This window comes from Gorilla gorilla, chromosome 7 (genome assembly GCF_029281585.2).
Source record: "Gorilla gorilla gorilla isolate KB3781 chromosome 7, NHGRI_mGorGor1-v2.1_pri, whole genome shotgun sequence".
Classification (NCBI taxonomy): Eukaryota; Metazoa; Chordata; class Mammalia; order Primates; family Hominidae; genus Gorilla; species Gorilla gorilla.
Genome location: NC_073231.2, coordinates 156,373,632 through 156,445,720, shown reverse-complemented (window position 1 = coordinate 156,445,720; position 72,089 = coordinate 156,373,632).

Here is a 72,089-nt window from a genome sequence, read left to right as displayed (position 1 = left end):
AAATATCTACACCGCCATCTGTATGAACACGGAAATATCTGCACGGCCATCTGTAAGAACATATAAATATCTACACCGCCATCTGTATTAAGATGGAGATATCTACACTGCTATCTGTATAAACATGGAAATATCTACACCGCCATCTGTATGAACATATAAATATCTACACTGCCATCTGTATTAAGAAGGAAATATCTAAACCGCTATCTGTATAAACATGGAAATATCTACACCGCTGCCTGTATAAACAAGGAAATATCAGCACCGCTATCTGTATGAACATGGAAATATCTACACCGCTATCAGTATGAACATGGAAATATCTACACCGCTATCTGTATAAACATGGAAATATCTACACCGCTATCTGTATAAACATGGAAATATCAGCACCGCTATCTGTATGAACATGGAAATATCAGCCCCTCTATCTGTATGAACATGGAAGTATATACACCGCTATCTGTATGAACATGGAAATATCTACACCGCTATCTGTATGAACACGGAAATATCTACACCGCTATCTGTTTGAACATGGAAATATCTACACCGCTATCTGTATGAACACGGAAATATCTACACCGCTATCTCTTTGAACATGGAAATATCTACACCGCTATCTGCATGAAAATGGAAATGTATACACAGCTATCTGCATATACATGGAAATATCTACACAGCTATCTCTTTACACATGGAAATAACTACACCGCTATCTGTATGAACATGGAAATATCTTCACCGCCATCTTTATGAACATGGATATATCTACACACCCATCTGGATGAACATGGAAATATCTACACCGCTATCTGTATGAACATGGAAATATCTACACCGCTATCTGAACATGGAAATATCTACACCGCTATCTGCATGAAAATGGAAATATCTACACAGCGATCTGCATACACATGGAAATACCTACAAAGCTATCTCTTTACACATGGAAATAAGTACAGCGCTATTTCTATAAACATGGAAATAGCTACACCGCCATCTGTATGAACATGGAAATATCTACACCGCTATCTGTATGAACATGGGAATATCTACACCGCTATCTGTATGAACATGGATATATCTACACAGCCCTCTGGATGAACACGGACATATCCACACCGCTGTCTGTGTAAACATGCATACATCTTCACCGCTATCTGTAGAAACATGGAAATATCTACACCGCTATCTGTATGAACATGGAAATATCTACACCGCTATCTGTTTGAAGATGGAAATATATACACCGCTATCTGCATGAAAATGGAAATATCTACACAGCTATCTGCATGTAGATGGAAATATCTACACAGCTATCTCTTTACACATGGAAATAACTACACCACTATCTGTATGAACATGGAAATATCTACACCGCCATCTGTATGAACATGGAAATATCTGCACCGCCATCTGTATGAACATATAAATATCTACACCGCCATCTGTATTAAGATGGAGATATCTACACCGCTATCTGAATAAACATGGAAATATCTACACCGCTATCTGTATAAACATGGAAATATCTACACCGCTATTTGTATAACCATGGAAATATCTACACCGCTACCTGTATAAACATGGAAATATCAGCACCGCTATTTGTATGAACATGGAAATATCTACACCGCTATCTGTATGAACATGGAAATATCTACAGCGCTATCTGTATGAACATGGAAATATCTACAAAGCTATCTGAATGAACATGGAAAAATCTACACTGCTATCTGTTTGAACATGTAAATATCTACACCGCTATCTGCATGAAAATGGAAATATCTACAAAGCTATCTGCACATACATGGAAATATCTACACATCTATCTCTTTACACATGGAAATAACTACACCGCTATCTCTATAAACATGGAAATATCTACAACGCCATCTGTATGAACATGGAAATATCTGCACCGCCATCTGTATGAACATATAAATATCTACACCGCCATCTGTATTAAGAAGGAAATATCTAAACCGCTATCTGTATAAACCTGGAAATATCTACACCGCTGCCTGTATAAACATGGATATATCAGCACCGCTATCTGTATGAACATGGAAATATCTACACCGCTATCTGTATGAACATGGAAATATCTACACTGCTATCTGTATGAACATGGAAATAGCTACACCGTTATCTGTATGAACATGGAAATAGCTACACCACTATCTGTATGAACATGGAAATATCTACACCGCTATCTGTTTGAACATGGAAATATCTACACTGCTATCTGCATATACATTTAAATATCTACACAGCTATCTCTTTACACATGGAAATAACTACACTGCTATCTGCATGAACAAGGAAATATCTACACCGCCATCTGTATGAACATGGAAATATCTGCACTGCCATCTGTATGAACATATAAATATCTACACCGCAATCTGTATTAAGATAGAGATATCTCCACTGCTATCTGTATAAACATGGAAATATCTACACCGCTATCTGTATAAACATGGAAATATCTACACCACTACCTGTATAAACATGGAAATATCAGCACCGCTATCTGTATGAACATGGAAATATCCACACCGCCATCTGTATGAACATGGAAATATCTACACAGCTATCTCTATGAACATGGAAATATCTAAACCGCTATCTGTATGAACATGGAAATATCTACACTGCTATCTGTTTGAACATGCAAATATCCACACCGCTATCTGAATAAACATGGAAATATCTACACCGCTATCTGTATGAACATGGAAATATCTACACCGCTATCTGTGTAAACATGCATACATCTTCACCGCTATCTGTATAAACATGGAAATGTCTACAAGGCTATCTGTATGAACATGTAAATATCTACACCGCTATCTGTACGAACATGGAAATATCTAAACCGCTATCTGCATGAAAATAGAAATATCTACACAGCTATCTGCATATACTTGGAAATATCTACACAGCTATCTCTTTACACATGGAAATAACTACACCGCTATCTGTATGAACATGGAAATATCTGCACCGCCATCTGTAAGAACACATAAATATCTACACCGCCATCTGTATTAAGATGGAGATACCTACACCGCTATCTGTATAAACATGGAAATATCTACACCGCTATCTGTATAAACATGGAAATATCTACACCGCTATCTGTATAAACATGGAAATATCAGCACCGATATCTGTATGAACATGGAAATATCTACACCGCTATCTGTATGGACATGGAAATAACTACAATGCTATCTGTATGAACATGGAAATAGCTACACCGTTATCTGTATGAACATGGAAATAGCTACACCACTATCTGTATGAACATGGAAATATCTACACCGCTATCTGTATGAACATGGATATATCTACACAGCCATCTGGATGAACATGGAAATATCTACACCACAATCTGTATGAACATGGAAATATCTACACCACTATCTGTATGAACGTGGATATATCTACACAGCCATCTGGATGAACATGGAAATATCTACACCGCTATCTGTGTAAAAATGCATAGATCTTCACCGCTACCTCTATAAACATGGAAATATCTACACCGCTATCTGTATGAACATGGAAATATCCACACCGCTATCTGTATGAACACGGAAATATCTAGACCGCTATCTGTTTGAACATGGAAATATCTACACCGCTATCTGTATGAACACGGAAATATCTAAACCGCTATCTGTTTGAACATGGAAATATCTACACCGCTATCTGCATGAAAATGGAAATGTATACACAGCTATCTGCATATACATCGAAATATCTACACAGCTATCTCTTTACACATGGAAATAACTACACCGCTATCTGTATGAACATGGAAATATCTTCACCGCCATCTTTATGAACATGGATATATCTACACACCCATCTGGATGAACATGGAAATATCTACACCGCTATCTGTATGAACATGGAAATATCTACACCGCTATGTGTATAACCATGGAAATATCTACACCGCTACCTGTATAAACATGGAAATATCAGCACCGCTATCTGTATGAACATGGAAATATCTACACCGCTATCTGTATGAACATGGAAATATCTACAGCGCTATCTGTATGAACATGGAAATATCTACAAAGCTATCCGAATGAACATGGAAAAATCTACACTGCTATCTGTTTGAACATGTAAATATCTACACCGCTATCTGCATGAAAATGGAAATATCTACAAAGCTATCTGCAAATACATGGAAATATCTACACAGCTATCTCTTTACACATGGAAATAACTACACCGCTATCTCTATAAACATGGAAATATCTACAACGCCATCTGTATGAACATGGAAATATCTGCACCGCCATCTGTATGAACATATAAATATCTACACCGCCATCTGTATTAAGAAGGAAATATCTAAACCGCTATCTGTATAAACCTGGAAATATCTACACCGCTGCCTGTATAAACATGGATATATCAGCACCGCTATCTGTATGAACATGGAAATATCTACACCGCTATCTGTATGAACATTTAAATATCTACACTGCTATCTGTATGAACATGGAAATAGCTACACCGTTATCTGTATGAACATGGAAATAGCTACACCACTATCTGTATGAACATGGAAATATCTACACCGCTATCTGTATGAACATGGATATATCTACACAGCCATCTGGATGAACATGGAAATATCTACACCGCTATCTGTATGAACATGGAAATATGTACACCGCTATCTGTATGAACATGGATATATCTACACAGCCACCTGGATGAACATGGAAATATCTACACCGCTATCTGTGTAAACATGCATAGATCTTCACCGCTATCTCTATAAACATGGAAATATCTACACCGCTATCTGTATGAACATGGAAAGATCCACACCGCTATCTGTTTGAACATGGAAATATCTACACCGCTATCTGTATGAAAATGGAAATATCTGCACTGCTATCTGCATATACATTTAAATATCTACACAGCTATCTCTTTACACATGGCAATAACTACACCACTATCTCTATGAACATGGAAATATCTACACCGCCATCTGTATGAACACGGAAATATCTGCACGGCCATCTGTAAGAACATATAAATATCTACACCGCCATCTGTATTAAAATGGAGATATCTACACTGCTATCTGTATAAACATGGAAATATCTACACCGCCATCTGTATGAACATATAAATATCTACACTGCCATCTGTATTAAGAAGGAAATATCTAAACCGCTATCTGTATAAACATGGAAATATCTACACCGCTGCCTGTATAAACAAGGATATATCAGCACCGCTATCTGTATGAACATGGAAATATCTACACCGCTATCTGTATGAACATGGAAATATCTACACCGCTATCTGTATAAACATGGAAATATCTACACCGCTATCTGTATAAACATGGAAATATCAGCACCGCTATCTGTATGAACATGGAAATATCAGCCCCTCTATCTGTATGAACATGGAAGTATCTACACCGCTATCTGTATGAACATGGAAATATCTACACCGCTATCTGTATGAAAAAGGAAATATCTACACCGCTATCTGTTTGAACATGGAAATATCTACACCGCTATCTGTATGAACACGGAAATATCTACACCGCTATCTGTTTGAACATGGAAATATCTACACCGCTATCTGCATGAAAATGGAAATGTATACACAGCTATCTGCATATACATGGAAATATCTACACAGCTATCTCTTTACACATGGAAATAACTACACCGCTATCTGTATGAACATGGAAATGTCTTCACCGCCATCTTTATGAACATGGATATATCTACACACCCATCTGGATGAACATGGAAATATCTACACCGCTATCTGTATGAACATGGAAATATCTACACCGCTATCTGTTTGAACATGGAAATATCTACACCGCTATCTGCATGAAAATGGAAATATCTACACAGCGATCTGCATACACATGGAAATATCTACAAAGCTATCTCTTTACACATGGAAATAAGTACAGCGCTATTTCTATAAACATGGAAATAGCTACACCGCCATCTGTATGAACATGGAAATATCTACACCGGTATCTGTATGAACATGGGAATATCTACACCGCTATCTGTATGAACATGGATATATCTACACAGCCCTCTGGATGAACACGGACATATCCACACCGCTGTCTGTGTAAACATGCATACATCTTCACCGCTATCTGTAGAAACATGGAAATATCTACACCGCTATCTGTATGAACATGGAAATATCTACACCGCTATCTGTTTGAAGATGGAAATATATACACCGCTTTCTGCATGAAAATGGAAATATCTACACAGCTATCTGCATGTAGATGGAAATATCTACACAGCTATCTCTTTACACATGGAAATAACTACACCACTATCTGTATGAACATGGAAATATCTACACCGCCATCTGTATGAACATGGAAATATCTGCACCGCCATCTGTATGAACATATAAATATCTACACCGCCATCTGTATTAAGATGGAGATATCTACACCGCTATCTGAATAAACATGGAAATATCTACACCGCTATCTGTATAAACATGGAAATATCTACACCGCTATGTGTATAACCATGGAAATATCTACACCGCTACCTGTATAAACATGGAAATATCAGCACCGCTATCTGTATGAACATGGAAATATCCACACCGCCATCTGTATGAACATGGAAATATCTACACCGCTATCTCTATGAACATGGAAATATCTAAACCGCTATCTGTATGAACATCGAAATATCTACACTGCTATCTGTTTGAACATGCAAATATCCACACCGCTATCTGAATAAACATGGAAATATCTACACCGCTATCTGTATGAACATGGAAATATCTACACCGCTATCTGTGTAAACATGCATACATCTTCACCGCTATCTGTATAAACATAGAAATGTCTACAAGGCTATCTGTATGAACATGGAAATATCTACACCGCTATCTGTACGAACATGGAAATATCTAAACCGCTATCTGCATGAAAATAGAAATATCTACACAGCTATCTGCATATACTTGGAAATATCTACACAGCTATCTCTTTACACATGGAAATAACTACACCGCTATCTGTATGAACATGGAAATATCTGCACCGCCATCTGTAAGAACACATAAATATCTACACCGCCATCTGTATTAAGATGGAGATACCTACACCGCTATCTGTATAAACATGGAAATATCTACACCGCTATCTGTATAAACATGGAAATATCTACACCGCTATCTGTATAAACATGGAAATATCAGCACCGATATCTGTATGAACATGGAAATATCTACACCGCTATCTGTATGGACATGGAAATAACTACAATGCTATCTGTATGAACATGGAAATAGCTACACCGTTATCTGTATGAACATGGAAATAGCTACACCACTATCTGTATGAACATGGAAATATCTACACCGCTATCTGTATGAACATGGATATATCTACACAGCCATCTGGATGAACATGGAAATATCTACACCACAATCTGTATGAACATGGAAATATCTACACCTCTATCTGTATGAACGTGGATATATCTACACAGCCATCTGGATGAACATGGAAATATCTACACCGCTATCTGTGTAAAAATGCATAGATCTTCACCGCTACCTCTATAAACATGGAAATATCTACACCGCTATCTGTATGAACATGGAAATATCCACACCGCTATCTGTATGAACACGGAAATATCTAGACCGCTATCTGTTTGAACATGGAAATATCTACACCGCTATCTGTATGAACACGGAAATATCTAAACCGCTATCTGTTTGAACATGGAAATATCTACACCGCTATCTTCATGAAAATGGAAATGTATACACAGCTATCTGCATATACATCGAAATATCTACACAGCTATCTCTTTACACATGGAAATAACTACACCGCTATCTGTATGAACATGGAAATATCTTCACCGCCATCTTTATGAACATGGATATATCTACACACCCATCTGGATGAACATGGAAATATCTACACCGCTATCTGTATGAACATGGAAATATCTACACCGCTATGTGTATAACCATGGAAATATCTACACCGCTACCTGTATAAACATGGAAATATCAGCACCGCTATCTGTATGAACATGGAAATATCTACACCGCTATCTGTATGAACATGGAAATATCTACAGCGCTATCTGTATGAACATGGAAATATCTACAAAGCTATCCGAATGAACATGGAAAAATCTACACTGCTATCTGTTTGAACATGTAAATATCTACACCGCTATCTGCATGAAAATGGAAATATCTACAAAGCTATCTGCAAATACATGGAAATATCTACACAGCTATCTCTTTACACATGGAAATAACTACACCGCTATCTCTATAAACATGGAAATATCTACAACGCCATCTGTATGAACATGGAAATATCTGCACCGCCATCTGTATGAACATATAAATATCTACACCGCCATCTGTATTAAGAAGGAAATATCTAAACCGCTATCTGTATAAACCTGGAAATATCTACACCGCTGCCTGTATAAACATGGATATATCAGCACCGCTATCTGTATGAACATGGAAATATCTACACCGCTATCTGTATGAACATTTAAATATCTACACTGCTATCTGTATGAACATGGAAATAGCTACACCGTTATCTGTATGAACATGGAAATAGCTACACCACTATCTGTATGAACATGGAAATATCTACACCGCTATCTGTATGAACATGGATATATCTACACAGCCATCTGGATGAACATGGAAATATCTACACCGCTATCTGTATGAACATGGAAATATGTACACCGCTATCTGTATGAACATGGATATATCTACACAGCCACCTGGATGAACATGGAAATATCTACACCGCTATCTGTGTAAACATGCATAGATCTTCACCGCTATCTCTATAAACATGGAAATATCTACACCGCTATCTGTATGAACATGGAAAGATCCACACCGCTATCTGTTTGAACATGGAAATATCTACACCGCTATCTGTATGAAAATGGAAATATCTGCACTGCTATCTGCATATACATTTAAATATCTACACAGCTATCTCTTTACACATGGCAATAACTACACCACTATCTCTATGAACATGGAAATATCTACACCGCCATCTGTATGAACACGGAAATATCTGCACGGCCATCTGTAAGAACATATAAATATCTACACCGCCATCTGTATTAAAATGGAGATATCTACACTGCTATCTGTATAAACATGGAAATATCTACACCGCCATCTGTATGAACATATAAATATCTACACTGCCATCTGTATTAAGAAGGAAATATCTAAACCGCTATCTGTATAAACCTGGAAATATCTACACCGCTGCCTGTATAAACAAGGATATATCAGCACCGCTATCTGTATGAACATGGAAATATCTACACCGCTATCTGTATGAACATGGAAATATCTACACCGCTATCTGTATAAACATGGAAATATCTACACCGCTATCTGTATAAACATGGAAATATCAGCACCGCTATCTGTATGAACATGGAAATATCAGCCCCTCTATCTGTATGAACATGGAAGTATCTACACCGCTATCTGTATGAACATGGAAATATCTACACCGCTATCTGTATGAAAAAGGAAATATCTTCACCGCTATCTGTTTGAACATGGAAATATCTACACCGCTATCTGTATGAACACGGAAATATCTACACCGCTATCTGTTTGAACATGGAAATATCTACACCGCTATCTGCATGAAAATGGAAATGTATACACAGCTATCTGCATATACATGGAAATATCTACACAGCTATCTCTTTACACATGGAAATAACTACACCGCTATCTGTATGAACATGGAAATATCTTCACCGCCATCTTTATGAACATGGATATATCTACACACCCATCTGGATGAACATGGAAATATTTACACCGCTATCTGTATGAACATGGAAATATCTACACCGCTATCTGTTTGAACATGGAAATATCTACACCGCTATCTGCATGAAAATGGAAATATCTACACAGCGATCTGCATACACATGGAAATATCTACAAAGCTATCTCTTTACACATGGAAATAAGTACAGCGCTATTTCTATAAACATGGAAATAGCTACACCGCCATCTGTATGAACATGGAAATATCTACACCGGTATCTGTATGAACATGGGAATATCTACACCGCTATCTGTATGAACATGGATATATCTACACAGCCCTCTGGATGAACACGGACATATCCACACCGCTGTCTGTGTAAACATGCATACATCTTCACCGCTATCTGTAGAAACATGGAAATATCTACACCGCTATCTGTATGAACATGGAAATATCTACACCGCTATCTGTTTGAAGATGGAAATATATACACCGCTTTCTGCATGAAAATGGAAATATCTACACAGCTATCTGCATGTAGATGGAAATATCTACACAGCTATCTCTTTACACATGGAAATAACTACACCACTATCTGTATGAACATGGAAATATCTACACCGCCATCTGTATGAACATGGAAATATCTGCACCGCCATCTGTATGAACATATAAATATCTACACCGCCATCTGTATTAAGATGGAGATATCTACACCGCTATCTGAATAAACATGGAAATATCTACACCGCTATCTGTATAAACATGGAAATATCTACACCGCTATTTGTATAACCATGGAAATATCTACACCGCTACCTGTATAAACATGGAAATATCAGCACCGCTATCTGTATGAACATGGAAATATCTACACCGCTATCTGTATGAACATGGAAATATCTACAGCGCTATCTGTATGAACATGGAAATATCTACAAAGCTATCTGAATGAACATGGAAAAATCTACACTGCTATCTGTTTGAACATGTAAATATCTACACCGCTATCTGCATGAAAATGGAAATATCTACAAAGCTATCTGCACATACATGGAAATATCTACACAGCTATCTCTTTACACATGGAAATAACTACACCGCTATCTCTATAAACATGGAAATATCTACAACGCCATCTGTATGAACATGGAAATATCTGCACCGCCATCTGTATGAACATATAAATATCTACACCGCCATCTGTATTAAGAAGGAAATGTCTAAACCGCTATCTGTATAAACCTGGAAATATCTACACCGCTGCCTGTATAAACATGGATATATCAGCACCGCTATCTGTATGAACATGGAAATATCTACACCGCTATCTGTATGAACATTTAAATATCTACACTGCTATCTGTATGAACATGGAAATAGCTACACCGTTATCTGTATGAACATGGAAATAGCTACACCACTATCTGTATGAACATGGAAATATCTACACCGCTATCTGTATGAACATGGATATATCTACACAGCCATCTGGATGAACATGGAAATATCTACACCGCTATCTGTATGAACATGGAAATATGTACACCGCTATCTGTATGAACATGGATATATCTACACAGCCACCTGGATGAACATGGAAATATCTACACCGCTATCTGTGTAAACATGCATAGATCTTCACCGCTATCTCTATAAACATGGAAATATCTACACCGCTATCTGTATGAACATGGAAAGATCCACAGCGCTATCTGTTTGAACATGGAAATATCTACACCGCTATCTGTATGAAAATGGAAATATCTGCACTGCTATCTGCATATACATTTAAATATCTACACAGCTATCTCTTTACACATGGAAATAACTACACCACTATCTCTATGAACATGGAAATATCTACACCGCCATCTGTATGAACACGGAAATATCTGCACGGCCATCTGTAAGAACATATAAATATCTACACCGCCATCTGTATTAAGATGGAGATATCTACACTGCTATCTGTATAAACATGGAAATATCTACACCGCCATCTGTATGAACATATAAATATCTACACTGCCATCTGTATTAAGAAGTAAATATCTAAACCGCTATCTGTATAAACATGGAAATATCTACACCGCTGCCTGTATAAACAAGGAAATATCAGCACCGCTATCTGTATGAACATGGAAATATCTACACCGCTATCTGTATGAACATGGAAATATCTACACCGCTATCTGTATGAACATGGAAATAGCTACACCGCTATCTCTATGAACATGGATATATCTACACAGCCATCTGGATGAACATGGAAATATCTACACCGCTATGTGTGTAAACATGCATAGATCTTCACCGCTATCTGTATAAACATGGAAATATCTACACCGCTATCTGTATGAACATGGAAATATCTACACCGCTATCTGTATGAACATGGAAATATCTACACCGCTATCTGTTTGAACATGGAAATATCTACACCGCTATCTGCATGAAAATGGAAATATCTACACTGCTATCTGTATATACATTTAAATATCTACACAGCTATCTCTTTACACATGGAAATAATTACACCGCTATCTGTATGAACATGGAAATATCTACACCGCTATCTGTATGAACATGGGAATATCTGCACCGCCATCTGTTTGAACATATAAATATCTACACCGCCATCTGTATTAAGATGGAGATATCTACACTGCTATCTGTTTAAACATGGAAATATCTACACCGCTATCTGTAAAAACATGGAAATATCTACACCGCTATCTGTATAAACATGGAAATATCTACACCACTACCTGTATAAACATGGAAATATCAGCACCGCTATCTGTATGAACATGGAAATATCTACACCGCTATCTGTATGAACATGGAAATATCTACACCGCTATCTGTATGAACATGGAAATATCTACACCGCTATCAGTATGAACAAGGAAATATCTACACCGCTATCTGTATGAACATGGATATATCTACACAGCCCTCTGGATGAACATGGAAATATCCACACCGCTATCTGTGTAAACATGCATACATCTTCACCGCTATCTGTATAAACATGGAAATATCTACACCGCTATCTGTATGAACATGGAAATATCTACACCGCTATCTGTTTGAAGATGGAAATATATACACCGCTATCTGCATGAAAACGGAAATATCTACACAGCTATCTGCATATACATGGAAATATCTACACAGCTATCTCTTTACACATGGAAATAACTACACCGCTATCTGTATGAACATGGAAATATCTACACCGCCATCTGTATGAACATGGAAATATCTGCACCGCCATCTGTATGAACATATAAATATCTACACCGCCATCTGTATTAAGACGGAGTTATCTACACTGCTATCTGAATAAACACGGAAATATCTACACCGCTATCTGTATAAACATGGAAATATCTACACCGCTATCTGTATAACCATGGAAATATCTACAACGCTACCTGTATAAACATGGAAATATCAGCACCGCTACATGTATGAACATGGAAATATCTACACCGCTGCCTGTATAAACATGGAAATATCAGCACGGCTATCTGTATGGACATGGAAATATCTACACCGCTATCTGTATGGACATGGAAATAACTACACTGCTATCTGTATGAACATGGAAATAGCTACACCGTTATCTGTATGAACATGGAAATAGCTACACCACTATCTGTATGAACATGGAAATATCAACACCGCTATCTGTATGAACATGGATATATCTACACAGCCATCTGGATGAACATGGAAATATCTACACCACTATCTGTATGAACATGGATATATCTACACAGCCATCTGGATGAACATGGAAATATCTACACCGCTATCTGTGTAAACATGCATAGATCTTCACCGCTACCTCTATAAACATGGAAATATCTACACCGCTATCTGTATGAACATGGAAATATCCGCACCGGTATCTGTATGAACATGGAAATATCTACACCGCTATCTGTTTGAAGATGGAAATATGTACACCGCTATCTGCATGAAAATGGAAATATCTACACTGCTATCTGCATATACATTTAAATATCTACACAGCTATCTCTTTACACATGGAAATAAATACACCGCTATCTGTATGAACATGGAAATATCTACACCGCCATCTGTATGAACACGGAAATATCTGCACCGCCATCTGTATGAACATATAAATATCTACACCGCCATCTGTATTAAGATGGAGATATCTACACTGCTATCTGTATAAACATGGAAATATCTACACCGCCATCTGTATGAACATATAAATATCTACACAGCCATCCGTATTAAGAAGGAAATATCTAAACCGCTATCTGTATAAACATGGAAATATCTACACCGCTGCCTGTGTAAACAAGGAAATATCAGCACCGCTATCTGTATGAACATGGAAATATCTACACCGCTATCTGCATGAACATGGAAATATCTACTCCGCTATCTGTATGAACATGGAAATAGCTACACCGCTATCTGTATGAACATGGATATATCTACACAGCCATCTGGATGAACATGGAAATATCTACACCGCTATGTGTGTAAACATGCATAGATCTTCACCGCTATCTGTATAAACATGGAAATATCTACACCGCTATCTGTATGAACATGGAAATATCTACACTGCTATCTGTATGAACATGGAAATATCTACACCGCTATCTGTTTGAACATGGAAATATCTACACCGCTATCTGCATGAAAATGGAAATATCTACACTGCTATCTGTATATACATTTAAATATCTACACAGCTATCTCTTTACACATGGAAATAACTACACCGCTATCTGTATGAACATGGAAATATCTACACCGCTATCTGTATGAACATGGGAATATCTGCACCGCCATCTGTTTGAACATATAAATATCTACACCGCCATCTGTATTAAGATGGAGATATCTACACTGCTATCTGTTTAAACATGGAAATATCGACACCGCTATCTGTAAAAACATGGAAATATCTACACCGCTATCTGTATAAACATGGAAATATCTACACCACTACCTGTATAAACATGGAAATATCAGCACCGCTATCTGTATGAACATGGAAATATCTACACCGCTATCTGTATGAACATGGAAATATCTACACCGCTATCTGTATGAACATGGAAATATCTACACCGCTATCAGTATGAACAAGGAAATATCTACACCGCTATCTGTATGAACATGGATATATCTACACAGCCCTCTGGATGAACATGGAAATATCCACACCGCTATCTGTGTAAACATGCATACATCTTCACCGCTATCTGTATAAACATGGAAATATCTACACCGCTATCTGTATGAACATGGAAATATCTACACCGCTATCTGTTTGAAGATGGAAATATATACACCGCTATCTGCATGAAAACGGAAATATCTACACAGCTATCTGCATATACATGGAAATATCTACACAGCTATCTCTTTACACATGGAAATAACTACACCGCTATCTGTATGAACATGGAAATATCTACACCGCCATCTGTATGAACATGGAAATATCTGCACCGCCATCTGTATGAACATATAAATATCTACACCGCCATCTGTATTAAGACGGAGTTATCTACACTGCTATCTGAATAAACACGGAAATATCTACACCGCTATCTGTATAAACATGGAAATATCTACACCGCTATCTGTATAACCATGGAAATATCTACACCGCTGCCTGTATAAACATGGAAATATCAGCACCGCTATCTGTATGAAAATGGAAATATCTACACCGCTATCTGCAGGAACATGGAAATAGCTACACCGCTGCCTGTATAAACACGGAAATATCAGCACCGCTATCTGTATGAACATGGAAATATCTACACCACTATCTGTATGAACATGGATATATCTACACAGCCATCTGGATGAACATGAAAATATCTACACCACTATCTGTATGAACATGGAAATATCTACACCGCTATCTGTGTAAACATGCATACATCTTCACCGCTATCAGTATAAACATGGAAATATCTACACCGCTATCTGTATGAACATGGAAATAGCTACACAGCTATCTGTATGAACATGGAAATATCTACACCGCTATCTGTATGAACATGGATATATCTACACAGCCATCTGGATGAACATGGAAATATCTACACCGCTATCTGTGTAAACATGCATACATCTTCGCCGCTATCTGTATAAACATGGAAATATCTACACCGCTATCTTTATGAACATGGAAATATCTACAGCGCTATCTGTATGAGCATGGAAATATCTACACCGCTATCTGTTTGAACATGGAAATATCTACACCGCTATCTGCATGAAAATGGAAATATCTACTCTGCTATCTGCATATACATGGAAATATCTACACAGCTATCTCTTTACACATGGAAATAGCTACACCGCTATCTGTATGAACATGGAAATATCCACACCGCCATCTGTATGAACATGGAAATATCTGCACCGACATCTGTATGAACATATAAATATCTACACCGCCATCTGTATTAAGATGGAGATATCTACACCGCTATCTGTATCAACATGGAAATATCTACACCGCTATCTGTATAAACATGGAAATATCTACACAGCTATCTGTATGAACATGGAAATATCTACACCGCTATCTGTATGAACATGGAAATATCTACACCGCTATCAGTATGAACAAGGAAATATCTACACCGCTATCCATATGAACATGGATATATCTACACAGCCCTCTGGATAAACATGGAAATATCCACACCGCTATCTGTGTAAACATGCAAACATCTTCACCGCTATCTGTATAAACATGGAAATATCTACACCGCTATCTGTATGAACATGGAAATATCTACAACGCTATCTGTTTGAAGATGGAAATATATACACCGCTATCTGCATGAAAACGGAAATATCTACACAGCTATCTGCATATACATGGAAATATCCACACAGCTATCTCTTTACACATGGAAATAACTACACCGCTATCTGTATGAACATGGAAATATCTACACCGCCATCTGTATGAACATGGAAATATCTGCACCGCCATCTGTATGAACATATAAATATCTACACCGCCATCTGTATTAAGACGGAGATATCTACACTGCTATCTGTATAACCATGGAAATATCTACACCGCTACCTGTATAAACATGGAAATATCAGCACCGCTACCTGTATGAACATGGAAATATCTACACCGCTGCCTGTATAAACATGGAAATATCAGCACGGCTATCTGTATGAACATGGAAATATCTACACCGCTATCTGCATGGACATGGAAATAACTACAATGCTATCTGTATGAACATGGAAATAGCTACACCGTTATCTGTATGAACATGGAAATAGCTACACCACTATCTGTATGAACATGGAAATATCTACACCGCTATCTGTATGAACATGGATATATCTACACAGCCATCTGGATGAACATGGAAATATCTACACCACAATCTGTATGAACATGGAAATATCTACACCACTATCTGTATGAACATGGATATATCTACACAGCCATCTGGATGAACATGGAAATATCTACACCGCTATCTGTGTAAACATGCATAGATCTTCACCGCTACCTCTATAAACATGGAAATATCTACACCGCTATCTGTATGAACATGGAAATATCCACACCGCCATCTGTATGAACATGGAAATATCTAAACCGCTATCTGTTTGAACATGGAAATATCTAAACCGCTATCTGCATGAAAATGGAAATATCTACACTGCTATCTGCATATACATTTAAATATCTACACAGCTATCTCTTTACACATGGAAATAACTACACCGCTATCTGTATGAACATGGAAATATCTACACCGCCATCTGTATGAACATGGAAATATCTGCACCGCCATCTGTATGAACATATAAATATCTACATCGCCATCTGTATTAAGATGGAGATATCTACACTGCTCTCTGTATAAACATGGAAATATCTACACCGCCATCTGTATGAACATATAAATACACCGCCATCTGTATTAAGAAGGAAATATCTAAACCTCTTTCTGTATAAACATGGAAATATCTACACCGCTGCCTGTATAAACATGGAAATATCAGCACCGCTATCTGTATGAAAATGGAAATATCTACACCGCTATCTGCAGGAACATGGAAATAGCTACACCGCTGCCTGTATAAACACGGAAATATCAGCACCGCTATCTGTATGAACATGGAAATATCTACACCACTATCTGTATGAACATGGATATATCTACACAGCCATCTGGATGAACATGAAAATATCTACACCACTATCTGTATGAACATGGAAATATCTACACCGCTATCTGTGTAAACATGCATACATCTTCACCGCTATCAGTATAAAAATGGAAATATCTACACCGCTATCTGTATGAACATGGAAATAGCTACACTGCTATCTGTATGAACATGGAAATATCTACACCGCTATCTGTATGAACATGGAAATAGCTACACTGCTATCTGTATGAACATGGAAATATCTACACCGCTATCTGTATGAACATGGATATATCTACACAGCCATCTGGATGAACATGGAAATATCTACACCGCTATCTGTGTAAACATGCATACATCTTCGCCGCTATCTGTATAAACATGGAAATATCTACACCGCTATCTTTATGAACATGGAAATATCTACAGCGCTATCTGTATGAGCATGGAAATATCTACACCGCTATCTGTTTGAACATGGAAATATCTACACCGCTATCTGCATGAAAATGGAAATATCTACTCTGCTATCTGCATATACATGGAAATATCTACACAGCTATCTCTTTACACATGGAAATAGCTACACCGCTATCTGTATGAACATGGAAATATCCACACCGCCATCTGTATGAACATGGAAATATCTGCACCGACATCTGTATGAACATATAAATATCTACACCGCCATCTGTATTAAGATGGAGATATCTACACCGCTATCTGTATCAACATGGAAATATCTACACCGCTATCTGTATAAACATGGAAATATCTACACAGCTATCTGTATGAACATGGAAATATCTACACCGCTATCTGTATGAACATGGAAATATCTACACCGCTATCAGTATGAACAAGGAAATATCTACACCGCTATCCATATGAACATGGATATATCTACACAGCCCTCTGGATAAACATGGAAATATCCACACCGCTATCTGTGTAAACATGCAAACATCTTCACCGCTATCTGTATAAACATGGAAATATCTACACCGCTATCTGTATGAACATGGAAATATCTACACCGCTATCTGTTTGAAGATGGAAATATATACACCGCTATCTGCATGAAAACGGAAATATCTACACAGCTATCTGCATATACATGGAAATATCCACACAGCTATCTCTTTACACATGGAAATAACTACACCGCTATCTGTATGAACATGGAAATATCTACACCGCCATCTGTATGAACATGGAAATATCTGCACCGCCATCTGTATGAACATATAAATATCTACACCGCCATCTGTATTAAGACGGAGATATCTACACTGCTATCTGAATAAACATGGAAATATCTACACCGCTATCTGTATAAACATGGAAATATCTAAACCGCTATCTGTATAACCATGGAAATATCTACACCGCTACCTGTATAAACATGGAAATATCAGCACCGCTACCTGTATGAACATGGAAATATCTACACCGCTGCCTGTATAAACATGGAAATATCAGCACGGCTATCTGTATGAACATGGAAATATCTACACCGCTATCTGCATGGACATGGAAATAACTACAATGCTATCTGTATGAACATGGAAATAGCTACACCGTTATCTGTATGAACATGGAAATAGCTACACCACTATCTGTATGAACATGGAAATATCTACACCGCTATCTGTATGAACATGGATATATCTACACAGCCATCTGGATGAACATGGAAATATCTACACCACAATCTGTATGAACATGGAAATATCTACACCACTATCTGTATGAACATGGATATATCTACACAGCCATCTGGATGAACATGGAAATATCTACACCGCTATCTGTATGAACATGGAAATATCCACACCGCTACCTGTATGAACATGGAAATATCTACACCGCTATCTGTTTGAACATGGAAATATCTAAACCGCTATCTGCATGAAAATGGAAATATCTACACTGCTATCTGCATATACATTTAAATATCTACACAGCTATCTCTTTACACATGGAAATAACTACACCGCTATCTGTATGAACATGGAAATATCTACACCGCCATCTGTATGAACATGGAAATATCTGCACCGCCATCTGTATGAACATATAAATATCTACATCGCCATCTGTATTAAGATGGAGATATCTACACTGTTATCTGTATAAACATGGAAATATCTACACCGCCATCTGTATGAACATATAAATACCTACACAGCCATCCGTATTAAGAAGGAAATATCTAAACCGCTATCTGTATAAACATGGAAATATCTACAACGCTGCCTGTATAAACAAGGAAATATCAGCACCGCTATCTGTATGAACATGGAAATATCTACACCGCTATCTGTATGAACATGGAAATATCTACTCCGCTATCTGTATGAACATGGAAATAGCTACACCGCTATCTGTATGAACATGGATATATCTACACAGCCATCTGGATGAACATGGAAATATCTACACCGCTATATGTATAAACATGGAAATATCTACACCGCTATCTGTATGAACATGGAATTATCTACACCGCTATCTGTATGAACATGGAAATATGTACACCGCTATCTGTTTGAACATGGAAATATCTACACTGCTATCTGCATATACATTTAAATATCTACACAGCTATCTCTTTACACATGGAAATAACTACACTGCTATCTGCATGAACATGGAAATATCTACACCGCCATCTGTATGAACATGGAAATATCTGCACTGCCATCTGTATGAACATATAAATATCTACACCGCAATCTGTATTAAGATAGAGATATCTCCACTGCTATCTGTATAAACATGGAAATATCTACACCGCTATCTGTATAAACATGGAAATATCTACACCACTACCTGTATAAACATGGAAATATCAGCACCGCTATCTGTATGAACATGGAAATATCCACACCGCCATCTGTATGAACATGGAAATATCTACACCGCTATCTCTATGAACATGGAAATATCTAAACCGCTATCTGTATGAACATGGAAATATCTACACCGCTATCTGTTTGAACATGCAAATATCCACACCGCTATCTGAATAAACATGGAAATATCTACACCGCTATCTGTATGAACATGGAAATATCTACACCGCTATCTGTGTAAACATGCATACATCTTCACCGCTATCTGTATAAACATGGAAATGTCTACAAGGCTATCTGTATGAACATGGAAATATCTACACCGCTGTCTGTACGAACATGGAAATATCTAAACCGCTATCTGCATGAAAATAGAAATATCTACACAGCTATCTGCATATACTTGGAAATATCTACACAGCTATCTCTTTACACATGGAAATAACTACACCGCTATCTGTATGAACATGGAAATATCTGCACCGCCATCTGTAAGAACACATAAATATCTACACCGCCATCTGTATTAAGATGGAGATACCTACACCGCTATCTGTATAAACATGGAAATATCTACACCGCTATCTGTATAAACATGGAAATATCTACACCGCTATCTGTATAAACATGGAAATATCAGCACCGCTATCTGTATGAACATGGAAATATCAGCCCCTCTATCTGTATGAACATGGAAGTATCTACACCGCTATCTGTATGAACATGGAAATATCTACACCGCTATCTGTATGAACACGGAAATATCTACACCGCTATCTGTTTGAACATGGAAATATCTACACCGCTATCTGTATGAACACGGAAATAACTACACCGCTATCTGTTTGAACATGGAAATATCTACACCGCTATCTGCATGAAAATGGAAATGTATACACAGCTATCTGCATATACATGGAAATATCTACACAGCTATCTCTTTACACATGGAAATAACTACACCGCTATCTGTTTGAACATGGAAATATCTTCACCGCCATCTTTATGAACATGGATATATCTACACACCCATCTGGATGAACATGGAAATATCTACACCGCTATCTGTATGAACATGGAAATATCTACACCGCTATCTGTTTGAACATGGAAATATCTACACCGCTATCTGCATGAAAATGGAAATATCTACACAGCGATCTGCATACACATGGAAATATCTACAAAGCTATCACTTTACACATGGAAATAAGTACAGCGCTATTTCTATAAACATGGAAATAGCTACACCGCCATCTGTATGAACATGGAAATATCTACACCGCTATCTGTATGAACATGGGAATATCTACACCGCTATCTGTATGAACATGGATATATCTACACAGCCCTCTGGATGAACATGGACATATCCACACCACTGTCTGTGTAAACATGCATACATCTTCACCGCTATCTGTAGAAACATGAAAATATCTACACCGCTATCTGTATGAACATGGAAATATCTACACCGCTATCTGTTTGAAGATGGAAATATATACACCGCTATCTGCATGAAAATGGAAATATCTACACAGCTATCTGCATGTAGATGGAAATATCTACACAGCTATCTCTTTACACATGGAAATAACTACACCACTATCTGTATGAACATGGAAATATCTACACCGCCATCTGTATGAACATGGAAATATCTGCACCGCCATCTGTATGAACATATAAATATCTACACCGCCATCTGTATTAAGATGGAGATATCTACACCGCTATCTGAATAAACATGGAAATATCTACACCGCTATCTGTATAAACATGGAAATATCTACACCGCTATTTGTATAACCATGGAAATATCTACACCGCTACCTGTATAAACATGGAAATATCAGCACCGCTATCTGTATGAACATGGAAATATCTACACCGCTATCTGTATGAACATGGAAATATCTACAGCGCTATCTGTATGAACATGGAAATATCTACAAAGCTATCTGAATGAACATGGAAAAATCTACACTGCTATCTGTTTGAACATGTAAATATCTACACCGCTATCTGCATGAAAATGGAAATATCTACAAAGCTATCTGCACATACATGGAAATATCTACACAGCTATCTCTTTACACATGGAAATAACTACACCGCTATCTCTATAAACATGGAAATATCTACAACGCCATCTGTATGAACATGGAAATATCTGCACCGCCATCTGTATGAACATATAAATATCTACACCGCCATCTGTAATAAGAAGAAAATATCTAAACCGCTATCTGTATAAACCTGGAAATATCTACACCGCTGCCTGTATAAACATGGATATATCAGCACCGCTATCTGTATGAACATGGAAATATCTACACCGCTATCTGTATGAACATGGAAATATCTACACTGCTATCTGTATGAACATGGAAATAGCTACACCGTTATCTGTATGAACATGGAAATAGCTACACCACTATCTGTATGAACATGGAAATATCTACACCGCTATCTGTTTGAACATGGAAATATCTACACTGCTATCTGCATATACATTTAAATATCTACACAGCTATCTCTTTACACATGGAAATAACTACACTGCTATCTGCATGAACAAGGAAATATCTACACCGCCATCTGTATCAACATGGAAATATCTGCACTGCCATCTGTATGAACATGGAAATATCTGCACCGCCATCTGTAAGAACACATAAATATCTACACCGCCATCTGTATTAAGATGGAGATACCTACACCGCTATCTGTATAAACATAGAAATATCTACACCGCTATCTGTATAAACATGGAAATATCTACACCGCTATCTGTATAAACATGGAAATATCAGCACCGCTATCTGTATGAACTTGGAAATATCTACACCGCTATCTGTATGGACATGGAAATAACTACAATGCTATCTGTACGAACATGGAAATAGCTACACCGTTATCTGTATGAACATGGAAATAGCTACACCACTATCTGTATGAACATGGAAATATCTACACCGCTATCTGTATGAACATGGATATATCTACACAGCCATCTGGATGAACATGGAAATATCTACACCACAATCTGTATGAACATGGAAATATCTACACCACTATCTGTATGAACATGGATATATCTACACAGCCATCTGGATGAACATGGAAATATCTACACCGCTATCTGTGTAAAAATGCATAGATCTTCACCGCTACCTCTATAAACATGGAAATATCTACACCGCTATCTGTATGAACATGGAAATATCCACACCACTATCTGTATGAACATGGAAATATCTACACCGCTATCTGTTTGAACATGGAAATATCTAAACCGCTATCTGCATGAAAATGGAAATATCTACACTGCTATCTGCATATACATTTAAATATCTACACAGCTATCTCTTTACACATGGAAATAACTACACCGCTATCTGTATGAACATGGAAATATCTACACCGCCATCTGTATGAACATGGAAATATCTGCACCGCCATCTGTATGAACATATAAAAATCTACATCGCCATCTGTATTAAGATGGAGATATCTACACTGTTATCTGTATAAACATGGAAATATCTACACCGCCATCTGTATGAACATATAAATACCTACACAGACATCCGTATTAAGAAGGAAATATCTAAACCGCTATCTGTATAAACATGGAAATATCTACACCGCTGCCTGTATAAACAAGGAAATATCAGCACCGCTATCTGTATGAACATGGAAATATCTACACCGCTATCTGTATGAACATGGAAATATCTACTCCGCTATCTGTATGAACATGGAAATAGCTACACCGCTATCTGTATGAACATGGATATATCTACACAGCCATCTGGATGAACATGGAAATATCTACATCGCTATATGTATAAACATGGAAATATCTTCACCGCTATCTGTATGAACATGGAATTATCTACACCGTTATCTGTATGAACATGGAAATATCTACACCGCTATGTGTTTGAACATGGAAATATCTACACTGCTATCTGCATATACATTTAAATATCTACACAGCTATCTCTTTACACATGGAAATAACTACACTGCTATCTGCATGAACATGGAAATATCTACACCGCCATCTGTATGAACATGGAAATATCTGCACTGCCATCTGTATGAACATATAAATATCTACACCGCAATCTGTATTAAGATAGAGATATCTCCACTGCTATCTGTATAAACATGGAAATATCTACACCGCTATCTGTATAAACATGGAAATATCTACACCGCTATCTGTATAAACATGGAAATATCTACACCACTACCTGTATAAACATGGAAATATCAGCACCGCTATCTGTATGAACATGGAAATATCTACACCGCTATCTGTACGAACATGGAAATATCTAAACCGCTATCTGCATGAAAATAGAAATATCTACACAGCTATCTGCATATAGTTGGAAATATCTACACAGCTATCTCTTTACACATGGAAATAACTACACCGCTATCTGTATGAACATGGAAATATCTGCACCGCCATCTGTAAGAACACATAAATATCTACACCGCCATCTGTATTAAGATGGAGATACCTACACCGCTATCTGTATAAACATGGAAATATCTACACCGCTATCTGTATAAACATGGAAATATCTACACCGCTATCTGTATAAAAATGGAAATATCAGCACCGCTATCTGTATGAACATGGAAATATCAGCCCCTCTATCTGTATGAACATGGAAGTATCTACACCGCTATCTGTATGAACATGGAAATATCTACACCGCTATCTGTATGAACACGGAAATATCTACACCGCTATCTGTTTGAACATGGAAATATCTACACCGCTATCTGTATGAACACGGAAATATCTACACCGCTATCTGTTTGAACATGGAAATATCTACACCGCTATCTGCATGAAAATGGAAATGTATACACAGCTATCTGCATATACATGGAAATATCTACACAGCTGTCTCTTTACACATGGAAATAACTACACCGCTATCTGTATGAACATGGAAATATCTTCACCGCCATCTTTATGAACATGGATATATCTACACACCCATCTGGATGAACATGGAAATATCTACACCGCTATCTGTATGAACATGGAAATATCTACACCGCTATGTGTATAACCATGGAAATATCTACACCGCTACCTGTATAAACATGGAAATATCAGCACCGCTATCTGTATGAACATGGAAATATCTACACCGCTATCTGTATGAACATGGAAATATCTACAGCGCTATCTGTATGAACATGGAAATATCTACAAAGCTATCTGAATGAACATGGAAAAATCTACACTGCTATCTGTTTGAACATGTAAATATCTACACCGCTATCTGCATGAAAATGGAAATATCTACAAAGATATCTGCACATACATGGAAATATCTACACAGCTATCTCTTTACACATGGAAATAACTACACCGCTATCTCTATAAACATGGAAATATCTACAACGCCATCTGTATGAACATGGAAATATCTGCACCGCCATCTGTATGAACATATAAATATCTACACCGCCATCTGTATTAAGAAGGAAATATCTAAACCGCTATCTGTATAAACCTGGAAATATCTACACCGCTGCCTGTATAAACATGGATATATCAGCACCGCTATCTGTATGAACATGGAAATATCTACACCGCTATCTGTATGAACATTTAAATATCTACACTGCTATCTGTATGAACATGGAAATAGCTACACCGTTATCTGTATGAACATGGAAATAGCTACACCACTATCTGTATGAACATGGAAATATCAGCACCGCTATCTGTATGAACATGGAAATATCCACACCGCCATCTGTATGAACATGGAAATATCTACACCGCTATCTCTATGAACATGGAAATATCTAAACCGCTATCTGTATGAACATGGAAATATCTACACCGCTATCTGTTTGAACATGCAAATATCCACACCGCTATCTGAATAAACATGGAAATATCTACACCGCTATCTGTATGAACATGGAAATATCTACACCGCTATCTGTGTAAACATGCATACATCTTCACCGCTATCTGTATAAACATGGAAATGTCTACAAGGCTATCTGTATGAACATGGAAATATCTACACCGCTATCTGTACGAACATGGAAATATCTAAACCGCTATCTGCATGAAAATAGAAATATCTACACAGCTATCTGCATATACTTGGAAATATCTACACAGCTATCTCTTTACACATGGAAATAACTACACCGCTATCTGTATGAACATGGAAATATCTGCACCGCCATCTGTAAGAACACATAAATATCTACACCGCTATCTGTATTAAGATGGAGATACCTACACCGCTATCTGTATAAACATGGAAATATCTACACCGCTATCTGTATAAACATGGAAATATCTACACCGCTATCTGTATAAACATGGAAATATCAGCACCGCTATCTGTATGAACATGGAAATATCAGCCCCTCTATCTGTATGAACATGGAAGTATCTACACCGCTATCTGTATGAACATGGAAATATCTACACCGCTATCTGTATGAACACGGAAATATCTACACCGCTATCTGTTTGAACATGGAAATATCTACACCGCTATCTGTATGAACACGGAAATAACTACACCGCTATCTGTTTGAACATGGAAATATCTACACCGCTATCTGCATGAAAATGGAAATGTATACACAGCTATCTGCATATACATGGAAATATCTACACAGCTATCTCTTTACACATGGAAATAACTACACCGCTATCTGTATGAACATGGAAATATCTTCACCGCCATCTTTATGAACATGGATATATCTACACACCCATCTGGATGAACATGGAAATATCTACACCGCTATCTGTATGAACATGGAAATATCTACACCGCTATCTGTTTGAACACGGAAATATCTACACCGCTATCTGCATGAAAATGGAAATATCTACACAGCGATCTGCATACACATGGAAATATCTACAAAGCTATCTCTTTACACATGGAAATAAGTACAGCGCTATTTCTATAAACATGGAAATAGCTACACCGCCATCTGTATGAACATGGAAATATCTACACCGCTATCTGTATGAACATGGGAATATCTACACCGCTATCTGTATGAACATGGATATATCTACACAGCCCTCTGGATGAACATGGACATATCCACACCGCTGTCTGTGTAAACATGCATACATCTTCACCGCTATCTGTAGAAACATGGAAATATCTACACCGCTATCTGTATGAACATGGAAATATCTACACCGCTATCTGTTTGAAGATGGAAATATATACACCGCTATCTGCATGAAAATGGAAATATCTACACAGCTATCTGCATGTAGATGGAAATATCTACACAGCTATCTCTTTACACATGGAAATAACTACACCACTATCTGTATGAACATGGAAATATCTACACCGCCATCTGTATGAACATGGAAATATCTGCACCGCCATCTGTATGAACATATAAATATCTACACCGCCATCTGTATTAAGATGGAGATATCTACACCGCTATCTGAATAAACATGGAAATATCTACACCGCTATCTGTATAAACATGGAAATATCTACACCGCTATTTGTATAACCATGGAAATATCTACACCGCTACCTATATAAACATGGAAATATCAGCACCGCTATCTGTATGAACATGGAAATATCTACACCGCTATCTGTATGAACATGGAAATATCTACAGCGCTATCTGTATGAACATGGAAATATCTACAAAGCTATCTGAATGAACATGGAAAAATCTACACTGCTATCTGTTTGAACATGTAAATATCTACACCGCTATCTGCATGAAAATGGAAATATCTACAAAGCTATCTGCACATACATGGAAATATCTACACAGCTATCTCTTTACACATGGAAATAACTACACCGCTATCTCTATAAACATGGAAATATCTACAACGCCATCTGTATGAACATGGAAATATCTGCACCGCCATCTGTATGAACATATAAATATCTACACCGCCATCTGTATTAAGAAGGAAATATCTAAACCGCTATCTGTATAAACCTGGAAATATCTACACCGCTGCCTGTATAAACATGGATATATCAGCACCGCTATCTGTATGAACATGGATATATCTACACAGCCATCTGGATGAACATGGAAATATCTACACCGCTATCTGTGTAAAAATGCATAGATCTTCACCGCTACCTCTATAAACATGGAAATATCTACACCGCTATCTGTATGAACATGGAAATATCCACACCGCTATCTGTATGAACATGGAAATATCTACACCGCTATCTGTTTGAACATGGAAATATCTAAACCGCTATCTGCATGAAAATGGAAATATCTACACTGCTATCTGCATATACATTTAAATATCTACACAGCTATCTCTTTACACATGGAAATAACTACACCGCTATCTGTATGAACATGGAAATATCTACACCGCCATCTGTATGAACATGGAAATATCTGCACCGCCATCTGTATGAACATATAAATATCTACATCGCCATCTGTATTAAGATGGAGATATCTACACTGTTATCTGTATAAACATGGAAATATCTACACCGCCATCTGTATGAACATATAAATACCTACACAGCCATCCGTATTAAGAAGGAAATATCTAAACCGCTATCTGTATAAACATGGAAATATCTACACCGCTGCCTGTATAAACAAGGAAATATCAGCACCGCTATCTGTATGAACATGGAAATATCTACACCGCTATCTGTATGAACATGGAAATATCTACTCCGCTATCTGTATGAACATGGAAATAGCTACACCGCTATCTGTATGAACATGGATATATCTACACAGCCATCTGGATGAACATGGAAATATCTACACCGCTATATGTATAAACATGGAAATATCTTCACCGCTATCTGTATGAACATGGAATTATCTACACCGCTATCTGTATGAACATGGAAATATCTACACCGCTATCTGTTTGAACATGGAAATATCTACACTGCTATCTGCATATACATTTAAATATCTACACAGCTATCTCTTTACACATGGAAATAACTACACTGCTATCTGCATGAACATGGAAATATCTACACCGCCATCTGTATGAACATGGAAATATCTGCACTGCCATCTGTATGAACATATAAATATCTACACCGCAATCTGTATTAAGATAGAGATATCTCCACTGCTATCTGTATAAACATGGAAATATCTACACCGCTATCTGTATAAACATGGAAATATCTACACCACTACCTGTATAAACATGGAAATATCAGCACCGCTATCTGTATGAACATGGAAATATCCACACCGCCATCTGTATGAACATGGAAATATCTACACCGCTATCTCTATGAACATGGAAATATCTACACCGCTATCTGTATGAACATGGAAATATCAGCACCGCTATCTGTATGAACATGGAAATATCTACACCGCTATCTGTATGGACATGGAAATAACTACAATGCTATCTGTATGAACATGGAAATAGCTACACCGTTATCTGTATGAACATGGAAATAGCTACACCACTATCTGTATGAACATGGAAATATCTACACCGCTATCTGTATGAACATGGATATATCTACACAGCCATCTGGATGAACATGGAAATATCTACACCACAATCTGTATGAACATGGAAATATCTACACCACTATCTGTATGAACTTGGATATATCTACACAGCCATCTGGATGAACATGGAAATATCTACACCGCTATCTGTGTAAAAATGCATAGATCTTCACCGCTACCTCTATAAACATGGAAATATCTACACCGCTATCTGTATGAACATGGAAATATCCACACCGCTATCTGTATGAACATGGAAATATCTACACCGCTATCTGTTTGAACATGGAAATATCTAAACCGCTATCTGCATGAAAATGGAAATATCTACACTGCTATCTGCATATACATTTAAATATCTACACAGCTATCTCTTTACACATGGAAATAACTACACCGCTATCTGTATGAACATGTAAATATCTACACCGCCATCTGTATGAACATGGAAATATCTGCACCGCCATCTGTATGAACATATAAATATCTACATCGCCATCTGTATTAAGATGGAGATATCTACACTGTTATCTGTATAAACATGGAAATATCTACACCGCCATCTGTATGAACATATAAATACCTACACAGCCATCCGTATTAAGAAGGAAATATCTAAACCGCTATCTGTATAAACATGGAAATATCTACAACGCTGCCTGTATAAACAAGGAAATATCAGCACCGCTATCTGTATGAACATGGAAATATCTACACCGCTATCTGTATGAACATGGAAATATCTACTCCGCTATCTGTATGAACATGGAAATAGCTACACCGCTATCTGTATGAACATGGATATATCTACACAGCCATCTGGATGAACATGGAAATATCTACACCGCTATATGTATAAACATGGAAATATCTTCACCGCTATCTGTATGAACATGGAATTATCTACACCGCTATCTGTATGAACATGGAAATATCTACACCGCTATCTGTTTGAACATGGAAATATCTACACTGCTATCTGCATATACATTTAAATATCTACACAGCTATCTCTTTACACATGGAAATAACTACACTGCTATCTGCATGAACATGGAAATATCTACACCGCCATCTGTATGAACAAGGAAATATCTGCACTGCCATCTGTATGAACATATAAATATCTACACCGCCATCTGTATTAAGATAGAGATATCTCCACTGCTATCTGTATAAACATGGAAATATCTACACCGCTATCTGTATAAACATGGAAATATCTACACCACTACCTGTATAAACATGGAAATATCAGCACCGCTATCTGTATGAACATGGAAATATCCACACCGCCATCTGTATGAACATGGAAATATCTACACCGCTATCTCCATGAACATGGAAATATCTAAACCGCTATCTGTATGAACATGGAAATATCTACACCGCTATCTGTTTGAACATGCAAATATCCACACCGCTATCTGAATAAACATGGAAATATCTACACCGCTATCTGTATGAACATGGAAATAGCTACACCGCTATCTGTGTAAACATGCATACATCTTCACCGCTATCTGTATAAACATGGAAATGTCTACAAGGCTATCTGTATGAACATGGAAATATCTACACCGCTATCTGTACGAACATGGAAATATCTAAACCGCTATCTGCATGAAAATAGAAATATCTACACAGCTATCTGCATATACTTGGAAATATCTACACAGCTATCTCTTTACACATGGAAATAACTACACCGCTATCTGTATGAACATGGAAATATCTGCACCGCCATCTGTAAGAACACATAAATATCTACACCGCCATCTGTATTAAGATGGAGATACCTACACCGCTATCTGTATAAACATGGAAATATCTACACCGCTATCTGTATAAACATGGAAATATCTACACCGCTATCTGTATAAAAATGGAAATATCAGCACCGCTATCTGTATGAACATGGAAATATCAGCCCCTCTATCTGTATGAACATGGAAGTATCTACACCGCTATCTGTATGAACATGGAAATATCTACACCGCTATCTGTATGAACACGGAAATATCTACACCGCTATCTGTTTGAACATGGAAATATCTACACCGCTATCTGTATGAACACGGAAATATCTACACCGCTATCTGTTTGAACATGGAAATATCTACACCGCTATCTGCATGAAAATGGAAATGTATACACAGCTATCTGCATATACATGGAAATATCTACACAGCTGTCTCTTTACACATGGAAATAACTACACCGCTATCTGTATGAACATGGAAATATCTTCACCGCCATCTTTATGAACATGGATATATCTACACACCCATCTGGATGAACATGGAAATATCTACACCGCTATCTGTATGAACATGGACATATCTACACCGCTATGTGTATAACCATGGAAATATCTACACCGCTAACTGTATAAACATGGAAATATCAGCACCGCTATCTGTATGAACATGGAAATATCTACACCGCTATCTGTATGAACATGGAAATATCTACAGCGCTATCCGTATGAACATGGAAATATCTACAAAGCTATCTGAATGAACATGGAAAAATCTACACTGCTATCTGTTTGAACATGTAAATATCTACACCGCTATCTGCATGAAAATGGAAATATCTACAAAGCTATCTGCACATACATGGAAATATCTACACAGCTATCTCTTTACACATGGAAATAACTACACCGCTATCTCTATAAACATGGAAATATCTACAACGCCATCTGTATGAACATGGAAATATCTGCACCGCCATCTGTATGAACATATAAATATCTACACCGCCATCTGTATTAAGAAGGAAATATCTAAACCGCTATCTGTATAAACCTGGAAATATCTACACCGCTGCCTGTATAAACATGGATATATCAGCACCGCTATCTGTATGAACATGGAAATATCTACACCGCTATCTGTATGAACATTTAAATATCTACACTGCTATCTGTATGAACATGGAAATAGCTACACCGTTATCTGTATGAACATGGAAATAGCTACACAACTATCTGTATGAACATGGAAATATCTACACCGATATCTGTATGAACATGGATATATCTACACAGCCATCTGGATGAACATGGAAATATCTACACCGCTATCTGTATGAACATGGAAATATGTACACCGCTATCTGTATGAACATGGATATATCTACACAGCCACCTGGATGAACATGGAAATATCTACACCGCTATCTGTGTAAACATGCATAGATCTTCACCGCTATCACTATAAACATGGAAATATCTACACCGCTATCTGTATGAACATGGAAAGATCCACACCGCTATCTGTTTGAACATGGAAATATCTACACCGCTATCTGTATGAAAATGGAAATATCTGCACTGCTATCTGCATATACATTTAAATATCTACACAGCTACCTCTTTACACATGGAAATAACTACACCACTATCTCTATGAACATGGAAATATCTACACCGCCATCTGTATGAACACGGAAATATCTGCACGGCCATCTGTAAGAACATATAAATATCTACACCGCCATCTGTATTAAGATGGAGATATCTACACTGCTATCTGTATAAACATGGAAATATCTACACCGCCATCTGTATGAACATATAAATATCTACACTGCCATCTGTATTAAGAAGGAAATATCTAAACCGCTATCTGTATAAACATGGAAATATCTACACCGCTGCCTGTATAAACAAGGAAATATCTTCACCGATATCTGTATGAACATGGAAATATCTACACCGCTATCTGTATGAACATGGAAATATCTACACCGCTATCTGTATGAACATGGAAATAGCTACACCGCTATCTCTATGAACATGGATATATCTACACAGCCATCTGGATGAACATGGAAATATCTACACCGCTATGTCTGTAAACATGCATAGATCTTCACCGCTATCTGTATAAACATGGAAATATCTACACCGCTATCTGTATGAACATGGAAATATCTACACCGCTATCTGTATGAACATGGAAATATCTACACCGCTATCTGTTTGAACATGGAAATATCTACACCGCTATCTGCATGAAAATGGAAATATCTACACTGCTATCTGTATATACATTTAAATATCTACACAGCTATCTCTTTACACATGGAAATAACTACACCGCTATCTGTATGAACATGGAAATATCTACACCGCTATCTGTATGAACATGGGAATATCTGCACCGCCATCTGTTTGAACATATAAATATCTACACCGCCATCTGTATTAAGATGGAGATATCTACACTGCTATCTGTTTAAACATGGAAATATCTACACCGCTATCTGTAAAAACATAGAAATATCTACACCGCTATCTGTATAAACATGGAAATATCTACACCACTACCTGTATAAACATGGAAATATCAGCACCGCTATCTGTATGAACATGGAAATATCTACAAAGCTATCTGAATGAACATGGAAAAAACTACACCGCTATCTGTTTGAACATGTAAATATCTACACCGCTATCTGCATGAAAATGGAAATATCTACAAAGCTATCTGCATATACATGGAAATATCTACACAGCTATCTCTTTACACATGGAAATAACTACACCGCTATATCTATAAACATGGAAATATCTACACCGCCATCTGTATGAACATGGAAATATCTGCACCGCCATCTGTATGAATATATAAATATCTACACCGCCATCTGTTAAGAAGGAAATATCTAAACCGCTATCTGTATAAACCTGGAAATATCTACACCGCTGCCTGTAAAAACATGGAAATATCAGCACCGCTATCTGTATGAACATGGAAATATCTACACCGCTATCTGTATGAACATGGAAATATCTACACTGCTATCTGTATGAACATGGAAATAGCTACACCGTCATCTGTATGAACATGGAAATAGCTACACCACTATCTGTATGAACATGGAAATATCTATACCGCTATCTGTATGAACATGGATGTATCTACACAGCCATCTGGATGAACATGGAAATATCAACACCGCTATCTGTATGAACATGGAAATATGTACACCGCTATCTGTATGAACATGGATATATCTACACAGCCATCTGGATGAACATGGAAATATCTACACCGCTATCTGTGTAAACATGCATAGATCTTCACCGCTATCTCTATTAACATGGAAATATCTACACCGCTTTCTGTATGAACATGGAAATATCCACAGCGCTATCTGTATGAACATGGAAATATCTACACCGCTATCTGTTTGAACATGGAAATATCTACACCGCTATCTGCGTGAAAATGGAAATATCTACACTGCTATCTGCATATACATTTAAATATCTACACAGCTATCTCTTTACACATGGAAATAACTACACAGCTATCTGTATGAACATGGAAATATCTACACCGACATCTGTATGAACACGGAAATATCTGCACGGCCATCTGTAAGAACATATAAATATCTACACCGCCATCTGTATTAAGATGGAGATATCTACACTGCTATCTGTATAAACATGGAAATATCTACACCGCCATCTGTATGAATATATAAATATCTACACTGCCATCTGTATTAAGAAGGACATATCTAAACCGCTATCTGTAAAAACATGGATATATCTACACCGCTGCCTGTATAAACAAGGAAATATCAGCACCGCTATCTGTATGAACAGGGAAATATCTACACCGCTATCTGTATGAACATGGAAATATCTACACCGCTATCTGTATGAACATGGAAATAGCTGCACCGCTATCTGTATGAACATGGATATATCTACACAGCCATCTGGATGAACATGGAAATATCTACACCGCTATCTGTGTAAACATGCATACATCTTCACCGCTATCTGTATAAACATGGAAATATCTACACCGCTATCTGTATGAACATGGAAATATCTACACCGCTATCTGTATGAACATGGAAATATCTACACCGCTATCTGTTTGAACATGGATATATCTACACCACTATCTATATGAAAAAGGAAATATCTACACTGCTATCTGTATAAACATTTAAATATCTACACAGCTATCTCTTTACACATGGAAATAACTACACCGCTATCTGTATGAACATGGAAATATCTACACCGCTATCTGTATGAACATGGAAATATCTGGACCGCCATCTGTATGAACATATAAATATCTACACCGCCATCTGTATTAAGATGGAGATATCTACACTGCTATCTGTATAAACATGGAAATATCTACACCGCTATCTGTATAAACATGGAAATATCTACACCGCTATCTGTATAAACATGGAAATATCTACACTGCTACCTGTATAAACATGGAAATATCAGCACCGCTATCTGTATGAACATGGAAATATCTACACCGCTATCTGTATGAGCATGGAAATATCTACACCGCTATCTGTATGAACAAGGAAATATCTACACCGCTATCAGTATGAACAAGGAAATATCTACACCGACATCTGTATGAACACGGAAATATCTGCACGGCCATCTGTAAGAACATATAAATATCTACACTGCCATCTGTATTAAGATGGAGATATCTACACTGCTATCTGTATAAACATGGAAATATCTACACCGCCATCTGTATGAACATATAAATATCTACACTGCCATCTGTATTAAGAAGGAAATATCTAAACCGCTATCTGTATAAACATGGAAATATCGACACCGCTGCCAGTATAAACAAGGAAATATCAGCACCGCTATCTGTATGAACATGGAAATATCTACACCGCTATCTGTATGAACATGGAAATATCTACACCGCTATCTGTATGAACATGAAAATAGCTACACCGCTATCTCTATGAACATGGATATATCTACACAGCCATCTGGATGAACATGGAAATATCTACACCGCTATGTGTGTAAACATGCATAGATCTTCACCGCTATCTGTATAAACATGGAAATATCTACACCGCTATCTGTATGAACATGGAAATATCTACACCGCTATCTGTTTGAACATGGAAATATGTACACCGCTATCTGCATGAAAATGGAAATATCTACACTGCTATCTGTATATACATTTAAATATCTACACAGCTATCTCTTTACACATGGAAATAACTACACCGCTATCTGTATGAACATGGAAATATCTACACCGCTATCTGTATGAACATGGGAATATCTGCACCGCCATCTGTTTGAACATATAAATATCTACTCCGCCATCTGTATTAAGATGGAGATATCTACACTGCTATCTGTTTAAACATGGAAATATCTACACCGCTATCTGTAAAAACATGGAAATATCTACACCGCTATCTGTATAAACATGGAAATATCTACACCACTACCTGTATAAACATGGAAATATCAACACCGCTTTCTGTATGAACATGGAAATATCTACAAAGCTATCTGAATGAACATGGAAAAATCTATACCGCTATCTGTTTGAACATGTAAATATCAACACCGCTATCTGCATGAAAATGGAAATATCTACAAAGCTATCTGCATATACATGGAAATATCTACACAGCTATCTCTTTACACATGGAAATAACTACACCGCTATATCTATAAACATGGAAATATCTACACCGCCATCTATATGAACATGGAAATATCTGCACCGCCATCTGTATGAACATATAAATATCTACACCGCCATCTGTTAAGAAGGAAATATCTAAACCGCTCTCTGTATAAACCTGGAAATATCTACACCGCTGCCTGTAAAAACATGGAAATATCAGCACCGCTATCTGTATGAACATGGAAATATCTACACCGCTATCTGTATGAACATGGAAATATCTACACTGCTATCTGTATGAACATGGAAATAGCTACACCGTCATCTGTATGAACATGGAAATAGCTACACCACTATCTGTATGAACATGGAAATATCTATAACGCTATCTGTATGAACATGGATATATCTACACAGCCATCTGGATGAACATGGAAATATCTACACCGCTATCTGTATGAACATGGAAATATGTACACCGCTATCTGTATGAACATGGATATATCTACACAGACATCTGGATGAACATGGAAATATCTACACCGCTATCTGTGTAAACATGCATAGATCTTCACCGCTATCTCTATAAACATCGAAATATCTACACCGCTATCTGTATGAACATGGAAATATCTACACCGCTATCTGTTTGAACATGGAAATATCTACACCGCTATCTGCATGAAAATGGAAATATCTACACTGCTATCTGCATATACATTTAAATATCTACACAGCTATCTCTTTACACATGGAAATAACTACACCGCTATCTGTATGAACATGGAAATATCTACACCGCCATCTGTATGAACACGGAAATATCTGCACGGCCATCTGTAAGAACATATAAATATCTACACCGCCATCTGTATTAAGATGGAGATATCTACACTGCTATCTGTATAAACATGGAAATATCTACACTGCCATCTGTATGAACATATAAATATCTACACTGCCATCTGTATTAAGAAGGACATATCTAAACCGCTATCTGTATAAACATGGAAATATCTACACCGCTGCCTGTATAAACAAGGAAATATGAGCACCGCTATCTGTATGATCAGGGAAATATATACACCACTATCTGTATGAACATGGACATATCTACACCGCTGTCTGTATGAACATGGAAATAGCTGCACCGCTATCTGTATGAACATGGATATATCTACACAGCCATCTGGATGAACATGGAAATATCTACACCGCTATCTGTGTAAACATGCATACATCTTCACCGCTATCTGTATAAACATGGAAATATCTACACCGCTATCTGTATGAACATGGAAATATCTACACCGCTATCTGTATGAACATGGAAATATCTACACCGCTATCTGTTTGAACATGGAAATATCTACACCACTATCTGCATGAAAATGGAAATATCTACACTGCTATCTGTATATACATTTAAATATCTACACAGCTATCTCTTTACACATGGAAATAACTACACCGCTATCTGTATGAACATGGAAATATCTACACCGCTATCTGTATGAACATGGAAATATCTGGACCGCCATCTGTATGAACATATAAATATCTACACCGCCATCTGTATTACGATGGAGATATATACACTGCTATCTGTATAAACATGGAAATATCTACACCGCTATCTGTATAAACATGGAAATATCTACACCGCTATCTGTATAAACATGGAAATATCTACACCGCTACCTGTATAAACATGGAAATATCAGCACCGCTATCTGTATGAACATGGAAATATCTACACCGCTATCTGTATGAGCATGGAAATATCTACACCGCTATCTGTATGAACATGGAAATATCTACACCGCTATCAGTATGAACATGGAAATATCTACACCGCTATCTGTATGAACATGGATATATCTACACAGCCCTCTGGATGAACATGGAAATATCCACACCGCTATCTGTGTAAACATGCATACATCTTCACCGCTATCTGTATAAACATGGAAATATCTACACCGCTATCTGTATGAACATGGAAATATCTACACCGCTATCTGTATGAACATGGAAATATCTAAAAAGCTATCTGTTTGAACATATAAATATCTACACCGCCATCTGTATTAAGACGGAGTTATCTACACTGCTATCTGAATAAACATGGAAATATCTACACCGCTATCTGTATAAACATGGAAATATCTACACCGCTATCTGTATAACCATGGAAATATCTACAACGCTACCTGTATAAACATGGAAATATCAGCACCGCTACATGTATGAACATCGAAATATCTACACCGCTGCCTGTATAAACATGGAAATATCAGCACGGCTATCTGTATGAACATGGAAATATCTACACCGCTATCTGTATGGACATGGAAATAACTACACTGCTATCTGTATGAACATGGAAATAGCTACACCGTTATCTGTATGAACATGGAAATAGCTACACCACTATCTGTATGAACATGGAAATATCTACACCGCTATCTGTATGAACATGGATATATCTACACAGCCATCTGGATGAACATGGAAATATCTACACCGCTATCTGTATGAACATGGAAATATCTACACCACTATCTGTATGAACATGGATATATCTACACAGCCATCTGGATGAACATGGAAATATCTACACCGCTATCTGTGTAAACATGCATAGATCTTCACCGCTACCTCTATAAACATGGAAATATCTACACCGCTATCTGTATGAACATGGAAATATCCACACCGGTATCTGTATGAACATGGAAATATCTACACCGCTATCTGTTTGAACATGGAAATATGTACACCGCTATCTGCATGAAAATGGAAATATCTACACTGCTATCTGCATATACATTTAAATATCTACACAGCTATCTCTTTACACATGGAAATAAATACACCGCTATCTGTATGAACATGGAAATATCTACACCGCCATCTGTATGAACACGGAAATATCTGCACCGCCATCTGTATGAACATATAAATATCTACACCGCCATCTGTATTAAGATGGAGATATCTACACTGCTATCTGTATAAACATGGAAATATCTACACCGCCATCTGTATGAACATATAAATATCTACACAGCCATCCGTATTAAGAAGGAAATATCTAAACCGCTATCTGTATAAACATGGAAATATCTACACCGCTATCTGTATAAACATGGAAATATCTACACCGCTACCTGTATAAACATGGAAATATCAGCACCGCTATCTGTATGAACATGGAAATATCTACACCGCTATCTGTATGAGCATGGAAATATCTACACCGCTATCTGTATGAACATGGAAATATCTACACCGCTATCAGTATGAACATGGAAATATCTACACCGCTATCTGTATGAACATGGATATATCTACACAGCCCTCTGGATGAACATGGAAATATCCACACCGCTATCTGTGTAAACATGCATACATCTTCACCGCTATCTGTATAAACATGGAAATATCTACACCGCTATCTGTATGAACATGGAAATATCTACACCGCTATCTGTATGAACATGGAAATATCTAAAAAGCTATCTGTTTGAACATATAAATATCTACACCGCCATCTGTATTAAGACGGAGTTATCTACACTGCTATCTGAATAAACATGGAAATATCTACACCGCTATCTGTATAAACATGGAAATATCTACACCGCTATCTGTATAACCATGGAAATATCTACAACGCTACCTGTATAAACATGGAAATATCAGCACCGCTACATGTATGAACATCGAAATATCTACACCGCTGCCTGTATAAACATGGAAATATCAGCACGGCTATCTGTATGAACATGGAAATATCTACACCGCTATCTGTATGGACATGGAAATAACTACACTGCTATCTGTATGAACATGGAAATAGCTACACCGTTATCTGTATGAACATGGAAATAGCTACACCACTATCTGTATGAACATGGAAATATCTACACAGCTATCTGTATGAACATGGATATATCTACACAGCCATCTGGATGAACATGGAAATATCTACACCGCTATCTGTATGAACATGGAAATATCTACACCACTATCTGTATGAACATGGATATATCTACACAGCCATCTGGATGAACATGGAAATATCTACACCGCTATCTGTGTAAACATGCATAGATCTTCACCGCTACCTCTATAAACATGGAAATATCTACACCGCTATCTGTATGAACATGGAAATATCCACACCGGTATCTGTATGAACATGGAAATATCTACACCGCTATCTGTTTGAACATGGAAATATGTACACCGCTATCTGCATGAAAATGGAAATATCTACACTGCTATCTGCATATACATTTAAATATCTACACAGCTATCTCTTTACACATGGAAATAAATACACCGCTATCTGTATGAACATGGAAATATCTACACCGCCATCTGTATGAACACGGAAATATCTGCACCGCCATCTGTATGAACATATAAATATCTACACCGCCATCTGTATTAAGATGGAGATATCTACATTGCTATCTGTATAAACATGGAAATATCTACACCGCCATCTGTATGAACATATAAATATCTACACAGCCATCCGTATTAAGAAGGAAATATCTAAACCGCTATCTGTATAAACATGGAAATATCTACACCGCTATCTGTATAAACATGGAAATATCTACACCGCTACCTGTATAAACATGGAAATATCAGCACCGCTATCTGTATGAACATGGAAATATCTACACCGCTATCTGTATGAGCATGGAAATATCTACACCGCTATCTGTATGAACATGGAAATATCTACACCGCTATCAGTATGAACATGGAAATATCTACACCGCTATCTGTATGAACATGGATATATCTACACAGCCCTCTGGATGAACATGGAAATATCCACACCGCTATCTGTGTAAACATGCATACATCTTCACCGCTATCTGTATAAACATGGAAATATCTACACCGCTATCTGTATGAACATGGAAATATCTACACCGCTATCTGTATGAACATGGAAATATCTAAAAAGCTACCTGTTTGAACATATAAATATCTACACCGCCATCTGTATTAAGACGGAGTTATCTACACTGCTATCTGAATAAACATGGAAATATCTACACCGCTATCTGTATAAACATGGAAATATCTACACCGCTATCTGTATAACCATGGAAATATCTACAACGCTACCTGTATAAACATGGAAATATCAGCACCGCTACATGTATGAACATGGAAATATCTACACCGCTGCCTGTATAAACATGGAAATATCAGCACGGCTATCTGTATGAACATGGAAATATCTACACCGCTATCTGTATGGACATGGAAATAACTACACTGCTATCTGTATGAACATGGAAATAGCTACACCGTTATCTGTATGAACATGGAAATAGCTACACCACTATCTGTATGAACATGGAAATATCTACACCGCTATCTGTATGAACATGGATATATCTACACAGCCATCTGGATGAACATGGAAATATCTACACCGCTATCTGTATGAACATGGAAATATCTACACCACTATCTGTATGAACATGGATATATCTACACAGCCATCTGGATGAACATGGAAATATCTACACCGCTATCTGTGTAAACATGCATAGATCTTCACCGCTACCTCTATAAACATGGAAATATCTACACCGCTATCTGTATGAACATGGAAATATCCACACCGGTATCTGTATGAACATGGAAATATCTACACCGCTATCTGTTTGAACATGGAAATATGTACACCGCTATCTGCATGAAAATGGAAATATCTACACTGCTATCTGCATATACATTTAAATATCTACACAGCTATCTCTTTACACATGGAAATAAATACACCGCTATCTGTATGAACATGGAAATATCTACACCGCCATCTGTATGAACACGGAAATATCTGCACCGCCATCTGTATGAACATATAAATATCTACACCGCCATCTGTATTAAGATGGAGATATCTACACTGCTATCTGTATAAACATGGAAATATCTACACCGCCATCTGTATGAACATATAAATATCTACACAGCCATCCGTATTAAGAAGGAAATATCTAAACCGCTATCTGTATAAACTTGGAAATATCTACACCGCTGCCTGTATAAACAAGGAAATATCAGCACCGCTATCTGTATGAACATGGAAATATCTACACCGCTATCTGCATGAACATGGAAATATCTACTCCGCTATCTGTATGAACATGGAAATAGCTACACCGCTATCTGTATGAACATGGATATATCTACACAGCCATCTGGATGAACATGGAAATATCTACACCGCTATATGTATAAACATGGAAATATCTACACCGCTATCTGTGTAAACATGCATACATCTTCACCGCTATCTGTATAAACATGGAAATGTCTACAAGGCTATCTGTATGAACATGGAAATGTCTACACCGCTATCTGTACGAACATGGAAATATCTAAACCGCTATCTGCATGAAAATAGAAATATCTGCACAGCTATCTGCATATACTTGGAAATATCTACACAGCTATCTCTTTACACATGGAAATAACTACACCGCTATCTGTATGAACATGGAAATATCTGCACCGCCATCTGTAAGAACACATAAATATCTACACCACCATCTGTATTAAGATGGAGATACCTACACCGCTATCTGTATAAACATGGAAATATCTACACCGCTATCTGTATAAACATGGAAATATCTACACCGATATCTGTATAAACATGTAAATATCAGCACCGCTATCTGTATGAACATGGAAATATCAGCCCCTCTATTTGTATGAACATGGAAGTGTCTACACCGCTATCTGTATGAACATGGAAATATCTACACAGCTATCTGCATATACATGGAAATATCTACACAGCTATCCCTTTACACATGGAAATAACTACACCGCTATCTGTATGAACATGGAAATATCTTCACCGCCATCTTTATGAACATGGATATATCTACACAGCCATCTGGATGAACACGGAAATATCTACACCGCTATCTGTATGAACATGGAAATATATACACCGATATCTGTGTAAACATGCATACATCTTCACCGCTATCTGTATAAACATGGAAATATCTACACTGCTATCTGTATGAACATGGAAATATCTACACCGCTATCTGTATAAACATGGAAATATCTACACCACTACCTCCATAAACATGGAAATATCAGTACCGCTATCTGTATGAACATGGAAATATCTACACCGCCATCTGTATGAACATGGAAATATCTACACAGCTATCTGTATGAACATGGAAATATCTACACCGCTATCTGTATGAACATGGAAATATCTACACCGCTATCTGTTTGAACATGGAAATATCTACACCGCTATGTGTACGAACATGGAAATATCTACACCGCTATCTGTATGAACATGGAAATAGGTACACCGCTATCTGTATTAACATGGAAATATCTACACCACTATCTGTATGAACATGGAAATATCTTCACCGCCATCTTTATGAACATGGATATATCTACACAGCCATCTGGATGAACACGGAAATATCTACACCGCTATCTGTATGAACATGGAAATATATACACCGATATCTGTGTAAACATGCATACATCTTCACCGCTATCTGTATAAACATGGAAATATCTACACTGCTATCTGTATGAACATGGAAATATCTACACCGCTATCTGTATAAACATGGAAATATCTACACCACTACCTGCATAAACATGGAAATATCAGTACCGCTATCTGTATGAACATGGAAATATCTACACCGCCATCTGTATGAACATGGAAATATCTACACAGCTATCTGTATGAACATGGAAATATCTACACCGCTATCTGTATGAACATGGAAATATCTACACCGCTATCTGTTTGAACATGGAAATATCTACACCGCTGTCTGCATGAAAATGGAAATATCTACACAGCTATCTGCATATACATGGAAATATCTACACAGCTATCTCTTAACACAAGGAAATAACTACACTGCTATCTCTATAAAGATGGAAATATCTACACCGCTATCTGTATGAACATGGAAATATCTACACTGCTATCTGTATGAACATGGAAATAGCTACACCGTTATCTGTATGAAAATGGAAATAGCTACACCGCTATCTGTATGAACATGGAAATATCAACACCGCTATGTGTATGAACATGGATATATCTACACAGCCATCTGTCTGAACATGGAAATATCTACACCGCTATCTGTATGAACATGGAAATATCTACACCACTATCTGTATGAACATGGATATATCTACACAGCCATCTGGATGAACATGGAAATATATACACCGCCATCTGTATTAAGATGGAGTTATCTACATTGCTGTCTGTATAAACATGGAAATATCTACACCGCTATCTGTATAAACATGGAAATATCTACACCACTACCTGTAAAAACATGGAAATATCTACACCACTACCTGTATAAACATGGAAATATCAGCACCGCTATCTGTACGAACATGGAAATATCTACACCGCCATCTGTATGAACATGGAAATATCTACACCGCTATCTGTATGAAGATGGAAATATCTACACCGCTATCTGTAAGAACATGGAAATATCTACACCGCTATCTGTTTGAACATGGAAATATCTACACCGTTGTCTGCATGAAAATGGAAATATCTACACAGCAATCTGCATATACATGGAAATATCTACACAGATATCTCTTAACACATGGAAATAACTACACCGCTATCTCTATAAACATGGAAATATCCACACCGCCATCTGCGTGAACATGGGAATATCTGCACCGCCATCTGTATGAACATATAAATATCTACACCGCCATCTGTATTAAGAAGGAAATATCTAAACCGCTATCTGTATGAACATTGAAATATCTACACCGCTATCTGTATGAACATGGAAATATCTACACCGCTATCTGTGTAAATATGCATACATCTTCACCGCTATCTGTAGAAACATGGAAATATCTACACCGCTATCTGTATGAACATGGAAATATCTTCACCGCTATCTGTTTGAAGATGGAAATATATACACCGCTATCTGCATGAAAATGGAAATATCTACACAGCTATCTGCATATACATGGAAATATCTACACAGCTATCTCTTTACACATGGAAATAAGTACACCACTATCTGTATGAACATGGAAATATCTACACTGCCATCTGTATGAACATGGAAATATCTGCACTGCCATCTGTATGAACATATAAATATCTACAACGCCATCTGTATTAAGATGGAGATATCTACACCACTATCTGAATAAACATGGAAATATCTACACCGCTATCTATATAAACATGGAAATATCTACTCCGCTATCTGTATAACCATGGAAATATCATCACCGCTATCTGTATGAACATGGAAATATCTACACCGCTATCTGTATGAACATGGAAATATCTACACCGCTATCTGTATGAACATGGAAATATCTACAAAGCTATCTGAATGAACATGGAAATATCTACACCGCTATCTGTTTGAACATGTACATATCTACACCACTATCTGCATGAAAATGGAAATATCTACAAAGCTATCTGCATATACAATGAAATATCTACCCAGCTATCTCTTTACCCATGGAAATAACTACACCGCTATATCTATAAACATGGAAACATCTACACCGCCATCTGTATGAACATGGAAATATCTGCACCGCCATCTGTATGAACATATAAATATCTACACCGCCATCTGTATTAAAAAGGAAATATCTAAACCGCTATCTGTATAAACATGGAAATATCTACACCGCTATCTGTATGAACATAGAAATATCTACACCGCTATCTGTATCAACATGGAAATATCTACACCGCTATCTGTATGAACATGGAAATAGCTACACCGTTATCTGTATGAATATGGAAATAGCTACACCGCTATCTGTATGAACATGGAAATATCTACACCGCTATCTGTATGAACATGGATATATCTACACAGCCATCTGGATGAACATGGAAATATCTACACCGCTATCTGTATGAAGATGGATATATCTACACAGCCATCTGGATGAACATGGAAATATCTACACCGCTATCTGTGTAAACATGCATAGATCTTCACCGCTATCTGTATAAACATGGAAATATCTACACCGCTATCTGTATAAACATGGAAATATCTACACCGCTATCTGTAGGACCATGGAAATAGCTACACCGCTGCCTGTATAAACATGGAAATATCAGCACCGCTATCTGTATGAACATGGAAATATCTACACCACTATCTGTATGAACATGGATATATCTACACAGCCATCTGGATGAACATGGAAATATCTACACCACTATCTGTATTAACATGGAAGTATCTACACCGCTATCTGTATGAACATGGAAATATCTACACCACTATCTGTATGAACATGGAAATATCTACACCGCTATCTGTTTGAACATGGAAATATCTACACCGCTCTCTGCATGAAAATGGAAATATCTACACCCCTATCTGCATATACATGGAAATATCTACACAGCTATATCTTTACACATGGAAATAACTACAACGCTATCTGTCTGAACATGGAAATATCCACACCGCCATCTGTATGAACATGGAAATATCTGCACCGCCATCCGTATGAACATATAAATATCTACCCCACCATCTGTATTAAGATGGAGATATCTACACCGCTATCTGTATAAACATGGAAATATGTACACCGCTATCTGTATAAACATGGACATATCTACACCGCTATCTGTATAAACATGGAAATATCTACACCGCTACCTGTATAAACATGGAAATATCAGCTCCGCTATCTGTATGAACATGGAAATATCTACACCGCTATCTGTATGAACATGGAAATATCTTCACTGCTATCTGTATGAACATGGAAATATCTACACCGCTATCTGTGTGAACATGGAAATATCTACACCGCTGTCTGTATGAACATGGAAATATCTGCACCGCCATCTGTATGAACATATAAATATCTACACCGCCATCTGTATTAAGATGGAAATATCTACACCGCTATCTGAATAAACATGGAAATATCTACACCGCTATCTGTACGAACATGGAAATATCTAAACCGCAATCTGCATGAAAATAGAAATATCTACACAGCTATCGGCATATACATGGAAATATCTACAAAGCTATCTCTTTACACATGGAAATAACTACACCGCTATCTCTATAAACACGGAAATATCTACACCGCCATCTGTATGAACATGGAAATATCTGCACCGCCATCTGTATAAACATATAAATATCTACACCGCCATCTGTATTATAATGGAGATATCTACACCGCTATCTGTATAAACTTGGAAATATCTACACCGCTATCTGTATAAACATGGAAATACCTACACCGCTCTCTGTATGAACATGGAAATATCAGCCCCTCTATCTGTATGAACATGGAAATATCTATACCGCTATCTGCATGAAAATGGAAATACATACACAGCTATCTGCATATACATGGAAATATCTACACAGCTATCTCTTTACACATGGAAATAACTACACCGCTATCTGTATGAACATGGAAATATCTTCACCGCCATCTGTTGGAACATGGATATATCTACACAGCCATCTGGATGAACATGGAAATATCTACACCGCTATCTGTTTGAACATGGAAATATCTACACCGCTATCTGTGTAAACATGCATGCATCTTCACCGCTATCTCTATAAACATGGAAATATCTACACTGCTATCTGTATGAACATGGAAATATCTACACCGCTATCTGTTTGAACATGGAAATAACTACACCGCTATCTGCATGAAAATGGAAATATCTACAAAGCTATCTGCATATACATGGAAACACCTACACAGCTATCTCTTTACACATGGAAATAACTACACCGCTAAATCTATAAACATGGAAATATCTACACCGCCATCTGTATTAAGATGGAGATATCTACACCGCTATCTGTATAAACCTGAAAATATCTACACCGTTATCTGTATAAACATGGAAATATCTACTCCGCTATCTGGATAAACATGGAAATTTCTACACCTCTACCTGTATAAACATGGAAATATCAGCACCGCTATCTGTAGGAACATGGAGATATCTACACCGCCATCTGCATGAACATGGATATATCTACACAGCCATCTGGAGGAACATGGAAATATCTACAATGCTATCTGTACGAACATGGAAATATCTACACCGCTATCTGTATGAACATGGAAATAGCTACACCGCTATCTGTATGAACATGGAAATATCTACACCACTATCAGAATGAACATGGAAATATCTACACCGCTATCTGTATGAACATGGATATATCTACACAGCCATCTGGATGAACATGGAAATATCTACACCGCTATCTGTATGAACATGGAAATATCTACACCGCTATCTGTGTAAACATGCATACATCTTCCCCGCTATCTGTATAAACATGGAAATATCTACACCGCTATCTGTATGAACATGGAAATATCTGCACCGCTATCTGTATGAACATGGAAATATCTACACCGCTATCTGTTTGAACATGGAAATATCTACACGGCTATCTGCATGAAAATGGAAATATCTACATTGCTATCTGCATATACATGGAAATATCTACACAGCTATCTCTTTACACATGGAAATTACTACACCGCTATCTGTATGAACATGGAAATATCTACACCGCCATCTGTATGAACATGGAAATATCTGCACCGCCATCCGTATGAACATATAAATATCTACAACGCCATCTGTATTAAGATGGAGATATCTACACCACTATCTGAATAAACATGGAAATATCTACACCGCTATCTATATAAACATGGAAATATCTACTCCGCTATCTGTATAACCATGGAAATATCATCACCGCTATCTGTATGAACATGGAAATATCTACACCGCTATCTGTATGAACATGGAAATATCTACACCGCTATCTGTATGAACATGGAAATATCTACAAAGCTATCTGAATGAACATGGAAATATCTACACCGCTATCTGTTTGAACATGTACATATCTACACCACTATCTGCATGAAAATGGAAATATCTACAAAGCTATCTGCATATACAATGAAATATCTACCCAGCTATCTCTTTACCCATGGAAATAACTACACCGCTATATCTATAAACATGGAAACATCTACACCGCCATCTGTATGAACATGGAAATATCTGCACCGCCATCTGTATGAACATATAAATATCTACACCGCCATCTGTATTAAAAAGGAAATATCTAAACCGCTATCTGTATAAACATGGAAATATCTACACCGCTATCTGTATGAACATAGAAATATCTACACCGCTATCTGTATCAACATGGAAATATCTACACCGCTATCTGTATGAACATGGAAATAGCTACACCGTTATCTGTATGAATATGGAAATAGCTACACCGCTATCTGTATGAACATGGAAATATCTACACCGCTATCTGTATGAACATGGATATATCTACACAGCCATCTGGATGAACATGGAAATATCTACACCGCTATCTGTATGAAGATGGATATATCTACACAGCCATCTGGATGAACATGGAAATATCTACACCGCTATCTGTGTAAACATGCATAGATCTTCACCGCTATCTGTATAAACATGGAAATATCTACACCGCTATCTGTATAAACATGGAAATATCTACACCGCTATCTGTAGGACCATGGAAATAGCTACACCGCTGCCTGTATAAACATGGAAATATCAGCACCGCTATCTGTATGAACATGGAAATATCTACACCACTATCTGTATGAACATGGATATATCTACACAGCCATCTGGATGAACATGGAAATATCTACACCACTATCTGTATTAACATGGAAGTATCTACACCGCTATCTGTATGAACATGGAAATATCTACACCACTATCTGTATGAACATGGAAATATCTACACCGCTATCTGTTTGAACATGGAAATATCTACACCGCTCTCTGCATGAAAATGGAAATATCTACACCCCTATCTGCATATACATGGAAATATCTACACAGCTATATCTTTACACATGGAAATAACTACAACGCTATCTGTCTGAACATGGAAATATCCACACCGCCATCTGTATGAACATGGAAATATCTGCACCGCCATCCGTATGAACATATAAATATCTACCCCACCATCTGTATTAAGATGGAGATATCTACACCGCTATCTGTATAAACATGGAAATATGTACACCGCTATCTGTATAAACATGGACATATCTACACCGCTATCTGTATAAACATGGAAATATCTACACCGCTACCTGTATAAACATGGAAATATCAGCTCCGCTATCTGTATGAACATGGAAATATCTACACCGCTATCTGTATGAACATGGAAATATCTTCACTGCTATCTGTATGAACATGGAAATATCTACACCGCTATCTGTGTGAACATGGAAATATCTACACCGCTGTCTGTATGAACATGGAAATATCTGCACCGCCATCTGTATGAACATATAAATATCTACACCGCCATCTGTATTAAGATGGAAATATCTACACCGCTATCTGAATAAACATGGAAATATCTACACCGCTATCTGTACGAACATGGAAATATCTAAACCGCAATCTGCATGAAAATAGAAATATCTACACAGCTATCGGCATATACATGGAAATATCTACAAAGCTATCTCTTTACACATGGAAATAACTACACCGCTATCTCTATAAACACGGAAATATCTACACCGCCATCTGTATGAACATGGAAATATCTGCACCGCCATCTGTATAAACATATAAATATCTACACCGCCATCTGTATTATAATGGAGATATCTACACCGCTATCTGTATAAACTTGGAAATATCTACACCGCTATCTGTATAAACATGGAAATACCTACACCGCTCTCTGTATGAACATGGAAATATCAGCCCCTCTATCTGTATGAACATGGAAATATCTATACCGCTATCTGCATGAAAATGGAAATACATACACAGCTATCTGCATATACATGGAAATATCTACACAGCTATCTCTTTACACATGGAAATAACTACACCGCTATCTGTATGAACATGGAAATATCTTCACCGCCATCTGTTGGAACATGGATATATCTACACAGCCATCTGGATGAACATGGAAATATCTACACCGCTATCTGTTTGAACATGGAAATATCTACACCGCTATCTGTGTAAACATGCATGCATCTTCACCGCTATCTCTATAAACATGGAAATATCTACACTGCTATCTGTATGAACATGGAAATATCTACACCGCTATCTGTTTGAACATGGAAATAACTACACCGCTATCTGCATGAAAATGGAAATATCTACAAAGCTATCTGCATATACATGGAAACACCTACACAGCTATCTCTTTACACATGGAAATAACTACACCGCTAAATCTATAAACATGGAAATATCTACACCGCCATCTGTATTAAGATGGAGATATCTACACCGCTATCTGTATAAACCTGAAAATATCTACACCGTTATCTGTATAAACATGGAAATATCTACTCCGCTATCTGGATAAACATGGAAATTTCTACACCTCTACCTGTATAAACATGGAAATATCAGCACCGCTATCTGTAGGAACATGGAGATATCTACACCGCCATCTGCATGAACATGGATATATCTACACAGCCATCTGGAGGAACATGGAAATATCTACAATGCTATCTGTACGAACATGGAAATATCTACACCGCTATCTGTATGAACATGGAAATAGCTACACCGCTATCTGTATGAACATGGAAATATCTACACCACTATCAGAATGAACATGGAAATATCTACACCGCTATCTGTATGAACATGGATATATCTACACAGCCATCTGGATGAACATGGAAATATCTACACCGCTATCTGTATGAACATGGAAATATCTACACCGCTATCTGTGTAAACATGCATACATCTTCCCCGCTATCTGTATAAACATGGAAATATCTACACCGCTATCTGTATGAACATGGAAATATCTGCACCGCTATCTGTATGAACATGGAAATATCTACACCGCTATCTGTTTGAACATGGAAATATCTACACGGCTATCTGCATGAAAATGGAAATATCTACATTGCTATCTGCATATACATGGAAATATCTACACAGCTATCTCTTTACACATGGAAATTACTACACCGCTATCTGTATGAACATGGAAATATCTACACCGCCATCTGTATGAACATGGAAATATCTGCACCGCCATCTGTATGAACATATAAATATCTACACCGCCATCTGTATTAAGATGGAGATGTCTACACCGCTATCTGTATAAACATGGAAATATCTACACCGCTATCTGTATAAACATGGAAATATCTACACCGCTATCTGTATAAACATGGATATATCTACACCGCTACCTGTATAAACATGGAAATATCAGCACCGCTATCTGTATGAACATGGAAATATCTACACCGCTATCTGTATGAACATGGAAATATCTACACCGTCATCTGTATGAACATGGAAATATCTGCACCGCCATCTGTATGAACATATAAATATCTACACCGCCATCTGTATTAAGATGGAGATATATACACCGCTATCTGAATAAACACGGAAATATCTACACCGCTATCTGTATAAACATGGAAATATCAGCACCGCTATCTGTATGAACATGGAAATATCAGCCCCTCTATCTGTATGAACATGGAGATATCTACACCGCCATCTGTATGAACACGGATATATCTACACAGCCACCTGGATGAACATGGAAATATCTACACCGCTATCTGTATGAACATGGAAATAGCTACACCGCTATCTGTATGAACATGGAAATATCTACACCGCTATCTGTATGAACATGGAAATATCTACACCGCTATCTGTATGAACATGGAAATATCTACACCGCTATCTGTATAAACATGGAAATATCTACACCGCTACCTGTATAAACATGGAAATATCAGCATCGCTATCTGTATGAACATGGAAATATCTACACCGCTATCTGTATGAACATGGATATATCTACACAGCCCTCTGGATGAACATGGAAATCTCTACACCGCTATCTGTGTAAACATGCATACATCTTCACCGCTATCTGTATAAACATGGAAATATCTACACCGCTATCTCTATGAACATGGAAATATCTACACCGCTATCTGTTTGAAGATGGAAATATATACACAGCTATCTGCATGGAAATGGAAATATCTACACAGCTATCTGCATATAGATGGAAATATCTACACAGCTATCTCTTTACACATTGAAATATCTACACCGCTATCTGTATGAACATGGAAATATCTACACCGCTATCTGTATGAACATGGATATATCTACACAGCCCTCTGGATGAACATGGAAATATCCACACCGCTATCTGTGTAAACATCCATACATCTTCACCGCTATCTGTATAAACATGGAAATATCTACACCGCTATCTGTATGAACATGGAAATATCTACACCGCTATCTGTTTGAAGATGGAAATATATACATCGCTATCTGCATGAAAATGGAAATATCTACACAGCTATCTGCATATAGATGGAAATATCTACACAGCAATCTCTTTACACATGGAAATAACTACACCGCTATCTGTATGAACATGGACATAATTACACCGCCATCTGTATGAACATGGAAATATCTGCACAGCCATCTGTATGAACATCTAAATATCTACACCGCCATCTGCATTAAGATGGAGATATCTACACCGCTATCTGAATAAACATGGAAATATCTACACCGCTATCTGTATAAACATGGAAATATCTACACCACTATCTGTATAAACATGGAAATATCTACACCGCAACCTGTATAAACACGGAAATATCAGCACCGCTATCTGTATGAACCTGGAAATGTCTACACCGCTATCTGAATGAACATGGAAATATCTACACCGCTATCTGTTTGAACATGTAAATATCTACACCGCTATCTGCATGAAAATGGAAATATCTACAAAGCTATCTGCATATACATGGAAATATCTACACAGCTATCTCTTTACACATGAAATAACTACACCGCTATCTCTATAAACATGGAAATATCTACACCGCCATCTGTATGAACATGAAAATATCTGCACCGCCATCTGTATGAACATATAAATATCTACACCGCCATCTGTATTAAGAAGGAAATATCTAAACCGCTATCTGTATAAACATGGAAATATCTACACCGCTGCCTGTATAAACATGGAAATATCAGCACCGCTCTCTGTATGAAAATGGAGATATCTACACTGCTATCTGTATGAACATGGAAATATCTACACTGATATCTGTATGAACATGGAAATAGCTACACCGTTATCTGTATGAACATGGAAATAGCTACACCGCTATCTGTATGAACATGGAAATATCTACACCGATATCTGTATGAACATGCATATATCTACTCAGCCATCGGGATGAACATGGAAATATCTACACCGCTATCTGTATGAACATGGAAATATCTACACCGCTATCTGTATGAACTTGGATATATCTACACAGCCACCTGGATGAACATGGTAATATCTACACCGGTATCTGTGTAAACATGCATACATCTTCACCGCTATCTGTATAAACATGGAAATATCTACACTGCTATCTGTATGAACATGGAAATATCTGCACCGCCATCTGTATGAACATATAAATATCTATACCGCCATCTGTATTAAAAAGGAAATATCTAAACCGCTATCTGTATAAACATGGAAATATCTACACCGCTATCTGTATGAACATAGAAATATCTACACCGCTATCTGTATCAACATGGAAATATCTACACCGCTATCTGTATGAACATGGAAATAGCTACACCGTTATCTGTATGAATATGGAAATAGCTACACCGCTATCTGTATGAACATGGAAATATCTACACCGCTATCTGTATGAACATGGATATATCTACACAGCCATCTGGATGAACATGGAAATATCTACACCGCTATCTGTATGAAGATGGATATATCTACACAGCCATCTGGATGAACATGGAAATATCTACACCGCTATCTGTGTAAACATGCATAGATCTTCACCGCTATCTGTATAAACATGGAAATATCGACACCGCTATCTGTATAAACATGGAAATATCTACACCGCTATCTGTAGGACCATGGAAATAGCTACACCGCTGCCTGTATAAACATGGAAATATCAGCACCGCTATCTGTATGAACATGGAAATATCTACACCACTATCTGTATGAACATGGATATATCTACACAGCCATCTGGATGAACATGGAAATATCTACACCACTATCTGTATTAACATGGAAGTATCTACACCGCTATCTGTATGAACATGGAAATATCTACACCACTATCTGTATGAACATGGAAATATCTACACCGCTATCTGTTTGAACATGGAAATACATACACCACAATCTGCATGAAAATGGAAATATCTACACCCCTATCTGCATATACATGGAAATATCTACACAGCTATATCTTTACACATGGAAATAACTACACCGCTATCTGTCTGAACATGGAAATATCCACACCGCCATCTGTATGAACATGGAAATATCTGCACCGCCATCCGTATGAACATATAAATATCTACCCCACCATCTCTATTAAGATGGAGATATCTACACCGCTATCTGTATAAACATGGAAGTATGTACACCGCTATCTGTATAAACATGGACATATCTACACCGCTATCTGTATAAACATGGAAATATCTACACCGCTACCTGTATAAACATGGAAATATCAGCTCCGCTATCTGTATGAACATGGAAATATCTACACCGCTATCTGTATGAACATGGAAATATCTTCACCGCTATCTGTATGAACATGGAAATATCTACACCGCTATCTGTGTGAACATGGAAATATCTACACCGCTGTCTGTATGAACATGGAAATATCTGCACCGCCATCTGTATGAACATATAAATATCTACACCGCCATCTGTATTAAGATGGAGATATCTACACCGCTATCTGAATAAACATGGAAATATCTACACCGCTATCTGTACGAACATGGAAATATCTAAACCGCAATCTGCATGAAAATAGAAATATCTACACAGCTATCGGCATATACATGGAAATATCTACAAAGCTATCTCTTTACACATGGAAATAACTACACCGCTATCTCTATAAACACGGAAATATCTACACCGCCATCTGTATGAACATGGAAATATCTGCACCGCCATCTGTATAAACATATAAATATCTACACCGCCATCTGTATTATAATGGAGATATCTACACCGCTATCTGTATAAACTTGGAAATATCTACACCGCTATCTGTATAAACATGGAAATACCTACACCGCTCTCTGTATGAACATGGAAATATCAGCCCCTCTATCTGTATGAACATGGAAATATCTATACCGCTATCTGCATGAAAATGGAAATACATACAGAGCTATCTGCATATACATGGAAATATCTACACAGCTATCTCTTTACACATGGAAATAACTACACCGCTATCTGTATGAACATGGAAATATCTTCACCGCCATCTGTTGGAACATGGATATATCTACACAGCCATCTGGATGAACATGGAAATATCTACACCGCTATCTGTTTGAACATGGAAATATCTACACCGCTATCTGTGTAAACATGCATGCATCTTCACCGCTATCTCTATAAACATGGAAATATCTACACTGCTATCTGTATGAACATGGAAATATCTACACCGCTATCTGTTTGAACATGGAAATAACTACACCGCTATCTGCATGAAAATGGAAATATCTACAAAGCTATCTGCATATACATGGAAACACCTACACAGCTATCTCTTTACACATGGAAATAACTACACCGCTAAATCTATAAACATGGAAATATCTACACCGCCATCTGTATTAAGATGGAGATATCTACACCGCTATCTGTATAAACCTGAAAATATCTACACCGTTATCTGTATAAACATGGAAATATCTACTCCGCTATCTGGATAAACATGGAAATTTCTACACCTCTACCTGTATAAACATGGAAATATCAGCACCCCTATCTGTAGGAACATGGAGATATCTACACCACCATCTGCATGAACATGGATATATCTACACAGCCATCTGGAGGAACATGGAAATATCTACAATGCTATCTGTACGAACATGGAAATATCTACACCGCTATCTGTATGAACATGGAAATAGCTACACCGCTATCTGTATGAACATGGAAATATCTACACCACTATCAGAATGAACATGGAAATATCTACACCGCTATCTGTATGAACATGGATATATCTACACAGCCATCTGGATGAACATGGAAATATCTACACCGCTATCTATATGAACATGGAAATATCTACACCGCTATCTGTGTAAACATGCATACATCTTCACCGCTATCTGTATAAACATGGAAATATCTACACCGCTATCTGTATGAACATGGAAATATCTGCACCGCTATCTGTATGAACATGGAAATATCTACACCGCTATCTGTTTGAACATGGAAATATCTACACGGCTATCTGCATGAAAATGGAAATATCTACATTGCTATCTGCATATACATGGAAATATCTACACAGCTATCTCTTTACACATGGAAATTACTACACCGCTATCTGTATGAACATGGAAATATCTACACCGCCATCTGTATGAACATGGAAATATCTGCACCGCCATCTGTATGAACATATAAATATCTACACCGCCATCTGTATTAAGATGGAGATGTCTACACCGCTATCTGTATAAACATGGAAATATCTACACCGCTATCTGTATAAACATGGAAATATCTACACCGCTATCTGTATAAACATGGATATATCTACACCGCTACCTGTATAAACATGGAAATATCAGCACCGCTATCTGTATGAACATGGAAATATCTACACCGCTATCTGTATGAACATGGAAATATCTACACCGTCATCTGTATGAACATGGAAATATCTGCACCGCCATCTGTATGAACATATAAATATCTACACCGCCATCTGTATTAAGATGGAGATATATACACCGCTATCTGAATAAACACGGAAATATCTACACCGCTATCTGTATAAACATGGAAATATCAGCACCGCTATCTGTATGAACATGGAAATATCAGCCCCTCTATCTGTATGAACATGGAGATATCTACACCGCCATCTGTTTGAACACGGATATATCTACAGAGCCATCTGGATGAACATGGAAATATCTACAACGCCATCTGTATGAACATATAAATATCTACACCGCCATCTGTTAAGATGGAGATATCTACACCGCTATCTGTATAAACATGGAAATATCAACACCGCTATCTGTATAAACATGGAAATATCTACACCGCTATCTGTATAAACATGGAAATATCTACACCGCTACCTGTATAAACATGGAAATATCAGCATCGCTATCTGTATGAACATGGAAATATCTACACCGCTATCTGTATGAACATGGATATATCTACACAGCCCTCTGGATGAACATGGAAATCTCTACACCGCTATCTGTGTAAACATGCATACATCTTCACCGCTATCTGTATAAACATGGAAATATCTACACCGCTATCTCTATGAACATGGAAATATCTACACCGCTATCTGTTTGAAGATGGAAATATATACACAGCTATCTGCATGGAAATGGAAATATCTACACAGCTATCTGCATATAGATGGAAATATCTACACAGCTATCTCTTTACACATTGAAATATCTACACCGCTATCTGTATGAACATGGAAATATCTACACCGCTATCTGTATGAACATGGATATATCTACACAGCCCTCTGGATGAACATGGAAATATCCACACCGCTATCTGTGTAAACATCCATACATCTTCACCGCTATCTGTATAAACATGGAAATATCTACACCGCTATCTGTATGAACATGGAAATATCTACACCGCTATCTGTTTGAAGATGGAAATATATACATCGCTATCTGCATGAAAATGGAAATATCTACACAGCTATCTGCATATAGATGGAAATATCTACACAGCAATCTCTTTACACATGGAAATAACTACACCGCTATCTGTATGAACATGGACATAATTACACCGCCATCTGTATGAACATGGAAATATCTGCACAGCCATCTGTATGAACATCTAAATATCTACACCGCCATCTGCATTAAGATGGAGATATCTACACCGCTATCTGAATAAACATGGAAATATCTACACCGCTATCTGTATAATCCTGGAAATATCTACACCACTATCTGTATAAACATGGAAATATCTACACCGCAACCTGTATAAACACGGAAATATCAGCACCGCTATCTGTATGAACCTGGAAATGTCTACACCGCTATCTGAATGAACATGGAAATATCTACACCGCTATCTGTTTGAACATGGAAATATCTACACCGCTATCTGCATGAAAATGGAAATATCTACAAAGCTATCTGCATATACATGGAAATATCTACACAGCTATCTCTTTACACATGAAATAACTACACCGCTATCTCTATAAACATGGAAATATCTACACCGCCATCTGTATGAACATGAAAATATCTGCACCTCCATCTGTATGAACATATAAATATCTACACCGCCATCTGTATTAAGAAGGAAATATCTAAACCGCTATCTGTATAAACATGGAAATATCTACACCGCTGCCTGTATAAACATGGAAATATCAGCACCGCTCTCTGTATGAAAATGGAGATATCTACACTGCTATCTGTATGAACATGGAAATATCTACACTGCTATCTGTATGAACATGGAAATAGCTACACCGTTATCTGTATGAACATGGAAATAGCTACACCGCTATCTGTATGAACATGGAAATATCTACACCGATATCTGTATGAACATGCATATATCTACTCAGCCATCGGGATGAACATGGAAATATCTACACCGCTATCTGTATGAACATGGAAATATCTACACCGCTATCTGTATGAACTTGGATATATCTACACAGCCACCTGGATGAACATGGTAATATCTACACCGGTATCTGTGTAAACATGCATACATCTTCACCGCTATCTGTATAAACATGGAAATATCTACACTGCTATCTGTATGAACATGGAAATATCTGCACCGCTGCCTGTATAAACATGGAAATATCAGCACCGCTATCTGTATGAACATGGAAATATCTACACCACTATCTGTATGAACATGGATATATCTACACTGCCAACTGGATTAACATGGAAATATCTACACCACTCTCTGTATGAACATGGAAATATCTACACCGCTATCTGTGTAAACATGCATACATCTTCACCGCTATCTGTATAAACATGGAAATATCTACACCGCTATCTGTATGAACATGAAAATATCTACACCGCTATCTGTATGAACATGGAAATATCTACTCTGCTATCTGTTTGAACGTGGAAATATCTACACTGCTATCTGCATGAAAATGGAAATATCTACACTGCTATCTGCATATACATGGAAATATCTACACAGCTATATCTTTACACATGGAAATAACTACACCGCTATCTGTATGAACATGGAAATATCCACACCGCCATCTGTATGAACATGGAAATATCTGCACCGCCATCTGTATGAACATATAAATATCTACACCGCAATCTGTATTAAGATGGAGATATCTACACCGCTATCTGTATAAACATGGAAATATCTACACCGCTATCTGTATAAACATGGAAATATCTACACCGCTATCTGTATAAACATGGAAATATCTACACCGCTACCTGTATAAACATGGAAATATCAGCACCGCTATCTCTATGAACATGGAAATATCTACACCGCTATCTGTATGAACATGGAAATATCTACACCGCTCTCTGTTTGAAGATGGAAATACATACACCGTAATCTGCATGAAAATGGAAATATCTACACAGCTATCTGCATATACATTTAAATATCTACACAGCTATCTCTTTACACATGGAAATAACTACACCGCTATCTGTATGAACATGGAAATATCTACACCGCCATCGGTATGAGCATGGAAATATCTGCACCGCCATCTGTATGAACATATAAATATCTACACCGCCATCAGTATTAAGATGGAGATATCTACACCGCTATCTGTATAAACATGGAAATATCTACACCGCTATCTGTATAAACATGGAAATATCTACACTGCTATCTGTATAAACATGGAAATATCTACACCGCTACCTGTATAAACATGGAAATATCAGCACCGCTCTCTGTATGAACATGGAAATATCTACACTTCTATGTGTATGAACATGGAAATATCTACACCGCTATCCGAATGAACATGGATATATCTACACAGCCCCGTGGATGAACATGGAAATATCCAAACAGCTATCTGTGTAAACATGCATACATCTTCACCGCTATCTGTATAAACATGGAAATATCTACACTGCTATCTGTATGAACATGGAAATAGCTACACCGTTATCTGTATGAACATGGAAATAGCTACACCACTATCTGTATGAACATGGAAATATCTACACCGCTATCTGTATGAACATGGAAATATCTACACCGCTATCTGTTTGAAGATGGAAATACATACACCGCAATCTGCATGAAAATGGAAATATCTACACAGCTATCTGCATATACATGGAAATATCTACACAGCTATCTCTTTACACATGGAAATAACTACACCGCTATCTGTATGAACATGGAAATATCTACACCGCCATCTGTATGAACATGGAAATACCTGCACCGCCATCTGTATGAACATATAAATATCTACACCGCCATCTGTATTAAGATGGAGATATCTACACCGCTAACTGAATAAACATGGAAATATCTACATTGCTATCTGTATAAACATGGAAATATCTACAACGCTATCTGTATAACCATGGAAATATCTACACCGCTATCTGTATGAACATGGAAATATCTACACTGCTATCTGTATGAACATGGAAATATCTGCACCGCCATCTGTATGAACATATAAATATCTACACCGCCATCTGTATTAAAATGCAGATATCTACACCGCTATCTGAATAAACATGGAAATATCTACACCGCTATCTGTATAAACATGGAAATAACTAAACCGCTGCCTGTATAAACATGGAAATATCAGCACTGCTATCTGTATGAACATGGAAATATCTACATCGCTATCTGTATGAACATGGAAATATCTACACTGCTATCTGTATGAACATGGAAATAGCTACACCGTTATCTGTATGAACATGAAAATAGCTACACCACTATCTGTATGAACATGGAAATATCTACACCACTATCTGTATGAACATGGAAATATCCACACCGCTATCTGTATGAACATGGATATATCTACACAGCCCTCTGGATGAACATGGAAATATCCACACCGCTATCTGTGTAAACATGCATACATCTTCACCGCTATCTGTATGAACATGGAAATATCTACACCGCTATCTGTATAAACATGGAAATAACTAAACCGCTGCCTGTATAAACATGGAAATATCAGCACTGCTATCTGTATGAACATGGAAATATCTACATCGCTATCTGTATGAACATGGAAATATCTACACTGCTATCTGTATGAACATGGAAATAGCTACACCGTTATCTGTATGAACATGAAAATAGCTACACCACTATCTGTATGAACATGGAAATATCTACACCACTATCTGTATGAACATGGAAATATCCACACCGCTATCTGTATGAACATGGATATATCTACACAGCCCTCTGGATGAACATGGAAATATCCACACCGCTATCTGTGTAAACATGCATACATCTTCACCGCTATCTGTATGAACATGGAAATATCTACACCGCTATCTGTTTGAACATGGAAATATCTACACCGCTATCTGCATGAAAATGGAAATATCTACACTGCTATCTGCATATTCATTTAAATATCTGCACAGCTATCTCTTTACACATGGAAATAACTACACCGCTGTCTGTTTGAACATGGAAATATCTACAGCGCCATCTGTATGAACACGGAAATATCTGCACCGCCATCTGTATGAACATATAAATATCTACACTGCCATCTGTATTAAGATGGAGATATCTACAATGCTATCTGTATACACATGGAAATATCTACACCACCATCTGTATGAACATATAAATATCTACACCGCCATCTGTATTAAGAAGGAAATATCTAAACCACTATCTGTATAAACATGGAAATATCTACACCGCTGCCTGTATAAACAAGGAAATATCAGCACCGCTATCTGTATGAACATGGAAATATCTACACCGCTATCTGTATGAACATGGAAATATCTACACCGCTATCTGTATGAACATGGAAATAGCTACACCTCTATCTGTATGAACATGGATATATCTACAAAGCCATCTGGATGAACATGGAAATATCTACACCGCTATCTGCATGAAAATGGAAATATCTACACTGCTATCTGCATATACATTTAAATATCTACACAGGTTTCTCTTTACACATGGAAATAACTACACCGCTATCTGTATGAACGTGGAAATATCTACACCGCCATCTGTATGAACATGGAAATATCTGCACCGCCATCTGTATGAACATATAAATATCTACACCGCCATCTGTATTAAGATGGAGATATCTACACTGCTATCTGTATAAACATGGAAATATCTACACCGCTATCTGTATAAACATGGAAATATCTACACCGCTATCTGTATAAACATGGAAATATCTACACCTCTACCTGTATAAACATGGAAATATCTACACCGCTATCTGTATGAACATGGAAATATCTACACCGCCATCTGTATGAACATGGAAATATCTACACCGCTATCTGTATGAACATGGAAATATCTACACCGCTATCTGTATGAACATGGAAATATCTACACCGATATCTGTTTGAACATGGAAATACCTACACCGCTGTCTGCATGAAAATGGAAATATCTACACAGCTATCTGCATATACATGGAAATATCTACACAGCTATCTCTTAACACATGGAAATAACTGCGACGCTATCTCTATAAACATGGAAATATCTACACCGCCATCTGTATGAACATGGAAATATCTGCACCGCCATCTGTATGAACATATAAATATCTACACCGCCATCTGTATTAAGGAGATATCTAAACCGCTTTCTGTATGAACTTTGAAATATCTACACCGCTATCTGTATGAACATGGAAATATCTACACCGCTATCTGTGTAAACATGCATACATCTTCACCGCTATCTGTATAAACATGGAAATGTCGACAAGGCTATCTGTATGAACATGGAAATATCTACACCGCTATCTGTACGAACATGGAAATATCTAAACCGCAATGTGCATGAAAATAGAAATATCTCCACTGCTATCTGCATATACATTTAAATATCTACACAGGTATCTCTTTACACATGGAAATAACTACACCGCAATCTATATGAACATGGAAATATCTGCACCACCATCTGTATGAACACATAAATATCTACACCGCCATCTGTATTAAGATGGAGATAGCAACACCGCTATCTGTATAAACATGGAAATATCTACACCGCTATCTGTATAAACATGGAAATATCTACACCGCTATCTGTATAATCATGGAAATATCAGCACCGCTATCTGTATGTATATGGAAATATCAGCCCCTCTATCTGTATGAACATGGAAGTATCTACACCGCTATCTGTATGAACATGGAAATATCTACACCGCGATCTGTATGAACACGGAAATATCTACACCGCTATCTGTTTGAACATGGAAATATCTACACCGCTGTCTGCATGAAAATGGAAATATCTACACAGCTATCTGCATATACATGGAAATATCTACACAGCTATCTCTTTACACATGGAAATAACTACACCGCTATCTGTATGAACATGGAAATATCTTCACCGCCCTCTGTATGAACATGGATATATCTACACAGCCATCTGGATGAACATGGAAATATCTATACCACTATCTGTATGAACATGGAAATATCGACACCGCTATCTGTGTAAACATGCATACATCTTCACCGCTATCTGTAAAAACATGGAAATATCTACACTGCTATCGGTATGAACATGGAAATATCTACACAGCTATCTGTTTGAACATGGAAATATCTACACGGCTATCTGCATGAAAATGGAAATATCTACACAGCGATCTGCATATACACGGAAATATCTACAAAGCTATCTCTTTACACATGGAAATAAGTACAGCGATATCTCTATAAACATGGAAATAGCTACACCGCCATCTGTATAAACATGGAAATATCTGCACCGCCATCTGTATGAACATATAAATATCTACACCGCAATCTGTATTAAGATGGAGATATCTACACCGCTATCTGTATAAAGATGGAAATATCTACACCGCTATCTGTATAAACATGGAAATATCTACACCGCTATCTGTATAAACATGGAAATATCTACACCGCTACCTGTATAAACATGGAAATATCAGCACCGCTATCTGTATGAAAATGGAAATATCTACACCGCTATCTGTATGAACATGGAAATATCTACACCGCTATCTGTATGAACATGGAAATATCTACACCGCGATCTGTATGAACATGGATATATCTACACAGCCCTCTGGATGAACATGGAAATATCTATACCGCTATCTGTATGAACATGGAAAAATCTACACCGCTATCTGTGTAAACATGCATACATCTTCACCGCTATCTGTATAAACATGGAAATATCTACACCGCTATCTGTATGAATATGGAAATATCTACACCGCTATCTGTTTGAAGATGGAAATACATACACCGCAATCTGCATGAAAATAGAAATATCTACACAGCTATCTGCATATACATGGAAATATCTACACAGCTATCTCTTTACACATGGAAATAACTACACTGCTATCTGTATGAACATAGAAATATCTGCACCGACATCTGTATGAACACATAAATATCTACACCGCCATCTGTATTAAGATGGAGATAGCAACACCGCTATCTGTATAAACATGGAAATATCTACACAGCTATCTGTATAAACATGGAAATATCTACACCGCTATCCGTATAATCATGGAAATATCAGCACCGCTATCTGTATGAATATGGAAATATCAGCCCCTCTATCTGTATGAACATGGAAGTATCTACACCGCTATCTGTATGAACATGGAAATATCTACACCGCGATCTGTATGAACACGGAAATATCTACACCGCCATCTGTATTAAGATGGAGATATCTACACCGCTAACTGAATAAACATGGAAATATCTACATTGCTATCTGTATAAACATGGAAATATCTACAACGCTATCTGTATAACCATGGAAATATCTACACCGCTATCTGTATGAACATGGAAATATCTACACTGCTATCTGTATGAACATGGAAATATCTGCACCGCCATCTGTATGAACATATAAATATCTACACCGCCATCTGTATTAAAATGCAGATATCTACACCGCTATCTGAATAAACATGGAAATATCTACACCGCTATCTGTATAAACATGGAAATAACTAAACCGCTGCCTGTATAAACATGGAAATATCAGCACTGCTATCTGTATGAACATGGAAATATCTACACTGCTATCTGTATGAACATGGAAATATCTACACTGCTATCTGTATGAACATGGAAATAGCTACACCGTTATCTGTATGAACATGGAAATAGCTACACCACTATCTGTATGAACATGGAAATATCTACACCACTATCTGTATGAACATGGAAATATCCACACCGCTATCTGTATGAACATGGAAATATCTACACCGCTATCTGTTTGAACATGGAAATATCTACACCGCTATCTGCATGAAAATGGAAATATCTACACTGCTATCTGCATATTCATTTAAATATCTGCACAGCTATCTCTTTACACATGGAAATAACTACACCGCTGTCTGTTTGAACATGGAAATATCTACAGCGCCATCTGTATGAACACGGAAATATCTGCACCGCCATCTGTATGAACATATAAATATCTACACTGCCATCTGTATTAAGATGGAGATATCTACAATGCTATCTGTATACACATGGAAATATCTACACCACCATCTGTATGAACATATAAATATCTACACCACCATCTGTATTAAGAAGGAAATATCTAAACCACTATCTGTATAAACATGGAAATATCTACACCGCTGCCTGTATAAACAAGGAAATATCAGCACCGCTATCTGTATGAACATGGAAATATCTACACCGCTATCTGTATGAACATGGAAATATCTACACCGCTATCTGTATGAACATGGAAATAGCTACACCGCTATCTGTATGAACATGGATATATCTACAAAGCCATCTGGATGAACATGGAAATATCTACACCGCTATCTGCATGAAAATGGAAATATCTACACTGCTATCTGCATATACATTTAAATATCTACACAGGTTTCTCTTTACACATGGAAATAACTACACCGCTATCTGTATGAACGTGGAAATATCTACACCGCCATCTGTATGAACGTGGAAATATCTGCACCGCCATCTGTATGAACATATAAATATCTACACCGCCATCTGTATTAAGATGGAGATATCTACACTGCTATCTGTATAAACATGGAAATATCTACACCGCTATCTGTATAAACATGGAAATATCTACACCACTATCTGTATAAACATGGAAATATCTACACCGCAACCTGTATAAACACGGAAATATCAGCACCGCTATCTGTATGAACCTGGAAATGTCTACACCGCTATCTGAATGAACATGGAAATATCTACACCGCTATCTGTTTGAACTTGTAAATATCTACACCGCTATCTGCATGAAAATGGAAATATCTACAAAGCTATCTGCATATACATGGAAATATCTACACAGCTATCTCTTTACACATGAAATAACTACACCGCTATCTCTATAAACATGGAAATATCTACACCGCCATCTGTATGAACATGAAAATATCTGCACCGCCATCTGTATGAACATATAAATATCTACACCACCATCTGTATTAAGAAGGAAATATCTAAACCGCTATCTGTATAAACATGGAAATATCTACACCGCTGCCTGTATAAACATGGAAATATCAGCACCGCTCTCTGTATGAAAATGGAGATATCTACACTGCTATCTGTATGAACATGGAAATATCTACACTGCTATCTGTATGAACATGGAAATAGCTACACCGTTATCTGTATGAACATGGAAATAGCTACACCGCTATCTGTATGAACATGGAAATATCTACACCGATATCTGTATGAACATGCATACATCTACTCAGCCATCGGGATGAACATGGAAATATCTACACCGCTATCTGTATGAACATGGAAATATCTACACCGCTATCTGTATGAACTTGGATATATCTACACAGCCACCTGGATGAACATGGTAATATCTACACCGGTATCTGTGTAAACATGCATACATCTTCACCGCTATCTGTATAAAAATGGAAATATCTACACTGCTATCTGTATGAACATGGAAATATCTGCACCGCTGCCTGTATAAACATGGAAATATCAGCACCGCTATCTGTATGAACATGGAAATATCTACACCACTATCTGTATGAACATGGATATATCTACACAGCCAACTGGATTAACATGGAAATATCTACACCACTCTCTGTATGAACATGGAAATATCTACACCGCTATCTGTGTAAACATGCATACATCTTCACCGCTATCTGTATAAACATGGAAATATCTACACCGCTATCTGTATGAACATGAAAATATCTACACCGCTATCTGTATGAACATGGAAATATCTACTCTGCTATCTGTTTGAACGTGGAAATATCTACACTGCTATCTGCATGAAAATGGAAATATCTACACTGCTATCTGCATATACATGGAAATATCTACACAGCTATATCTTTACACATGGAAATAACTACACCGCTATCTGTATGAACATGGAAATATCCACACCGCCATCTGTATGAACATGGAAATATCTGCACCGCCATCTGTATGAACATATAAATATCTACACCGCAATCTGTATTAAGATGGAGATATCTACACCGCTATCTGTATAAACATGGAAATATCTACACCGCTATCTGTATAAACATGGAAATGTCTACACCGCTATCTGTATAAACATGGAAATATCTACACCGCTACCTGTATAAACATGGAAATATCAGCACCGCTATCTGTATGAACATGGAAATATCTACACCGCTATCTGTATGAACATGGAAATATCTACACCGCTCTCTGTTTGAAGATGGAAATACATACACCGTAATCTGCATGAAAATGGAAATATCTACACTGCTATCTGCATATACATGGAAATATCTACACAGCTATATCTTTACACATGGAAATAACTACACCGCTATCTGTATGAACATGGAAATATCCACACCGCCATCTGTATGAACATGGAAATATCTGCACCGCCATCTGTATGAACATATAAATATCTACACCGCAATCTGTATTAAGATGGAGATATCTACACCGCTAACTGAATAAACATGGAAATATCTACATTGCTATCTGTATAAACATGGAAATATCTACAACGCTATCTGTATAACCATGGAAATATCTACACCGCTATCTGTATGAACATGGAAATATCTACACTGCTATCTGTATGAACATGGAAATATCTGCACCGCCATCTGTATGAACATATAAATATCTACACCGCCATCTGTATTAAAATGCAGATATCTACACCGCTATCTGAATAAACATGGAAATATCTACACCGCTATCTGTATAAACATGGAAATAACTTAACCGCTGCCTGTATAAACATGGAAATATCAGCACTGCTATCTGTATGAACATGGAAATATCTACATCGCTATCTGTATGAACATGGAAATATCTACACTGCTATCTGTATGAACATGGAAATAGCTACACCGTTATCTGTATGAACATGAAAATAGCTACACCACTATCTGTATGAACATGGAAATATCTACACCACTATCTGTATGAACATGGAAATATCCACACCGCTATCTGTATGAACATGGATATATCTACACAGCCCTCTGGATGAACATGGAAATATCCACACC